The 67,538-nt window shown below is 35.6% G+C and overlaps 2 protein-coding genes and 2 long non-coding RNA genes across 4 annotated transcripts; 3 read left to right on the forward strand and 1 right to left on the reverse strand.

Annotated features, from left to right (window-relative positions):
- Positions 1 to 36,580: 36,580 nt before the first annotated feature.
- LOC128553405 (uncharacterized) lies at positions 36,581 to 37,984 on the forward strand. Its single transcript, XM_053534547.1, has one exon. The coding sequence runs from the start codon at positions 36,581 to 36,583 to the stop codon at positions 37,982 to 37,984; it is 1,404 nt and encodes a 467-aa protein (XP_053390522.1).
- A 687-nt stretch (positions 37,985 to 38,671) lies between these two features.
- On the forward strand, positions 38,672 to 39,154 carry LOC128553406 (uncharacterized). Its single transcript, XM_053534548.1, has one exon. It carries the CDS (start codon positions 38,672 to 38,674, stop codon positions 39,152 to 39,154), a length of 483 nt encoding a protein of 160 aa, XP_053390523.1.
- A 6,612-nt stretch (positions 39,155 to 45,766) lies between these two features.
- Positions 45,767 to 48,658, forward strand: LOC128553403 (uncharacterized). Its single transcript, XR_008369340.1, has 4 exons — positions 45,767 to 46,168; positions 47,421 to 47,533; positions 48,108 to 48,276; positions 48,590 to 48,658. It is a non-coding gene; the product is annotated as an uncharacterized LOC128553403 (long non-coding RNA).
- A 5,521-nt stretch (positions 48,659 to 54,179) lies between these two features.
- On the reverse strand, positions 54,180 to 62,208 carry LOC128553404 (uncharacterized). Its single transcript, XR_008369341.1, has 3 exons — positions 61,742 to 62,208; positions 58,798 to 58,845; positions 54,180 to 58,489 (listed from the first exon to the last, which is right to left on the reverse strand). It is a non-coding gene; the product is annotated as an uncharacterized LOC128553404 (long non-coding RNA).
- Between the last annotated feature and the right edge of the window lie 5,330 nt (positions 62,209 to 67,538).

Consider the following 67,538-nt stretch of genomic DNA (forward strand, 5'->3'; position numbering starts at 1 on the left):
CTTTGGAAGCATAACAACAAAACCAAGAAAAATAACAACTGATTTGATTTAATTTTGTCTGTTCGTTAGATGTAATGAAATGTGAAATTGCCCTCACACCCCTAGCACTACCTTAAACGGCGTTCTGTAATAGTAAAATTGTATGAATTAGTTAAAATCTTAATCTAAAAAAAGGATGAAATTTCTGAAAAATATGAACTGCACACAATTTGAGGCAGCAGTGTTACAAGAAAATCCCATTCACAACGTCTTGATTAAGATGTGACTTACGATATTTTCACTTTAATGTGACCTAATATAACATATTTGCTCTCTTGTTGGTTAGCCGTTACGAATAATATGTTGCTTTATGACATATTATTCATAAAATAGAAAGCAACTGACATAAGAAGATCATAGGTTTTCAAATGTCACTTTATTTTTATGAATGACTTTTGATTACTCTTTGATTCTGAAGCAATTGATATTATGCTCTCGAGGTTCTTGTTACAGTTTGAACTTTTGACAAAGACAGGTCATGCCTTTTTCATATCCGTTGGTAGGTAACTTAATTGATAATCGAACTTCATTTGTTATGATTGATGCATAGCTTCTCTTAGTAGTGTAGGGCTGGGACGATTTCAAAATTTTAAAACCGGTTAACCATTTGAATGTATGAAATCGAACCGAAGCAGTTAATCGGCCGCCATATTGAAAATGATGTTTTCTTTCCTGACAACCTAATCAAGGTACTTCCAGTAGCTGACTTCATTAGGAATTTATCGTTTACAAGCAGTGTGACAATAAGTCATATTTTGGTGTATTTTTTAAAAAATATATCCGAGACAATTGGCTATTTTCAATGTTTTGCGGAAATATACTGGGCTCTATGTGCTGGCTAAAGAAATGCATAAAGATGAAGTAGGATTCGTTATGATTATTGTTTGAGAGCGATTAGCAGTTTTGCAAAATTGAAACCACCTAGTAATCGATTCGGATCCGATTAAACGAGTAATCGTCCCAGTCCTAGTATCCAGGAATATTCCATCACATAATACAATTAAGTCATTGTCTGTACAATTTAAAATATTAAAAAAAAATTGTACATTCTGTCATTCTTGTAAATGTTTCAATATGATAAGAATAATTTTCTTTATTTCATATCTATAAAGTTTTTATATTTCTTATATCTTGATTTGGTATCACTGAAACAGTTTTGTCAACCTGGTAAAAGTTTTAAATCTAAAGTGTTTACTTAAATACCTGCACATTTTCTTTTGTTTGTTAGTTTTGGTTTAGCACCACTTTGCAACAGAAATTCAGTTATGTAATGTTGAGCAGTTAACCTAACAAGTGTCTCTGCATTCTTTACCGGAACTACTCAGTTCTCTACAGGCAAGTGCTAGGTTCTCCGTATTATACTGGCTTGAGACATAATATCTTTATTGAATCGTCGTGGAGAACAAAGGCCTCATCCAGATCAGATATCTGACTCAAGATCCTATAACTCGTCCTATCAAGCTATGATTGGTTTTGTATATGTTCGTATAATGCTACTATTTCTAAAAATCTTTTTCTAGAACTTGATTTTTACTCACAGGACGACTGCACATATCAGCTGTATGATCATAATATTATGAACGCACAGATGGATATCATTGTATATTTTATTGAAATTCCATTTAAAATTACAGTTACATGGATGTTGCAATACATATTTTAGGCAATTTTTTCTTCTTTCAATAAAGTGTTAACGCGATGTCTGCGAACATTATAGATCACATAAAAATGTTATATCATTGATAACAATTAATTATATCATTTTATTCAGTTTTAGTGGTCTCAGAATTTTATTTGATGTTTGTGACACTTGTTCATTTTATGCAAATTAGCTGAGCATATCCAGTTTTGAGTAAAAATGCCATATGAGAGACATTCAGACTATATCAAAGCTGTTTTGGTATATTTGAATTGATTTGAAACTTAATTTTATTTTTTAACACAATTTTGTCATTTTGTAACATTCTCATTAATATTCATGAATATGCAAATTAGTTAATTAACATACAAATGCTGCTATATGAAGGCAAATGTCTTAGTTCCATTTTGACACCATTCTTATTGTTTTATCACCTAAACTAACCAAAATATGACTGTTTATCATCTATATGGTTGTCCTTTCCAAAATGAACGGTTGCCATGGAAACAGTGAAATCATATATAGTTCAAAAGAGTTTTTTCATGAGAACATTTTTTATTTTGAAAGACTTGATCCTGCCGAACAATTTGGCACCTATGAAAAAAGTCTAGGGCGGATGCATGGTAGACCTTATTGGCCCCCGTACTAATATAAACTGATGAATAAATGTTGTATGACTAAGCCAAGTGTACACATTTAAACAACTTCCTCGAAACTTCTTTTCTTAGAAATGGTTCTTATTTAACAGATCTTAACTCCCGTTTACATCAGCCCTCGTTTATATGCGGTATGGGTATGCAAAAAGCGCAAACTATATAACAAATTCAACTCTGGTATTTTTGGCATTCGCATGCATGCCGGCACTGTAACATATCATTGATAATGTATGTAAGCATTCCTGACAAACTATATATATGGATAAATTTTGCAATAAAGAAAAAATGAAAAAACCCTAGTGTCACACATACGGCGCGGATAGCTACGTCTAGCCACGGATAGAGACGTAGTAATCCATATCTATCCATACCTGAGACGTACCTCAAAGCAGTAATCCGTATGTACTGGACCGACACTTGGTCAAACCGTATTCAAGACTTATCAAAAACTTGCAAGTTTCTCTAACTTTTGAACATTCACAGAAGTTTGAGCGATCCGTAGCCGTTTGAGCTTGACATTAGTCTAATTTGGTTGAAATTGATTCATCTGTAGTTAAACGTACTAAAACGTAGTTATCCGTAGTGAAACGTATTTCAATGCAGTTCACCATAGACTCAGCGTCCACGCGCTGCGCATAAAACATAGTTCAATTTAATACGCCGTAGCTATCCGTACTTATTTATAGCTTAAGAGCATTTTCAGTAATTATACTTAAATGTTAAAATGGGCTCATGCATTCCTGTCCCGCTGGTACAGTCAAAAACTTTAATTATCTGAATGAAATATTAAACAATAATTCTTTAAAAAGTAATGAATGTGTAATGATAAAAAGTACTCGTTGTATACATGCATAGTATTTATAGCAATAGAAAACGGCTAAAACAGCCATTAAAAAGACTTTACAATGCATCTGAATTTAATCTAATATAACATTTGAGACCAATCACAGTTTTTGTCAAAAACCACGATATGTTTTTAGCGAAAGCATTCATCAACAAAATAACATAATTTTAATTAATTTTTGTTAGAAATATATTATCAAATATGGTAGAAAGAATCCTAATTTGTGTGATTTGGATTCATTTAAGTCAGTTTAGTACCTGCAATAAGTCTCCTTGAGTCGATATCAAAAGTCCTTCTACTTTCATCTGAAATAAACAAATAAGTATTTAATATGTTCAGGGGTTATAGTAGTTTACTACTAAATTTCCACAAAAATATGTGTTGACTTACGTGGAGCATGTCTCATAATATACATCTCAATGTGTGAGTTCTTTGCAAACTACATTCCAAGAAAATAAGTAACAATTAAAAAATAAAATGATTTCCTAAATAAGTACGAATATGAAATACATTATTAATTGTTTCCGACATCAACGTCCTATTGCATGATACAGAGAAGACAATGTCATTACTACAAATTTTGTTTGAGTACTCTATATGTTTAAAAGTTACACTTCTATCTAGAAGCAACTCTGGGATACTGTGACCACCTCGCATGTGGGTGGTTATCATACCAATGACTTTATTATGGATACATACCCAGTCTTCTACAGTCCATGTCTCTTTTGACTGAAGGTTTGACAACAACTAAAATAAACAATAGGGTATTTGAAGGCATTCTTATATTATATGTAAAATAAGATGAGGCAGTTGCAAATGTGTAGTGTTCATAGATCTTATCATATACTATCTTTACATAAGATATAAGAATCACAATTATGACAATAACGATTAAAGACCTTACAATGCGTAGGTAAGATTAAATTTAACATTTTCTAATTATATTTTGTTTACAACATATAAAAGCATAACTTTGATCTCTTTGTTTCAAACACATTACTCAATGTTTTAACAAAATAACTTTTTCGCTTTTCAATTTCATATATAAATATAGTAATATATTGTATCATTTTTTCAATATTTTAATCATTGAGAAAATTGACATGTTTCACTTTTGAGACTAAGCGTATTGTGTTTTGTGTTTCATATCTAAATGCTTCCATTTTAATTTAATTTGTTCAAAACTGACCCAGGTTTGAAATGTTCCGGTTTTTTTACGTCCTGTGTACTTTCAATCTGAATAAAGTACTTGATCTTCTAAACAAAGATCTGAGAATGACCAATTCACATTCGTCTTCTGTATACACGTATTTTGATTTCCGATATTGTTATTTTTTTTCGCAAATCTATTATTATTTGAACCCATTAGACGTCTTGTTTCAACAAGCATTGGGCTGAACCATCAAAATAGCGTCGATACATTCATGTGTGCGTATGTGTTAATTCTTATCCGAGCTGTTACTCTGCTATTCGTAAAGGGATTTTGAAATAACTTGACATAAATGTTCACCATAATAAGACATTGTGTAACGAGCAAGACCCAAACCCCTAGCTCTAAGATCAAGGTCACAATTAGAGGTCAAATATTAACAGTGTCTGTTTCATGTCCGCTCCTTAACTATGCAATCCATAGTCTCATAAGACTGACTGATCAGCAAAAATGAACATGTTATAACTGAAAATACTAGTAAAGAAATAACCAACAAGTCATTCAGAAATGTACATAGTAGGAGGAAAGGAACCAACCAGTCAGTTTCTTCCCTCTTCATCGCCAATTATTCACACATGTAGACACATACATTTTAGGGGTAAAAAAACAACCAGTCAGTTTCTTCCCCCTTCATCGCCTATTACTCACACACATGTAGGTACATACACACAAGGGGGAAAGAACCAACCAGTCAGTTTCTTCCCCCTCTACCGCCTACTATTCACACATGTAGACATATAAATATTATGGGGAAAAGAACTAAACAGGCAGTTTCTTCTCCTTTTCGAACGCCCATTATTCTACATGTAGATACATACACAATAGAAGACAAGAACCAACCAGTCAGTTTCTTCTCTCTTCACTGTCTATTACTCATACATGTAGACAAATACATACTAGAAAGGAAAGAACCAACAGATAGGTTTCTTCCCCTTCACTACTTATTATTCACACATGTAGACACATGAATACTTGGGGTGGGGGAGGTGAGAACCAACCAGTCAGATTTTTCCCCCTGCAATACCTATAACTCACACATGTAGTTACATACACTCTAGGGGGAAAGAACCAACTTGTCAGTTTCTTCTCCCTTCACGGCAAAATTACTCACACATGTAGACAAATACGTACTAAGGGGGAAGAACCAACCAATCAGTTTCTTCCCCCTTCACCACTTATTATTCACACGTGTAGACACATACATAATAGGGGCAAAGAACCAACCAGTCAGTTTTGTTTCCCTTCACCACCTATTGCTCTCACATGTAGTCATATATATACCAGGGAGAAAAACCAACTTGTCTGTTTCTTTTCCACCTATTTTTCACACATGTAGATAATACACACTAGAGGGAAAGAACCAAGCAGTTCACTGCCTATTACTCACACATGTAGACAAATACGTACTAGGGGGAAAGAACCAACCGGTCAATTTCGTCGCCCTTCACCGCTTAATTATTCACACATTTAGACAATACATTCTAAGGGGGAAGAACCAATTGGCCAGTTTCTTCCCCCCCCCCCCCCACCCACCCCTCTCCCCTTACTACCTATTACTCACACATCTAGATAATACACACTAGGGGAAAAGAACCAAAAAGTCAGTTTCTTTCCCTACGGTGGCAAAAACTAAGCAATTGTCAGAAAATCAATTGTTCTTCTTTCATCCTGTTTTTGTGAAAAGAAAAAAAAATAAGGGGAAACTAGCCAGGAGAGGGATGAGGGAGAAAAACTTAACCAGTAGGTTTTCCTCCCTTGTTTATGCACAAAGACTTGATTTTGATTATTAGGGGATGAAGCTACCAGGGGGAGGGAGAGAGAAAAAAACACAACCAGTTGCTTTTTTTCCTTGTTTATGCGCAGAAACTTTTTTATTGGGGGGAGGGGAAAGCAACCAGTGGGGAGATAAAAAACAACGGTTTTTTCTCCCTTGTTTATGCACAAAAAATTGGGGGTGGGGGGACGGAACTTGTAGGAGAAAAAAATCAACCAATTGTTTTTTTTCTCCCTTTTAGATAATAATTCAGTTCCATTAATAATATGCTGTAGAACTACTATTTATTTGCACGTTGAATAAACAATTTTTGTGATAACTACCTTATAAAAATATCGTTATTGCTTCCCTTTATCTGTTTTCTAAGTTAAGGGGAGCTTACCCTTTTATTTGGAACATGGCTCTTCTTGCCCACCATACCTTTTCATATGGACTACTTTGTAAACGAACTAAGTACTGTGTTTAAGCTCAAAGAATGCAAATTTATAAAGAAGAAAGTGAGCTTATTTGATTTTTTTTTTATCTAAAAGAAGGGGCTGACTTACGGAATGACAGACGAAAATGCGCAATTCTTCAGTCATCGAAATCAATGTTCCAGCAAGATTTTGTCTCTATGAAGCAAACCAATAACGTCCAAGAGAATGCATAAAAGCTAAAAATGTGTTAAAAGTGTTGTTTTAATGCTAAAACATCATTATGGAAGTTTACTTGAATGTATTTGACAAAACCCTTTGATTCCATTGATAAGATAATTCCGACTATTTGACAACACGTATTACACACATACACAGAAAATATAAAGCAATTAACATGTACTGTCACATGATGTTGCAGTTTATAAAATGTCATTGAGTCCTATCATTGAAACCATTCAGGCAGAATGTCATTAGTTTTGCCCTTATATTTCTTTCATATTCGGAGTAATATTTTCGGAAACAAAACTTTCTTTATACAGCCAGCGGTAAAATAAATATCAAGCCTGCTATAAACTATAACTCGCTATTGTACAAACTTACATTTTCTAACGTAAATCTATTACGTCATAGCTTCAAACGGCATCGCGGCCGAAAATAAACCAACAGAAAATATGCAAATATTTGATGGATGTCGTTAAACAATCCTTAGAATCGTGATGATATATCTCATGTTGTAACTTGCTAGCCAATAAAATCATTGTTTGTCGTTCAGACGCGTATTATTATATCACTTGGGCTGGGCCTTTGTGATACAATTCCTTCGTACCTGAGCTCCAAACAATAATTTTATTCAACGACAACTCAGAAAATGAAATATTTTATTGCTTAAACATTTATTAAAAGTGTAGGAATTATAAAAACGCCCTGGTGCCAGCAGAGAGATTTAAATTTATCTTACGTACGACTTACTATCTCCTACTAAGGAGTTAGTATCTCCTACGTAGGACTTAGTATCTCCTACGTAGTACTTAATATCTCCTACGTAGGACATAGTATCTCCTACGTAGGACTTAGTATCTCATACGTAGTACTTAATATCTCCTACGTAGGACATAGTATCTCCTACGTAGGACTTAGTATCTCCTGCGTAGGACTTAGTATCTCCTACGTAGGACATGGTATCTCCTTCGTAGGACATAGTATATCCTACGTAGTACTTAATATCTCCTACGTAGGACATAGTATCTCCTACGTAGGACTTAGTATCTCCTACGTAGGACATATTAAGTACTACGTATGAGTTATTATCTCCTACGTAGGACTTAGTATCTGCTACGTAGTACTTAATATCTCTTACGTAGGACACAGTATCTCCTACGTAGGACTTAGTTTCTTCTACGTAGATGTTAGTATCTCCTACGTAGGACATAGTATGTCCTACGTAGGACTTAGTAACTCATACGTAAGGGTTCCTTTTTGGGGCGCTGCAGCTTTCTGTGGTCCTACTCACGTTTCAGTTAGTATCTCCTACGTAGGACATAGTATGTCCTACGTAGGACTTAGTAACTCATACGTAAGGGTTCCTATTTTGGGGCGCTGTAGCTTTCTGTGGTCCTACTCACGTTTCCGGTACATGTGTTAATTGAACATTGCTGGTTGACTTTTTAATTGCGTGCTGATAAATGACATTTATTGCAATATTCAATTTATTTTCTAAACTATTTATCTTCTTGTATTTTATGTGTTGTCTCGAGAAGGGGCTTAAATAAATAACTTTTCATTGCAATCAGTGAAATTATCTCTTAACCACTATTTCTAACCAATAACAAAGAATGAGTTTATATAGACTTGATTGCATGAGCATGACACGATTATCAATGTTCTATAACATTTAGTTAGTTTCAACTAGTCAATTATTCTTTTATCTAGTCACTCTGATTAAACAAAATTGTAAAGGTTATTTCGCATAAATTAGCTCTTATATTAAAAAAATATCCTCTACTGTGAAGAGCCATAAAGGGGAATAAATCATGTTTATCAAGTACTCGTCCTTAATTTTTTCTCTCTAGGCATACACTTAACTAAACAAAGGATAACCAGATTTAATGACTGAAACCTACAAATTCGCCCTGATATTCGGTAATTAAAAGATTTTACTGTCAAATATGCTTCACTTAATTTAAATACTATTCTATTCTTCCTCTTTTTCACAACATATACAATATATAGAAGATACAAACACCATGTTAAAGAAAGCAAAACCGTCGGACCACAAGTTGATTTGATATTAGTTTTTCGGAACACTATAGACTCGCATCAGTCGTTAGAGTCATTAAATGTAAAGAACTTTCCCCTCTGATACCACTTTCTGGAAAAAAAAAAACCTCTTACCTCAGACTCTAACGACTGGACAAATGCGAGCTAGGCAGTTTTCTTCCCAGCTATAATAACCATCTCATTAGAGATCATGCAAATGTGTTCATGATGTAACATAACCCTTGATTGACTCCAGTGTCCTGGATCATAGAATATCCTTCATGACCTTCACAGTCTGTATAATGAAGTGCTTGCCAATGGGTACCTTTTATCACCAGATGAATGGGAGAGGTGTTAATGAACTTTACACCTTAATAAACTTCATAAATGTATCATCTTTAATATGCAAATAAAGTAGAAATGAGTGTTTGAAACAAAAAAGTATCAATAGTTTATTTTCATGTTAAATCATGCTTTAGATGCAGTTACAGTAATTTCCTGTAGCTAGTTAATGCTTGGCCTGAATGTAGAAAAAGAAAATTGAGCCGTGCCATGAGAAAACCAACATAGTGGTTTTGCGACCAGCATGGATCCAGACCAGCCTGCGATCCGCGCAGTCTGGTCAGGATCCATGCTGTTCACTAATGGTCTCTCTAATTGCAATAGGCTTTGAAAGCAGACATCATGGATCCTGACCAGACTGCGCGGATGCTCAGGCTGGTCTGGATCCATGCTGGTCGCAAAGCAACTATGTTGGTTTTCTCATGGCGCAGCTCAAATGATGATAACACTTAATAGATATTGATTATTAAAGGCACTGTCCTTGAGATCATACGACAACAGAAAAAAAGAGAATTTTTAGGTACCAGTATCAAGAAATTAATGCTAATACCGCTTAAGAAAGCTTTGAATTAATTACTGAAAGATTATGTGTTATTGAAACACATGACAACTCATTGTATACATATTCCTCCGTGATGTATATTGTTAAAGACAGCAGGAAAATTTTCATTGCCATGGCGGCCCGGATTCGATTCCCGGCTCTGGCATCTTTTTTCCTTGATTGAGTAGATTAAGGATAGTTTAGAAACAAAAACTCGAACTTTAATGTCCATAGTATGTATGACCGAACTTCAATTTTAAACAAAGACCATTTTTAGCCAAAATTTGTAGGCCAGTGCCTTTATTGAGAGAAAGTTTATTAATCAAATCACACAATCGGTCAAAACAGTAAATGGCGGTCATTATATTTAGTAACTTTCATGATATACTTTAATCATACTTTTGAACTCTCTACATTATTTCAAGAGAGGCCTCCATAGCCGAATGGTAAAGGTTCGAAACCTCACATGACATGTTTCAATTCTTCATGCTCATAAACTGCCCGGTTGGCTTATGGAATGTCGGGGGTTATAACCTGATGTCTGCCAATGCCTGGAGCAATGCCTAGAAGTGCACCTTGTGGGTATCGCAGTGTGACTATACCCAAACTACATAGTCTCATCAAAAATACAAAAAAAAGAAAGCAACAACAACAAATTAAATATTCAAAAATATCTATTAAAACAAATTTATTGACTACTTCATCTGTCAAATTCAGAACTTGGTCAAATGTGTCTTTAATTCATACTTACGAAGTTTGTGTGAGACATTGAAAGAAGGGAGAAAGGGAGATGTTTAATTATTTACAAATATGTAATCTACCGGTATCAGATAATCAGATAATTCTTACTAAATAATAGTGCACAATAGTATATTGTTCCACTGCGCATGCTTGAGAGTCTTTTAGTCAGTGATATACGTACGAGTTACTAACTCCTACGTAGGAGATACTAAGTCCTACGTAGGAGATACTAAGTCCTACGTAGGAGATAATATGTCCTACGTAGGAGATACTAACTCCTACGTAGGGGTACAGGTGCGAAACGTAAATTTCACAAATATGTGACACTTTCATACGAACGTTGTGAAATATTCGCATGAATTCCTCACATGTCTAAAGAATTCGTGAATTCGTTTCGGTGACATTTACGGTTCAACGATGTATAATTCTTTAATAAGCCTCTATAAACAATTAAATCAATTTCCGGGGTTAGATACTACTAAGTATTGAACATAAATTCAAATATGCAAATAAACAGTTACTATAAAATTTGGTGGTTGATTTCTGCCTTGGCGTGTTGACGAGGCGTAAACACGAAAACTCGACAACACCTTACTTGTAGAGTTTTCGTGTCTTCGTGTTGGTGGGGTGAAAACACGAAAACACGTTCAAATCTACGAGAAAACTCGATGTTTAGAGGGCGCTGACATGACAAATTTATCTGTCGAGTTTTTATGTTGGCGGGTATGAATACATGTATGTCGTGTTTATGTCCTTTATTTGTCGTATTTGTCATATTGTCCTGACTTTGCCACGCCGATACGAAAACGCGACAAATACCTTATCTTTAGAGTTGTCGTGTTTTTGCCCTGAACATATCATTTCTTGATTTTTTGGAAAACAGCATAAATATATTTAAGATTATTTCATGGATAATTTTCAACGGCATATTTGTAGCTTTAAAAAGAAATGTGACATAAGTTCTTTACCGCCCTTGAAAGATGAAAGAGATTGTCTTTTAAATGCTTAAAATTTCTTTCCTGAATTCGAGGTTTAGCGAGAAATAAATCTATGATTCCTACTTTAGAAAATATTTAACAGCTTATACTTGTACCATTTTTGACCGATATCTGCCTCAGCGCAAACATAATCGAATCGCAAGCTTCAAAAATCAATGCCTAACAAAGCAGTATAAATAAACATGCCCTGTGTCACAACACATTTTTCAGTATCAGAGTTTTAGTATGAAAGTTTGATATCATTTTTACTAAAATTTCAAGGTTAAATCTAAAAATTTATTTTTAAACATGCTATTTAAATATAAATGACAAATGAAGTTTCATTACCAAATTCAGCTGAGACTGAAAATGTTTTGTGAACACGGGGCCAGTTCTACATCCTCCATCAAAGAATCATTTTGCATTATCACGTAATCAAATTAATCTTTGTTTTTGCTGGTTTAACGTCACACCAACATAATAATAGGTCATATGGCGACTTTCCAGCTTTGATGTTGGAGGATGACCTAGCAAGTTGTGTATATATGTTGTATTACAAAAATATTTAGCTAAAAGTCCCGATTATGCGGATAGATATTTAAAATATTCTTACTTTGAAAATGAAGTGTTGAAATCTAAACAGATGTTGATTTATTTTGAACAGCCAGCAAAGATAGAGGAATCTTTCTCTTTCACTGGAAGAAGAGAAGTTGTAACGGGGGAGATATTTATCATTATCTGCATCAAGCGGCCGTTTACTATGCAAAACATTGAGCGCTATGTTGGCCATTTTCTTACTATGCACTATATTGACTATCATCAGTCCAGATCTCTATGTGTTATTGTTTTGCATATGTCTAAATGAAGACGTTCAAACGAAAACAAGAAAACTCAATGAATGAGGTATTTGTCCTATTTTCGTGTCGGTGAAGCTAAGTCAGGATAACACGACAAATAAAAAGCACCAACACGACATATTCATACCAGCCAACACGATAAACTCGACAAATAAATATGTCGTGTCGGTGCCTTTCAGACGTCGTGTTTTCATATAAAATGTTACCAGTTTTTTGTGTTTTTTACCCCACTAACACGACATGGCATAAATCAGCCACCATAGTAACAAGTTATCTTAAGTACATTAATCAAAGGTAATGCTACAGTTTTCGATCATTTCTTTTAACATAATTATCTGCATTATTGCTGCTTTAATATACAGTCAAACATGTGCTTTTGACCACCTCTGAATACAGACCACTGTGTCTTGTTTCCTATTTCAAATTTGGAATATATTTTAATCTGCGAATATAGACCACATGCTATTAGAGTCTACTATTAGTCTCTCCAAAGGGGAGTCTTTGTAGACAGGTATTACTGTATATTTAATTACTTCAAAGCACGAGTCTTTCCAGATTGTTTTTGTTATATTGATATCTACCTCTTGCTTGTTATCATGTTTCTGTTCCCATGTCTGTTCTACATCCATCGGCTAAAAAGAACACAAAATCATTTCAGTCAACACAGATTATTATATTCTAAATGTCCTTTTTTTCAAAACAAAGCGACAGTCGCACACAAATGTTTTCGGATGTTTACGAAAGCGCACAACACTGCATATGGCCATCTTCTGCTAGAGATCAGTTTTCATTAATCTGTTAACCTTTCCCCTAGTAAATTTCTATCATAAACATGTATGTCTTTCATTTTGGACAGTTCCATTAACTGTTAAATGGAGTGCTTACCAAAACGATACTGACTGAATGGCGAACAGTGCAGATCTTGATCAGACTACAAGGATGTGTAGGCTGATCAAGGTATACACTAGTCGCAAATGCAGTATCAATTGTGGCCAGCATGATAAGGGTTAAGTTTATTACTTATAAATCATTAGCCTTCAAAATATGTAATAAAGTGCTAATTAAGGAGATCAATTTTTATACGATAACATTCCATGTTTAAACTTTCTACAAAAAACTAAGATTGTCATCCAGCATAACACTTTAATACATTTTTAGCTCACCAGAGCACAAAGTGCTCAAGGTGAGCTACTGTGACCGGTTATTGTCTGGCGTCCGTCGGCGTGCGTCGTCCGCGTCCGTCGTCATTTGCCTTGTGAACACTCTATAGGCCACTGTTGTGACCCAATCTTTATGACACTTGGTCAGAATGTTAGTCATTATGATTTCTAGGTCAAGTTCGAAACTGGGTTATGTGGGGTCAAAAACTAGGTCACTAGGCCAGATCAAAGGAAAAGCTTGTGAACACTCTGAGGCCACAGTTATGACCCAATCTTTATGACACTTGGTCAGAATGTTTGCCTTGATGATCTCTAGGTCAAGTTCGAAACTGGGTAATGTGGGGCAAAAGCTAGGTTACTAGGCCAGATCACAGGAAAAGCTTGTGAACACTCTGGAGGCACCAGTGTTTGTCTTGATGATCTCTAGGTCAAGTTCAAGTACAGTTATGACCCAATCTTTATGAAACTTGGTCAGAAAGTTTGCCTTGATGGTCGCTAGATCTGGTTTGAATCTAGGTTATATAGGTTCAAAAACAAGGTCATATGGTCAGATCAAAGGAAAATTTGTGAACATTCTAGAGGCATTAGTTGTGACTCAATCTTTATGAAACTGAACCAGAATGTTTTTGTCTTGATGATCTCTAGGTCAAGTTCAAAACTGGGTCATGTTGGGTCAAAAAATAGATCAATAGGCCAGATCACAGGAAAAGTTTATGAACATTGTAGAAGCCACAATTATGACCCAATCTTTATGAAACTTGGTCAGAATGTTTAGCTTGATGATTTCTAGTTCAAGTTTGAAACCGGGTTATGTGGGGTCAAAAACTAGGTCACTAGGCCAGATCACATGAAAAGCTTGTGAACATTCTAGAGGCTACAGTTATGACCCAATCTTTATGAAACTTGGTCAGAAAGTTTACCTTGATGGCCGCTAGATCTGGTTTGAGTCTGGGTCATATGGGGTCAAAAACAATGTCATATGGTCAGATCAAAGGAAAAGCTTGTGAACACTCTAGAGGCATTAGTTGTGACTCAATCTTTATGAAACTGAATCAGAATGTTTGTCTTGATGATTTCTGATCAATTTTAAAACTGGGTCATGTAGGGTCAAAAACTAGGTCACTAGGTCAGATCAAAGGAAAATCTTGTTAACACTCTAGAGACCACAATTAAGTTTGAAACTCCTTCAAATTAGTCAAAACGTTTGTCTTGATGATCTATAGTTCAAGTTTGAATCTGTGTCATGTGGGATAAAAAAACTATTTCACCTGGTCAAATCAAAGGAAAAGCTTGTGAACACTCTGGAGGCCACAATTGTGACCCAATCTTTATGAAACTTGGTCAGAATGTTTGCCTTGATTATCTTCAAGTCAAATTTGAAACTGGGTCATGTGGGTTCAAAAACTAGGTCAGTAGGCCAGATCAACTCTAGTGAGCGATATAGGGCTATCATTGCCCTCTTTTTAATTAGTATTTTAAATAATCTCACATGTTTCAAATGATATAATGGGAAATATTGATATGAAATGCATAATTATTTTCACTGTATAGTAGTAAAACACATTTTCTATAGTTCCATGGTTTTCATGAAGGATGTTTAATATCCTTGGTAAGTAACTGAGTTACCATTACAAGAAACAAATGCATATGGATAGTAAAAGGATTTTAAGTTAAAATATGAAATCAACGACGACGCAACCCATTTGTGGTAAGTTTTATGCGATATATGTACATGTAATCTTCCGCCAAGGGACATAACTCAGAAGATCGTTTCACTATCGGTTAGAGATGAGTAACAATATTTACACAACTGTCTCTTTGTGCACACCCCCCGCCCCCGTGAGTGGTGGGGGCATATATATTTGCTCTTGTCCGTCCGTCCGTCCTTCCGTCCGTGCATCCGTCCGAAGTTCGTTACACGCCTAGCTCAAAAAGTATTTGATATAAATTAATGAAACCTTGCACGAGTTTTTATCATTATATGAACTTGCGCACCTTCTATTTTTCGTCTGGCTCCGCCCCCAAATTTTAGAGTTATGGCCCCTGAAATAGTCAAAAATGCACATTTTCACCTTGTGACACGCCTAGCTCAAAAAAGGTTTGATATAGATTCATGAAACCTTGCATGAGTCTTAATCATGATATGAACTTGCGCACCTCCTATTTTTTATCTGGGTCCGCCCCCTATTTCTAAAGTTATGGCCCCTGAAATAGTCAAAAATGCACATTTTCACCTTGTGACATGCCTAGCTCAAAAAGTATTTGATATAAATTGATGAAACCTTGTATGAGTCTTTATCATGATATGAACTTGCGCACCTCCTATTTATCATCTGGGTCTGCCCCTATTTCTAGAGTTATGGTCCCGGAAATAGTCAAAAATGCACATTTTCACCTTGTGACACGCCTAGCTCAAAAAGTATTTGATATAAACTGATGAAACCTTGCATGAATCTTTATCATGATATGAACTTGTGCACCTCCTATTTTTCATCTGGGTCTGCCACCTATTTCCAGAGTTATGGCCCCTGAAATAGTCAAAAATGCACATTTTCACCTAATTATGTGCCTTACTCAAAAAGTGTTTAATGTAAATTCATGAAACCTTGCTTGAGTCTTTATCATAATGTGGCCTTGCACACTTGGCATTCTTCTTGAGAATTTAAGGGTTTGTTACAGAGTTATCGCCCTGGAAATAGCCAAAATAACGGATTTTTCGTTTGTGATGCTCATAGCTCAAAAAGTATATAGTATAGAATAATGAATCCATTTCATAATTTTTTTAGGCTATATCCCATTAAGGCTGCAAACATTTGAATGATTTCCCCTTATTTGTGACAAATGTACCAGTGGGGGGCACACCCTGTGTCCTACAGACACATTCTAGTTTTTATTATCCGCGAGTTGGTACCCAGCTTTAATACCTATCAAACCATACCCGAACACGTGAAATTTTTTAGATGAGTTCAAACTCTAATGTTTATTTCCTGTCATGTTAGACAATATCTCTGTCAAGAAGCATTTACAAATGTATACTTAGATATATATATACAGATCAGCTCACGCGGAAAACCCACTTTCCGCTTTTCCTCGAATGAAACGTCTTGCATAGCGAGGAATTCCTCCGAGTGCTGCCTTATTCTGACTCGGAGTACCGATTGTTATAGTTTTATTACTTTAGCGGAATTTCGTCGAGTCACTCCGAGAAATTACTTGACGGAACTTCGAGTCGAAACTATCATACCCAGAAATCTAAGCCAATTTGCTGGCTTATTGGCGAAATTGTCTCCCTTGAAAACAGGTTATCGGGTGTATCGATTAGCCATTATCGGTCAATTTACGCCTTTTGAAATATAGAAGGAGAAAACCTTTAACACATCAAATGACATCAAAAGCATCATCTGACAATATTTATTAAGTTATTGAAGTAATCTGTAATATTTGCACTTTCTTTCAATATAATGTTTAATAAAATAAAATATGATCTTCTTGCTTCCCGAAGCGTTTGAAATAAGTAACTAATTTTGATCCCGAGTCCCATTGATTTCTGTAGGAAATGACTGATTTTAAGCTTTACATGGTCTTTTAGAATGATTTATTCTTATATTTATAATCATCTCACAACATTTATTAAGTTATTGAAGTAAACTAGAAAAGTTAATCTTTCTTTCAATGAGTTTATTTTTAAATTACTTTTATGTCTTCTTGCTTCCATAAACGTTTGAATATCACTGATTTTACTAATTTGGAAAATTTTGCCCGTCACATTACACGTATAATGATGACTCCGGATAAACTGAATTAGATAGACATGTGTGTCAATCTAATTCCGTGTTTAATGTCATTACTTTGCCAGTTTAAATAAAAATAAAGTTATTTCAAATTACGTGTTTAAATAAAAATATTCCATTTTTTAATTCATTTAATACCATTTTCACAACTAGAATTATTTATTGCATTAAAACGTATTAACATATAGAACTACATGTTTATATTTAAACTTGAATACTGTACATGTAAATATAACAAGTCCATTGGGTCGGGTGTAAATTTCATGTTTCTTGTTTGTAAGTATCATAATATTGTTGTTAAAAATTTCTTATCTTATCTTTTTGTAATGATTATATATGTATGATAAAGTCAATTAACGTGTTTGACAATAAGTTAACCGAATGCTGACATATTTCTGTTTATTACCGTAACTAATTGGATTAGTGTCTGTTTGTCTGACATGCCCCGCGGCCTAAAGGGACAATTATTACGGCTCTTGCATAAACGCTTTAAAGTTAAAATCTAAATTATGGATATGGAGTTATAAATTTTGATAATTTTTCTTACAGTTCAAAATCCAAATTCACATTATTGTAAAGTAAAATGCATTTATAGGCCACGGATCCATAATATTTAAAAACAAGGCAGTCTGAAAGACAGCTAAATCCCCCGCCACTGCTATGGATAGTGAAAGGGTAAAACCTTTGATTTTAGCTGTGACCTTGACCTTGAACTGACATGGCTGACTCATGAATTCTGCACAACGTCTTGATGAGGTGATCATTTGACCAAAGTTTCATGAAAATCCTTCAAGGGGTTTAGAAGATACAGAGCTGAAACCTTTGACCTTTAGTTGTGACCTTGACCTTGAGTTGACATGGCTGACTCATGAGTTCTTGATGAGGTGATCATTTGACCCAAGTTTGATGAAAATCCTTCAAGCGGTTAAGGAGATACAGAGTGGACACCAAATGGAAGGCTCAAACCTTCGACTCTTAGTTGTGACCTTGACCTTGAGCTGGCATGGTTGACTCATAATTTCTGCAAATCGTTCTGATAAGGTAATTATTTGACCCAAGTTTTATAAAATTCCTTTAAGGGGTTTAGGAGATATAGAGCGGACACGAAATGGAAGGCTCAAACCTTTGACCTTCAGTTGTGACCTTGACCTTGAGCCGACATGGCTGACTCATAAGTTCTGCACATTGCCTTGATGAGGTGATCGTTTGACCCAAGTTTGATGAAAATCCTTCAAGGGGTTTAGGAGATATAGAGCAGACACAAAATGGAAGGTTCAAACCTTTGACCCTAAGTTGTGACCTTGACCTTGAGCCGGCATGACTGACTCATGGGTTCTGCACATCGTCTTGATGAGGTGATCATTTGACCCAAGTTTTATAAAACTCCTTCAAGGGGTTTAACTCATTAAGGACGCAGATCGCATTAATGCGTTCATTTTAACTCTTATTGAGTACCGCATGTCGTATTTATCCGTCAAAAGATAACAGGCGTGTATGCCGGGGATCGCATAAATGCGCTATCCGCCTGATAGTACTGTATGCCGCGTGACGTGATTTTACGTTTGTAAGAGTACCAACGATTGGACTACTGTCAAAGTCAACCAATGAATATATTTTACTCTAAAGATTTATAAAACCTGGAAGCGATCGAAACAATCAAAATATTTATTATTTAAGCATGATTTTTTTAATATATACTCATCACTAAATATCGGAATTAGAAAGTTATTTGTAGGTATTGCCTGTTTTATCTTCTCATTCTATTATACCGCAGAATCTTTCTTTTTTATTCAGTATTTTTAATTTTATTAAATAAAGTATAATTTTGTTCCTTCATAATGTCATTTGCTTTAAAGTTTAGCAATAGAATGAATATAAAATAATCAAATAATGGCTGTTTTTCTTTGTCAAATCTTTCTTGAATATTGCAGTTTTCCATATCCATTTACTTCAGTTGGCCTGTAAAACAATTTTGCAAATCAAAATAATAGTAAATTTTAAATTATTGATTAGATCATGAATTGTAGTATCAGTTGTGAAAATGGCAGTTTTATTCATCTTTTATAAACAGATGTTTGTCCCTAATTTTGATCAAAGGAAGCCTAGATCTTATCGATTATTGATTATCAGTGAAAATCCACAGGCATACAAAGCAGATAAATTGATAAGTGGCTCAGAAATGTATCGGAAAATTGATACCAGTAATTAAGCGGCGATATGGCTGCAGGTATTAATGAGTTAAGAGATATAGAGCGGACACAAAATGGAAGGCTCAAACCTTTAACCTTGAGTTGTGACCTTGACCTTGAGCCGGCATGGCTGACTCATGGGTTCTGCACATCGTCTTGATGAGGTGATCATTTGACCCAAGTTTTATAAAATTCCTTCAAGGGGTTTAGGAGATATAGAGCGGACACAAAATGGCAGACTCAAACCTTTGACCTTGAGTTGTGACCTTGACCTTGAACCGACAAGGCTGACTCATGGGTTCTGCACATCGTCTTGATGAGGTGATCATTTGACCCAAGTTTCATGAAAATCCTTTAAGGGGTTTAGGAGATATGGACCGGACACGATTTTGTTACGGACGGAAGGACGGACAGACGGACGGAAGGACGGACGGACGCAAGGACGGACGCAGACCATTCCTATAATCCCTCCGCCACGGCGGGGGATTAAAAATATTAAATTGAAAAGACACATTTTCAAGGAGACCCGAAATACACATATATTTCGCCCTCATAAAATTATTTTAAAAATTAAAGAGACTATCCTCCAGATCGTTCGACAACAAGAAAAAATACTTTTATAGATATCTGGAAATAAATGCTATATTTCTTAAGAAGGCTTTAAAACTTAATTACTGACAAAGTTTAACTATATATTACGGAAATACTTGAGAATTTGCTGTTTTTCTACTTTATATGATGAAAATCGAAAAGCGATTGTAACGCTTTACTCAATGTAAACTGTCTCGATTATAAGAAAATCTATATTTTGAAGTCATAATTCACTTATTCCGCTATAGCGCTATTGGTTTCGACGAAATATTTTAGACACAAAAACACATCTTCTAGTATTAACAAACTTCAATTTGAGAGAATGATTATTTTTAGCCAAATCTGGAGGTCATTAAATACATATTTTAAAAATACGTTGAGTAATGGGAATTATATGCTTCCTGACAATTTTTAAACAAATTCCAGATTATCATTCAAAATCACCAATTTGAAAAAATAAGAATGTTATGTATATTAGGTAATAAACATGTACGTTGATCTAATTCCGTCTTTGTCAAATTTGGTTAAAACTGTTATTTTAAATTACATGTTTGAATAAATATATTTAAATTTCAAAAATTATTTTTTAATTAATTAACTTTTAATTTATGATTCACATATATTTTGCCCTTAAAAGATATAACCAAAAGTTTAAATACATATCTAAAATGGGAATATCCTTCCCGGCTCTCAATTTTGAAACAAAAACCCGATTATCATTCAAAATCACCAATTCGAGGAATACACTGCAAATTGCCTCGGGCAAGGTATAAACTCCGCTTGTGTAAAAAGTTTCACAATGTTGTCGAAATTAACAAAACCAGTGCAAGGTCAAGATTATCAAGATAAGAGAGATTAACAAAAGTCGATACTCGCGTTAAGATGATGTAAAGGGAAACAACCAAATTTAACCGATCTGGCTTAATAATCAAGGGACAATACTCTTCAAAACACGGTCTCATTTCTGGACATGATAGGTAACACTATAATGATTTACGGTATTTTATGCCCACTCCGCGCGACTCCGAGTCTGTAATAAACAATTAATCGGTCATTTCGAGTGACGCTAGATGATTTCACGAAACTCCGAGGCAGTATTCCCTTACATTGATGGAATTTTTATATAATAAGCTTGTTCTTTTTACTGTTTAACATTTGTGAATTTTGATATTCTGACCATACGAAATAGATTAAGCAGCATATTCATGTAAGATGAATTAAATTATTAATAATATAAAATTAGATAAACTTTCAAATGACAAAATGATTTGTTAAATTTTGATATTGAAATAATTTATGAATTTGTGAATTAAATCTAGAAATAAAGTTATTTAAAATGCGCTAAATAAAGCATAATTTATAACTAGATAAACTTTAAAATAACACCCAAAAAAAGTTGATTGTTAAGTATGATATTGAAGTATTATCTCACTATGCTATTTAAATAAGAAATCAATTATGTAAAATGGACTAAACTTAAGAATCATATAAAACTAAACAAACTTTCAAATAACTGGCGTTAAAGAATAGTGATTTGTTAGATATCATATTGAAATAGCTTCTGACAGTGCAAATTAATTTCAGAAACAGATTTATGTAAATTGAACATACATTATGAACTATATAAAACTAGATAAACTATAAGATAATGGCCGTTAAAGAATACTGATATTTTTATTGAAAATTATAGGAGAAATGATTAATTTTCATTATGAAAATGGTCTTTCATTAATTCATTTGGAAGGAATTATAAGAAGGAAAAATAACTGCTGCCGTATTCGCTCTAAAAGTCATAAAATGTTATAAGTTAACAGAAAATTCTGGTTTGTTTTAATGTAAAATAGAAATATACTGTTATAATTAATAATAAATTACTTTGTTTTCGTCGTGTATGACTACGTAAAATATAATTATCTTGCTCCATGTAATCTGAAATCTGTCCTCGAAGGTACTCGAAGACCCAATTAAAATTGTATAGGTAATAATTTATTCGTCTCGGAGTCACTTGAAGGAATTCCGTCAAGTGACTCTGGAACAAAAGAAACTAATACAGGTGTGTATTCCGCTAATTGGTTTCATCTCGAGTCACTCCGAAGATTTTCTTCGAGCGACTTCGTATAAGTACACGGAGTCAGACAGCGAAATTCCTTGACGGAAACTGGCAGACTCGAAGAAACTTCGAGTCGGAGCCTTGGTACTCGTTTTGGCCATCTTCCGAGGATCGAGTAGAATGGGTTTTACGCGTGAGCTGATCTGTATATGTGTATCAGACTAAACATGGAGAAGTACACAAAGAATACATGTACCTCACCTTAGGCTTACAAACATTTGTCATTGAGTGCAAAGTATTACACATGTACCTATTATACTGTTACGTAATACAATGTGGCGTTAAGTAATAACAATAATGATAATGATAATGATGATGATGATGATGATGATGATGATGATTATTATTATTATTATTATTATTATTACTAAGAGGAGAAATGGGAGATAACCATTATAATTACTATCATTATTAGATGATGACGATGATGCGGAGGAGAGGATGAGGAGGAGGATGAAGACGGCGACGACGAAACAATAAAATGCAGAGCCCGAAACTAAGTTTATCATGAAAAGATGTTTTACAAATTCGCAACCAAAGTGTAAAATTCTGCATGAAAAGACGAAACAAAACAAACAGCAACAATTTAATAAATTTGCAGACCATTAATGCAGTTAAACAGACAGACGATACCATTTTCGGATACACATTTGTTAAACTATTTTATGTGACTTCAGAATGTAAGATTAAAATATTAAAGTAAGGGAGAGCCGGGGCAAAGACCTTTTGGTGGCAGAGACTACATTCGAAACAGAAACTAGATGTGGTGTGCATGTTCATCACTTCCCCCCCCCCCCCCCCCCCCCCCCCCCCCCCCCCCCCCACTCACACACACCCTTTTCTCCTGTAAAACACGAGAATCTCTTCGTTTTTTGTTCATCACTTGGCCACTTGTAACCGCAAACCATGGTATTTCTATGGCCCGTTTGCCACATTATCAGCTGCTCAGGCATATTCTCCTGAAATACTCTTGTGGCTGTTGATGTTCTAAGAGAATGAATGGTATAATAGCCTTAGAATTCGCAATCGTTTTGACAATATATCTTGTTGTGGCCCTTTGGAATGAGAGAGAACCAAACATTTGAGTTAGTTCAAGATAATGGTTAGAAATAAAATACAGATTTGTAAGCATTCGGGTGAAGTATAAACATACATGTTTCGAAAATGAGGACGGGACACCTGTTCAAAGCGTAAGCTCTGGTTTTTCGACGCTCTAACTTATGATGTTTTATGCCATCATTGAACGTGTTTGACACAAATTCTGAATATTCTAAATATCGAATGCCCCCACTGTCCATTAAGACACGGAAATTTTCTCGACACAAATTGTTCTCTCCCGCCCCTCAAACCAAAGTAACATTTTCGTTTTTGTCGTGTTGAGCAACCTGTGAAGTTTCCACTTTTCTCTATTTTATATGTATTAATGACCCAAAACTTAGAATGTAACAAGGTCATTGAAACTTTGTCACCCAATAAAAACAAGGAAGAGTATCCAACAGGTAAAGCCACGTTCCAAATACGCAGCCTCCCCAAAGGCACACACGAACAACACTCGCACACCCGTTTCCCGCATAACATTTTCTTCCTGAATGGAAATGGACCGTGCCAGCTTTTTGACCAAACATATGCTGCTTTTAGCTTAAATCTGCATACTGTTATCAAGACAAATTTTATGGATATAAATTTTGGGTCAGACAAAAACGTTCAGCTTAAAAAGTCTTTGAACACCAGTTACCACAGAAAATAAACAAATGACCTTAACCATTTGTAATAAGATTGTAGGTATCCGTACCAATACGAATGGGGACTCTTTTTTTTTCAACTGCGGAAAACGTTATGTGTTAATAAACAACAAATAACCCTGAAGAATGTTTTTTACAAGATATGATAACCACTGCCACACGATCGCAAAATTGTGATTATTGCAAGATAGTGAACGTGCAAACAACCCGCTATTGAACAGACTCCGACTGTTTACCATGCTTTGTGGTAACGGAAGTGCTTATATATTTGGATTCAGCTTGAATTATTATACGCCATAATTAAACCAGTACTAAATGTTAAAAGGGCATGTCTCCATATTTTGCTCGTCATTTTTAAAGCAAACATTTATCCAGCATTTCATTGCAGGGTTCATAATTTCCTCTTCTGTACATTTAAGTGAGACGCTTTGCAACAGTCACAGAAGGTCATCCAGCCAGCCAATATGTCAAAACCAAATGAACCAGAAAACACAGAAAGGAAACATAAATGGACACGTAACCTTTACGAGGCATGACGGAGACTATTCCTTGATAGTGGGACTGGTGCGACAGTATTTAACAATTCATTTTTGTAAGACGTCTATTCGGGAGATAAATATGTGTCGGTCTATGTTTATTATAGCACTGAGAAATATATTGTTTTATTTCTTCTGTTTGCCTGTTTTTTTTCGGGTTTTTTTTTTTTTTTTGCAGCAAAAAAAGCAGTTATGATCGAGAAAAAAACGCACCTTAAATATATATACAGACTAATCAACTAAAGAACGAATGCGTGTACATATGAAACGAAATCCACTTCATTTTAGAAAAATAATCACAGCATTAGTAAACAATGAGGCACGTATAAATGGGTCGTTTATTTTTGCAGGCCTAATTACTGCGACTTTCCGTATGAATACATTGGGAGTTCGGGCATTGAACATTCATGTATTCTAAATTAGAACAGACTATAATTTACCTGTTATCATTATGATATAATTCTAAAAAATTAGTTTCTATTAGTTTCTTTGGCAGCCGAATCCCAAGACGGTACTTGATTGTCTTCCCTAATTTGTATTCTTGTGAGTCTATAACGATGCCCTACTGTTTTCTTATGTGTTGCTTGTTCGGTTTTCTATGTTATTTAGTTGATCGTAAATGTGTGTTTATCTTTGGTACATGAGTGTCTGCGCTATTGTGGTTTACGTTGTAGTGCGACTGTTTTTAAAGAACATGGCATTCCCTTGTATATTCGTCCTTGTTCAACTTTCCCCTTCGGATTTCTTCCGCCCCCACCCCCCACCCCAGACCCCATTTCGCCCCTTGTCGTTTCCTTTCCCTCCATCAATATTTAGCATAACTAAATATGTACTTGTTGGATGTTTGAAGCAACCCGTTTGAAATATTTTTCCATTACAGCTTCATTTTGTTGTGGGCCTGCTGTGTAAAAATGTGGCTCTGGGGCTGTGTTTTTAGTGCTCTGTGCTTTCGAAAAATGTACCCTTACCTATAATCTATGTGTTTAAGATCCTTTATGACAGGAGTATATTTTCAAGAAGATAACATTGGACACGTTTTTTTTTTTTTTTTTTTTAGAGAATTAGCTTTTACACGTTTTTATCCCTAATAAACGCGAATTCAGACCAACTCTTGCTCATGATTATAATATACACCAACACTTGCTGTAGAGTTAAACAATGTTACAGCGTTTTGTACTGGTATTGTTGATCAATGTATGTTTGTGTATTGGTAGGTGTGATACTTATAAAAAGTGTTCTTTGCCGCTGTATCCATGAGTCACGAACATCAAGTTGTGGATAATAAAATGAGCGGACTGGCACGCACAAAATGCCGTCCAAATGTTCCATTTTTAATTCAAATACAGTTCACCGTGTCCAAACGTTCAAAAGGAGTTTGGATAATTTTAAATTATTCGAAAGTAAACCATAATCACTCTCATGCATCATGAATCAACACAGTCCGACAACATGTACTCAGTGGCGTACCTTCTATAAGGCACTGCAGGCCCGGCCTGCAGATTACCCGAGAAAATGAAAAAAATAAAAATGCCAAATGTGCAATAAAAATCGAAGGGTAAGGGGAGTTAGGGTGTAGGGAGCTAATGATCATCTGAAAACCAATATTGAACATGTAATTAGAGCCTGATTATTCTATTTCCATGATTAAAACTAATAAGACAGTAGTGTAATCATTTCTCATGCGTATACCACCGCCTCGCAAAATATCTCCCCGCAACTTTGTTAATGTTGGCAAATAGACATTGCTCTGATTAGCTAGCGATTTGTAGTTTACATTTTATCATAAGCGCTTTTGCTACCCTGCGCTAAGTCTTTTTTTTGCACCAAATTTGAAAATGGCGTCATTGGGTCCGCCTTATCCTGACCAGGAGATAAGAGACATATTTCCCTTTGGAATGATTTCGAGAAAATACAACTCATAAAACCTGAATTGGCGGGTTCAGAAGAATTCCAATTCCCGTCAAGGTAAGCTACTTATTATCTACTTTAAATATCCTTATTGAAGAGCGCGCAGATCCAATTTGCGTCGATATTATATACTGTATACCGGAATGTTGAAAATAGAATGTATTGCTTATTAATAGGATGTGTTCTCATATATTACTTAGTTATATATCGTGACTTTATATATAAAATAGAGAAAAGTGGAAACTTCACAGGTCGCTCAACACGACAAAAACGAAAATGCTGCAGGCTCGGCTTGATTGAGCCTGTTCATGGGCGGTAGTGGAAATGCATGCTACCGTCCACGCCCTCTAGCCTCGGGTTAAAGTCACGCATGATTAATAATATTATATATAACATAATACTGCGTGAAGTGTACTTGCCTCTGTGGCTGTGAGGTTAGCGCGCTTTACTTGTAAACCAAGCGGTGCAGGTTCTAATCCAGGAAGCAGATTTTTTTTAACCGCTTGAATAGACATTTTAGTGGACGTTGTGTTAAAATTATCAGAAGGCTTTTTTATCGTACTTTCATACTTATTAGTGGCAAACAAAGAAGATTTAGTGCTAGATGGCTCCGTCAATATCTATGGCTGAAATATTCTGTGTCTTTGGATGCCGTTTTATGTGCACCTTGTCTGCTATTTGACAACAGCAAATCAAGGTATTTTTCTTCACTACCTTTCAATGACTGGAAGAACTTGTCCACAGCCATAAGCCGCCATGAAACTGACACATCTCACAAGGATAGAATGGTGAAGTCAAAAAAGTTTGTTCATATCTACACAGGGAAGCAGGAGTCCGTAGTTAGCAAACTTTCGTCTTCTATCAAGAAAACTGTTGAGAAAACAGGTATATTCTGCGCCGTATCATAGAAGTTCTTTTTTACTTAAAACAAAATATAGCAATTAGAGGACATACTGAAGAGATCAGTATTTTCATGGTTATCTTGAATAGTTTTGCACAGACAGACCCAGCCCTTACCACTTAGAATTTGCAAATGAAAATGAAAACTACACGTCTCCTGACCTACAAAACGAACTCTTAGGTTTATGTGCTGATAAGGTAATTAAAAGAATTATAACCAGGTACAGGACTTCTAGTTATTTTGCTGTCATGACCCATGAAGCAACTGATTGTTCTACTGAAGAACAACTTTCAGTGTGCATACGTTTTATTGCACGGAATGAGGGAAAGCACGAGCTGCATGAAGAATTCATAGGTTTTGTTACGTGTCCTTCTATAAAGGGGACTGCCTTGGCACAGGCAATATTACAACATGTACAGCATTGTGGACTTGACATTTTAAAGCTAAGAGGCCAATGAAATATAACGGTGTTCAGGCTTTAATTAGAGAGCGTGTACCCCTTGCAAGCTATGTGCACTGTAAATCGCACTGTCTTAACTTAGCGTTCGTCCACACATCGAAACTTTAGTGCGTTAGGACAATGATGAAGACAGTTCAAGATATTACATTTGCATTTTCTTACTCTGGCAAATGGTTGGAAGCATTTGCTAATGCATTGCCTGTGTTTATTACTTATTATGAAATCATCTGATTGTTACACAAACCCAGGACCACGCACCCCAAAGTACCCTTGCCTAAAGTGTAATAAGGCTGTGAAAAACAATGATTCAAGTATCTGTTGTGATAGGTGTGATAATTGGTTCCATATTGAATGCTTGAATATGAGATGACATAGTTACGGTTTCAGAGACATAGCTTGATTCTAGTATTCATAGTAGCATGGTAATTTCTAGGTATTTCGCAAGGATCGCAAGGACGGTTTTGAAGGAGTACTGACTGCTGTAAAAATGCACTTATCTGCAATCAACTTACTACGAAAGCGGATGCTGAACTTGTTGCCGTACAGGTTGTGGGTAAACATTCCAAAAAATAATCATTCTGAATGGATATAGGCCAACTAACAATGACCCAGATTATTCAAACACATTTTGCTTAGAACTGAGCAATTAGTAAATCGTCATCCGAAAGACTGCTTATTGGTGACCATAATTTACCAGACATTGATTGGAAAATAAATAGTGTAATAAGTAAACAGTATATGAAGGATATCAGTGAAAATTTTAATCAAGTTGAAAGTTATGGTCTTAAACAAATGGTGGATTTTCCTAATAGGATTAATAATACACTAGACTTATTCGCAACGAACTGACTATCTCTTTTGACAAGCTGTATTCCTTTACCTGTTGTCAATGAACACAAAATAGTGTTTGCAAAAACAGATATTAGTGTTTAATATCAGCGCACTGTAAAAAGAAAGATTTTCTCAGGAATATAGTTAACAAAGAGGGAACGAAATTGGACTTCATGGAATTTAGTAAAAAACATTGTAAAGAACATAAAACCAATACGGATATTGGTTTTCTTTGGATTGTTTTTAAAGAAAATCACAGGAACCTTTAGGTCTGCATGTTTCAAGTAAGATGACTACGTCCAGATATAGCCAACCATGTGTAAATCGAAGTATTAAACGTTTATCAGCCACAAGATACGTTACTGGTGAATACAGCAGATTTAGTAACGTGACATCCATGCTGAATCAAATATCATGGGAATCTTTACAACAGCGCCGCCAAAAAGCCAAAGTCGTCATGTTGTACCGCACGGTCCACCGTTTTATTGCAGTACCAGCTGAAATTTACTTGGTCAGACTAGACGCACGTCAATTGAGGGCCAACAACATGAGATACCTCATACCACACTTCAGGACCCTGATACATAAAACATCGTTCTTCCTAAGTACCATTCGACTATGGAACTCACTTCCTGCTCAAACTGTTGCAGCCGCGACCACCGAGGGCTTTAAGTCCAGGCTGCAGACGATAGTGGTGTAAATGTACAAGACATTTAAATTTTTAAATTGTACATTTGGCATCCGAAACAACCCATGTATAGTCACACACTTCGATAATACCCGTTTTGAAGTATGAAGTCAACTGGAAGAGGAAAAAGAATATCGTCAATGAAAAAGTTTAACCGTACAGTAACCCTGAATATTGTAGATGATACGACAGAAGTGTTTGTAATAACTGTGATGATCATCCAATCTGTCTTCTATTCCTAAAAAAAATCTTATATGTATCAGTGGTCACTTGCATATGTTTGAAATCAAATCAGCAACATTTTGCCATCCAGAAAACATCTTCTGAGTATACAGACAATTAATTTATAATGATATATAGTTATCATAGGAATGATACTCTTTATCACTAAGGAGCAGCTTGATCATGTTCCCGTGATCAAACTAACACAAGCAGTGAATAGGTACTTCTTGTCCGTTGATGCACGTTCTGCAAATGACGTTATATTATCAAATGTCGATATTTTTCATACGACCAAGAAACAATTGCAATAATCCTTAGGAAAAACTATTATGTCTTCCCTATTATGTCTTCCCTAAACACCCCAAATGGCGGGGTTACTTTCGAAATCTGAAGCCCACACCAATGTTCATCCAACGCCCAGAAAACAAAAAATAATCCTCACCTATTTATGGTACAAAATGTAATGCGATATACTTACATTAAACCTACCACATAAAATTCTCCTCCGTTCTGTGACAAATAAAAATACTTACCTTTAGAATATCCATACGCAGTGAAGGAAAACCACCTGGGCACCGCCCTGTGCAACAAACCTTAGAGAATAGAACAATACTTTCACACGAAAACAAATCTATCAAACAAGAAATTATTCTATTAAAATTATTCAATAAGACAAACGATGGCACCGCCGCTAGATCTCCCTCCCAATTTTTTATCTATGCACACGGGGCCCTTATCTTCATCAAACTCTAGAAACACATATATGTAGCGTTCTTCTTCAAAAGGTACCAAAATATGAACTGTTCGGTAACAGAAGATGCCAAATCAGAATTACACGGAACCTGAATGAGCGACCGAGGCAATCTACAAAATCCAAGCTTAAACTACAACCAAACGTCTCCAACACACCCACGCGCAAGATCCAAAGCGTGTAAAATAATGACACCACGAAATAGCCAACACCACCATATAAATTCTTGTCCTATCGTTCACCGCTTGCGTCCATCAAAACCCGCCAGAAGCATGTGCTAATAACCCTGCACTTTATTAAAAGAAAACCAAATAGAGATGTGCCAGTTACCCAACACAAGACAAACCGCTACAAAAGTGATAATGTCTGTGGAAACCAAACATTCCATCGTCTATACATGACAATGCGATATGGTTTACAGACTTCGTAATATTCCGGATCATAGCAATTTTCCAGCTATATTTAGTAAAGTCATTCAAACGTTTTATTAAAAGAGGTTATGACCCACTTTTTTGAGACACACCACATGTTTGGTTTTCATCCCTTTTACAGTTGGATGCTTCGCTTTCCTGTGTGTGACTGGCGGAACAGGTGGTGGGCTATATGATAAGTAGTTCTTAATCCCACCAGGAGACTGAGCTATTTTGATTTCCGTCTTCTGGCCTGTTTCTTGTGGCCCTTGAGGGAGGGATATTTCTCTTGTTTCTCTGTCTTCTGCAAAAGCATTGATATATATACAGTTTTACACTTGGTCAATTATAGGGTCTAATTTTATTCGGAAAGTCAATAGTTGGGCCTAAAGTCGACTGTCAGGCCACTAAGTGGAAAAGCGGTTTGTTTGGCACCCAACAGTTTTTAACAACTAAACCAATGGTTTAGGGACGAGTTTATTTTATCTCAACTCTATTGAACTAGCCTAATGTGTTAGGAACTGACAAGTGGGTCACTTTGATCATTAATAAAAAGTGGGTCAAATTATGTATACAAATTTAATAAGGACTCTTTAATTAACCAGAAATTGATTTCACATGCCTCCAACAGTATTTGATTACAGAAATACAAACTAGTTTCGCCTAACGGCGCATCATATATATGAAACATGGTGGGGGTAAGATGCACCATAAACCGGTTCAAACTCCCTAATGGCAATTTTGCCATTGACCGTTCCAAGGCTCTGCCCCACTTTGTTTCTTTATTTGTTTGTTTTGTCCTTGTGTATTTGTTTTGTATGCGTGTATGTGTGTTGATCGTGTACGCGTTCGCGTGCTAGGTTTGTGTTTGGGAAGGTTGAGTTTTTAGAACGTGGCTTTCCCTGTTGGGTTTTTTCCTTGTTTATGTGGTATTATCAATTCAAATTAAGTCAATTAAAAACTATAGACATATGCTACGTGCACAGGAGAAATATCTCTGTACCATCACAACAAAACAAACCAAAAGCGACTTTCCGTCTTACCGGAGGCCCCATGTCTCAATCTGCGGTCCTATATGCTATTTGCACTATTTGCCATCACTTCAAAATTATTCAGTTTACTCGCTATGTATAATACAACGTTATGATTCATTGATGTCTATTAATTCAAAAGCTACAATTTCCTCCTACTATTAATATTTCGCAATGTACAACCGTTTCGACAACAACTTCAAAGCGCCATAACTATAATTACAGCAACTCATATCTGTTCTTTACATCGAAAAACACTAAAGAACAACTTTACCGGAGTAACATAACTAAACTCCAAAGTAATCTCCGTATCGGGGGACCTATATCCATAAAACATCCTGTCGCCTTGTTCAGACAAGCGCCACATGTTAGCATCAAATAAACATTATTTATTTAACTTTTCAAGAATTAAAGCATATGGTATTAAAACATATGCTATGATTAGTTTATAATCTTTTAGTCAAATACCTGCAAGAATTAAACCACATAAGTCATTATCCGGCCCACACAGAACAGAATTCTCACTCCAGTGCCCTCAAGCACCTGATTTTAAGCGGCTCTCATAACAGAATACTTGCCGTACCACCTCATGCATAACAGACATTCTTACAACAGGAAAAGTAACGCTTAGAATTCCTATCAGGCGATCAAGGCATAAAACACAAGGAACTGCACAAAATAGAACAACCATACAAAAACTGGTATGAAGAAGAAAACATATGAACATCGCTAATTTGGGGAACACATGAGAGTACAAGCCAGCAGTACATGACTTGTATAAGTTTTTCGAAACTAACACTAGGAAAACCTATCAGGGCACCGCCTCACTTTAAATAACCTGAAACAAACTAATTGTTTGTGTATATTCAAGTTATTGCCTGAGTTTTTGCATACCTGTGGCAACCTGCTTTTCTGATACCCTTACGTGAACCTGGTGGGTGGCTGCTATAAAAATGAGTTTAGGCGTATTTATTACGTTCTTTTTGGTATATGTGAAAGTAAATTTGCCGGTGTTGAAACCGATACCAAACAAAAACAGAAGGATGATATATATGATATCCAAGATGTATTGTAATTCTAAAATACGGATGTAAATATAGGGGGAAAATGTGAAGGAGATCCACCTAAATTACATATGCGGTTTATTCAGATTATGTCCAATAACAAATACAAATATAGAAGAATTCAACTGGTTTTACTGCTTGTGTAGATCTTCAGGAGGGAGCGATAATAACTTCAATAACGTCGCATAGAAACGACTTCAAATGACGTGAAAATGAAGGCACGTTACACTTAGCCAGTAATTTGTATCAGTTAACTATGTCTTGAATTAATTTCTGGTTTAAATATGTCTATAAAACATTGTTCTTTTTCTTTTCTTTAAATCACGTTTGTAGATTGTAATTTATAAAATGGAAAAAACACAAAGGAAGAATATCCAACTGCGTAAGCAAATTCGAAAAATGCAGCCTCCCCAAGGACCAACACACGTACAACACACACACAAAATAAACATACAAGGACAAAACAAACAAATACAGGAACACTCTGGGGCAATCATGTTACGTCAAACGGTAACAATTTCTTGTTACTATAGATAAAGGTAACAGAAAGACAAACCAGCAACTACTAACAACTACAGAATTTTATTCATGAATTTAAGCAACAATTCAAATACACACAAAAATGTCAAAGAGCCGTAAAACGCAAGAATTTGTAAAAATAGTCCAAATCCTTTCCAGGTAAAATTCAAATCCAATCAGAAGAAATTCCACAATATTTCACAACAGTTCAAAAGTAACTTTAGTATTTTCAAAAAATCCTATGTTCAAAGATAGCTTTCTTAAATCAACAAAATATTAGTAAATGCTTCAAATAATCCTTCAAAATATAAAATATCCATACTGGTAATATTTTGTTATTAAGAATTACAGGAAAGTTTTCATTGATATCTATAATCTAAGTTCTACCCTGTTGTCAGACTTCATCCTATTCAATGTATCATGATTGGTTCCAGAACTTTCATGTAACGCTAAGAATATAAGTAATACTCTGGAAAAATCAAGCACAATCATCTCTGAAAACAATTGTTACACACTGTTTATCAGTACTGTAGTGGCATTTTCTTGAACATAGTAGAAAAAACTCATTTAAATAACGTCTAGAAACTAGGTCATAAAAGACTGACTAATCAATAAAATTTAAAAAAAGGAATCTCTGACGCGAACTGCGAGTCTGTTTTGCATATATAATTACAGTTCCGACGTTATCTTGTTGCCGTCGGAGCCTTGATTCATCTGTTGGGAGTCTTGGTGTCCGCCGGAACCACGGCGTCGTCGGAACCTAGTTCATGATTTCCAGGTCAGGTGTTTCATGGGTTTAGTGCTGTGTGGCGGCCGTAAAAAGTCGCCCCGACTTCATCTCAGTGTTGTTATATTTTCTGGTCCTTCGGGATCATTGATTTCAACTCATTTAGATTTGAAGATTGAATACTGCTTAAGCCGGTGCTAGGGGGCGTGGGCAGTGTTGCATTTTCCATTACTGCTCATGAACAGACTCAATCAAACCGAGTCTGCAATTTTCACTGTTTGCATTGTTTTCGGTGCTTCCGAGGGATCTTCTTTCCAGATTTTATTTACAATGTTTTTGTTATAGTATAAAAGGCTGTTTTTCAGGAAATTTAAGAGAGTTCACTGTTAAAATTAGAAAAGTTAGGAAATAAAAACAACTGGAAAAATAAATGTAAATTATTCGTCACTAAAATAAATTATGTGGAACTGGATTGATTTTATTATTTGTGTTTTAGATGGGAATAAAATAAATTCAATGTGGGGTTTAATGAGATGACATAGAGTCCGAAACTAAAGAAAGAAAAATTCGCCACATTGTTTGGTCCCGCGAACAGGATTCCAGAACTTAAAGTGATTTGGAATACTGTAGCTTATCACTAGTGCTTGAAATATCAGCTATAAAAATGGCTAGTGTGATACATTTTGAAAGGTGTAAAGACGAGGTTTAGAAATGTTCTACAAAAGGATATTGAAGCTGCGAAGGAATTACTGAAGTTTTATGTCGAATTTTGTGATATTGACAGGAATATTTCAGAAACAAATAAATGTATGCAAAGTCTTAAAGTTTACTGTGAAAAGTTGGAGCTACAAAGTGAGAAATTATCTGGTGCTGTTGAAGAAACTGACACGGAGTTTGTCCAACAAATTACTGATGAAGATAGTGAATTATGTACAGACGCTGTAGAGTATCATTTTACAGCAACACAAGGAGGTATTACTTAGCGAGAAGCAAAAACGTGAAACAAAACAAGTAAAAAATGTAACGATTGAAGAAACGCAAAACGAACAGCTCGTATCTTTACAGAGAGACATCCAAAGACTAATGGAAATACAATTACAACAACAAGAAAAAGGTAAAGTCTCTTCTACGAAATTACATAAGTTAGACTTAATATCTTTCAGTGGCGATAAAACAAAATGGATTGAATTCTGGGATGATTCGTTCAAGTGTTCTGTGCACGAACATGCAACGCTTTCCAACAGTGAAAAGTTCAATTATTTGAGGAGTAAAGTGTACGGTGAAGCTCAGCGTGCAATATCAGGTCTTACGTTATCCGATGCTAACTACGAAGTAGCTCTCGGAGTTCTAAAGGAACGTTTCGGGAACGAGCAAGAAGTGGTCGACGTACATTATAACAAGTTGATTAATTTACAACCTGCAACAAACAAAACAACAAAACAATACGGTGGAAAAACACTTACGCAGCCTAGAAGTGTTAGGACAAAATGTGAATCAAGATGTGTTTGTGTCCATGATTAGAGCCAAATTACCAGAAAATGTGTTAGTCCAACTGGAAATTCTCAATGGTACGAATAATAAATGGAATACATTCAGGCTAAGAGACAGGTTGCGGGAGTATATTATAGCAAGAGAAAGGGCTGAGAAAGACAAAGAACCAGATAAAAGATCCTTAAATTCTCACTCAGTACAAAAATGAATCAGATTAAATGAGTCTAAAGAACCGATAACGAGAAGCTTTGCAAATTCAGGATCCTCTCACGTGTTAGCAGCCGTTAGAAAACAACCAACTGTGAAAAGACACACCGAAAATTACGCTGATAAATGTCGTTATTGCCAACAAAAGCACTGGAGTGACGAGTGTAACAAATATCGGACTATCAGTGAAAGGAAACAACAACTAAAGGACAGTTGTTATAAATACTTGAAGACAGGTCACCAATCCAATGAGTGCAAGAGAAACAAAATATGTACCCACTGTGGTGAAGTAAATAAACACCACCGCAGTTTGTGTCCAAAGAAATTTAAATTCAGAGAAACGATGTCATATTTAGCAATTGAAATAACGGAAACCATGGACGTTTCTGAAGAAAATATGCATGTGTCATCAGATGAAATTGTCCTGATGCAGACAGCTCTGACGGATATAAAAAATCCAGAAACATCTGAAACTCAGTCTGTGCGACTTATATTAGATTCGGGATATCATCGAACATATATCACAGAAAAACTAGCAAATAGGTTACATCTCAAAGAAACAGGTGAGCAGGAAATCAAACTGGTTACATTTGGGAGTAACAGTACGCAACGTATAAGAACAAAGTGTGCTAATATCGATGTAAACTAAAAAATGGAACGTACATCTCAGTTAATGTGAATATTTTTCCAACTATTAGTGGTCAGTTACATGACAGTCCAGTCAGTATTTTGGAAACAGAACAATTTAAACACGTAGTTGGAAGTGTAGATCTAGCAGATACGCTGCCAACAGAAAACGAATCCTCATCAATAGAAATGTTGGTCGGCAATGACTATTACTTGGATTTCATTCTCTGTCAAAGAATCGAGTTACACCCTGGGTTATATTATTAGGATCTTAGTTAGGATGGATTCTGACTGGCAGAACTAATGATCAAGACACCAATGACGGCCCGTGCATGCTTATTATTACGCACGGTAAAAGTTTTACAAAGACAAGTTTGTTCACCAATGTGGATAGTATAGTACCTGCGAAACCTGATCTAGAGGACTTTTGGAGAGTAGAGTCCATTGGTATTTTAGATAAACAAAACACTTCCGACGATGAAATGGCCATGAAAATGTTTCTAGATTATCTACAGTTTGAAAATGGACGTTATCAGGTCACATGGCCTTTGACTGAAGACTGTCCGGATTTACCAGTAAATAGAGAGCTGGCTGTTGGTCGTTTGAAAAGTTGTGTAAACAAAATGAAAAACAAACCTGATCTATTACAGAAATACGTTGCAGTGATGAAGGATCAACTGAGCAAGGGTGTTATTGAGAAAGTAGTACAGTCAAAAACAGCGGGCTTGGTACACAACTTACCTCACCACGCGGTTATTACACCACAAAAGGCAACAACAAAGATACGAGTCGTATACGACGCATCCGCAAGAACACGAAAAGAAAACAAAAGCTTAAAAGAGTGCATGTATAGAGGACCTGTGATGCTTCAAGACCTCTGTGGTATGCTACTACGATTTAGAATACAACATGTAGCAGTAGTTGCTGACATAGAAAAGGCGTTTCTCCAGATTGGATTGCAGTCTAATCAACGTGAGGGGACACGATTTCTTTGGCTGAGGGACTTTGAAAAACCTATATTTGATGCTGATAATATTCAGGAATACCGATTTTGCAGAGTACCTTTCGGTGTCATCAGCAGTCCGTTTCTACTGGGAGCTACTGTAGATTACCATTTAAAATCTGAAAACGATGAAATCGCAGAAAAGCTAAGAAACAACATATATGTAGATAATGTTATATCTGGAGCCGAAAATACAAGTGAAGCTATTAAGTTATACACAACGTCGAAATCGATGTTTGCAGACGCATCCATGAATTTAAGGGAAAGGATAACGAATAGCGAGGTGGTTAATGAGTTCATTCCGAAAGAGGACAGAGCATTCACTTACTCAGTAAAAGTTCTTGGACATTGCTGGAATGTCAAAGAAGACACGATAAATTTGTTAAAACCGAAGGTCGTGTTGGATCAGCAAGAGTTGACAAAACGTAGCGTGTTAAAATGTTTTGCTTCCGTCTTTGATCCTCTTGGGTTACTTTCGCCAGTACTCTTACAAGGAAAAGTGCTTCTACAATCGTTATGGCAGAAAAATCACGATTGGGACGAAGAAATAAGTACTGAAGATCGAATGAAAATGTCCGACACTGTATCAGACATCAACAAGATAGACACATTTCATACACCAAGGAAGGTTTGTGAACTTCATGGAACAGTAACGTATTCCTTGTTGTGTTTCTGTGATGCCTCAGAGAAAGCATATTCTACGGTTATATATCTTCACACACATCAAGCTTAAACTTCCATTGTTAATATGGTGTTTTCCAAGACACGTCTTGCGCCAGTAAAGAAAATAACGATTCCGAGGCTGGAACTACTAGCGGTTGTGATCGGACTAAGATGTTTAAAGTTTGTAAGAGATCAAATTAGAGTACCAGTCGCTCAAAATTATTTGTGGACAGATTCAAAATGCGTACTACAATGGATTACATCACAAAAGAAATTATCAGTGTTTGTGAAAAACAGAGTCACAGAAATTAAAGAACACAGTAAGGTAAACTTTTCATATATTCCTACGAAGAAGAACCCTGCAGATGTGGCTTCTAGGGGGACAACGCTAGAAAAGTTGAAATCTAACACTACATGGTGGTATGGTCCAAAGTGGTTGCTGGAACCAATGCCCGATTGGCCAGTATACAGTGATCAGCAAAGTGATATTACAGAAGAGGAGATAGAAGAAGCATTACAAACAGAAGAGAAAAGCAACAAAGAAACAATGTTAGTGCAATTGACCAATGTTGACAATACAGAAAGGGCAAGTAATCCGCAATTTGATATTGACAGTAACAAATATTCTTCTATAACTCGTCTAACAAAAGTTACCGCGTTAGTTTTACGCTTTGTGCAGAAACTTAAAAAGTGTCGTGTAAAGGTGGCCCTTTAGAAAGTACAGAACTGTTAGAAGCCGAGAAAATGTGGTTACAACATGTTCAAGAAATTTCAAAGTGAAATTGATGTTATCCGTGCCAAAAAGACCATTTGCAGACAACAACAGTTAGGTCTATTTCTTGACGAACAAGGGCTTATGCGCTGTAAAGGAAGACTCGAAAATGCTAAACTGAGTGAAGGGGTCAGACAGCCCATTTTGTTACCGCAAAATGATCACCTTACTGAACTGATTATAGAAAGAACACACAAAGAGTTATTGCATAATGGTATCTCGCAGACACTTGCTAAAACAAGACAAAAATTTTGGATCATACATGGTCGAGCAACGGTCAAGTCCGTTTTAAACAAATGTGTATTGTGTAGACGTCATGAAGGTGGTAGTTACAAAATGCCACCAATGTCTTCACTGCCATCGTCAAGAGTGACTGAATCAACACCAAATTCGAGAACAGATTTAGACTATTTCGGTCCAATTTACCTTAAAACATCTGGTGAAGAGAAGAAGGCTTGGATTTGTTAATTTACATGTTTAGTAACACGCGCAATTCACCTGGAATTAGTCTCTGATATGTCCACAGAGGAATTTCTGTTGTGTTTAAAACGCTTCATAGCACAAAAGGGGACTCCAGCCGAAATAACAAGTGATAACGCAAAGCAATTCAAAGCCGCAAGTTCGATCCTAGATCAAATTTGGCATGGTGTATTACACAGTAACTAAGTTCAAAGTTACGTGGCAAATGCAAATATAAAATGGAATTTCATTGTTGAACTCGCGCCTTGGATGGCGGGTTTTACCAACGTTAAGTTGGTTTGGTTAAAAGATCTTTTAGAAAAGCAATAGGAAGGAAGCTCTTGACTTTGATTCAGATACAAACGTTGATAAAAAAAGTAGAAGCTGTGGTCAATTCGCGACCACTCATCTTTGTTGGTGATGATACACATTCAACAACTGCATTAACGCCAAGTCATTTTCTTACCTTGAATCCGAACATCGGAATTCCACAAATATCAGAAGAGAGCGATAGTGAATATTTACCATACGAAAGTTCCACGAACAGGTTATTAAATATTTGGAAGAAAGGTCAAAGAATTTCAAATAAGTTTTGGCAAATATGGCGGGATGAGTATTTACAAGTTTGAGGGAAAGGATGCAAACCCGACTGAAAACAAACAGAATTCAGTCATCAGTAAAGCCAACGGCCGATGATGTAATGATTGTGAAAAACAATTGTTCTCGAGGTAGTTGGAAACTTGCAAAAATTGAGGAACTAATCACAAGTCGGGATGGTGAAATACGTGCTTGTAATATTCAATTGTCTTCAGGAAACATTCTTAACCGTCCACTGAATTTACTTTTTCCCGTCGAAACTTCGCAAAGCACAGTCACTACACAGAATGACATTATAGAAAAATTGCCACAGTGTAAATTACGGTCAAAAGTGAACGATCAGGAGCAAGGTTTATCCCAACGTCCGATAAGAGCTTCAGCATCTAAAGCATTAAAAACAATAAAGCAGCAGTTATCCCAATAAACGGTTACATGTTTGTGTACTCAATATGTGTTCTGAGATACAGCTATTAACCCCCGAATCGAAAAACACTTTTCCGCACATGGTTACACAACACGATTGCTCCGCTAAAAGTACTATGTGTTAACATATCTCGAAGGTCAACGGAGCCGATGTAAAGTTCAACGGAGTCTAATTGTCCATGTAATTCGATGTGCACGAGAATCTCGGGCTATTCATTTGTACATTGTAAATGTAATTCATACTGCGACCTTCATTCGAAAAGTAGTAGCCGAGCAATAAATATAGCGTTATAATTTATTTCAGGTGCAAATATGCATCAGTGTGACATTTGTGGTAGAAACTACAGCTATAAGAAGAATCTTCTTAGACACATCCGTGAAAAACATAGAGAATTAGAACATTCGAACTGTCCAGTTGAGACCTGCAATTCGAAGTTCATTCGGCGCAGTTATTTATGGAGACATTTATCTGTCAAGCATGATTATTCGAAAAAGGACGCACGGACAGCGGTTATGTCTGCACCTAGAGGAAACAAACCTACACAAACGTCTAACTATGAGGACATTAGCGATGACTACTCAATTCTTGATTTATTAGCATCAGAGTAATCAGAACAGTTGGACTTTGAATCTGTAATACGTGAATTTGATACCGATGTTTTCGGATTTGATGAGAACAATAATCAGTTTCACGGAATAAATAACGATAAATTAGTTGTTGGTGAAAACGTTGACGTAAATGTTGACGTAAATAAACCAAGTGACGTTAATAGTGAAAAAGAGAAAAGTGATCGTCATGACGTCAGTGAAAAATCAGATAACGACGATAACGTCGACGTAAATAAAGAAAGTGACGTTGATAGCGAAAAAAGTAAAAGTGATCGTGATTACGTCAACGAAGAAGCCGGATATGATGATAACGTTGATGTCAATAAAGCAAGTGACGTTAATAATGAAACAGATGAAAGTGATAGTGATAACGTCCACCAGGGATCAGATATCGATGAAAACGTCGACGTTATCAACGAAGATGACGTTAACAGAAATAAAAGAGAAAACGATCGTGCTAGCGTCAATGATGAAAACAATAAAGTGAATGACGTTAACCGTAATAATGAAATTGAAAATTGTTTTGATTTTGGATATAGTGACATCAGTGAATGTGATGATATCATCGAAAGTGACAGTGACCAAGGCAATGAAGAAATATATAATGAACGCGATAATGCTAGCGGTAATAACGATGGATGTAATGACACCAATAACTCTGACAACGATACTGCCGACATGATCAACAATAACGTCAACGACAATACTTCCGATGAAAATAGTAATAATGACGGTGCCGACGGTAATCACGTGAATGCTGTTAACTTCGACGACGACAGTGTGTATAACAGTGGTGAAAACAGTGAACGAAATAACGTGATTTAAAGAAAAGAAAAAGAACAATGTTTTATTAATATATTTAAACCAGAAATTAATTCAAGACATAGTTAACAGGCCACTAAGTGGAAAAGCAGGTTTTTTGGCACCCAACAGTTTTTAACAACTAAACCAATGGTTTAGGCGCGGGTTTATTTTATCTTAACTCTATTAAACTAGCCTAATGTGTTAGGAACTGATAAGTGGGTCACTTTGATCATTAGTAGAAAGTGGGTCAAATTATGTATACAAATTTAATAAGGACTCTTTAATTAACCAGAAATTGACTTCACATGCCTCCAACAGTATTTGATTACAGAAATACAAACTAGTTTCGCCTAACGGCGCATCATATATATGGAACATGGTGGGGGTAAGATGCACCATAAACCGGTTCAAACTCCCTAGTGGCAATTTTGCCATTGACCGTTCCAAGGCTCTGCCCCACTTTGTTTCTTTATTTGTTTGTTTTGTCCTTGTGTATTTGTTTTGTATGCCTGTATGTGTGTTGATCGTGTACGCGTTCGCGTGCTAGGTTTGTGTTTGGGAAGGTTGAGTTTGGGTCAAATTATGTATACAAATTTAATAAGGACCCTTTAATGAACCAGAAAATGACTTCACATGCCTTCCAACAGTATATATGATGCGCCGTTAGCCGAAACTAGTTTGTATTTGTGTAATCAAATACTGGTCCCGCGAACCGGATTCCAGAACTTAAAGTGATTTGGAATACTGAAGCTTATCAGTAGTGTTTGAAATATCAGCTATAAAAATGGCTAGTGTGATACATTTAAAAGGTGTAAGGACGAGGTTTAGAAATGTTCTACGAAATGATATTGAAGCTGCGAAGGAATTACTGAAGTGTGATGTCGAAATTTTTGATATTGACAGGAATATTTCAGAAACAAATAAATGTATGCAAAGTCTTAAAGTGTATTGTGAAAAGTTGGAGCTACAAAGTGAGACATTATCTGGAGCTGTTGAAGAAACTGACACGAGTTTGTCCGACAAATTACTGATGAAGATAGTGAATTATGTATAGACGCTGTAGAGTGTTGTATCATTTTACAGCAACACAAGGAGGTATTACTTAGCGAGAAGGAAAAACGTGAAACAAAACAAGTAAAAAATATAACGATTGAAGAAACGCAAAACAAACAGCTCGTATCTTTACAGAGAGTTCACTGTTAAAATTAGAAAAGTTAGGAAGATAAAAACAACTGGAAAAATAAATGTAAATTATTTGTCACTAAAATAAATTATGTGAAACTGGATGGATTTTATTATTTGTGTTTTAGATGGGAATAAAATAAATCAAATGTGGGGTTTAATGAGATGACATACAGTCCGAAACTAAAGAAAGAAAAATTCGCCACATTGTTTGGTGCATCATATATACGGAACATGGTGGGGGTAAGATGCACCATAAACTGGTTCAAACTCCCTAGTGGCAATTTTACCATTGACCGTTCCAAGGCTCTGCCCCACTTTGTTTCTTTATTTGTTTGTTTTGTCCTTGTGTGTTTGTTTTGTATGCGTGTATGTATATCGATCATGTGCGCGTCCGCGTGCTAGGTTTGTGTTTGGGAAGGTTGAGTTTTTAGAACGTGGCTTTCCCTGTTGGGTTTTTTCCTTGTTTACGTGGTATTATCAATTCAAATTAAGTCAATCAAAAACTATAGACATATGCTACGTGCACAGGAGAAATATCTCTGTACCATCACAACAAAACAAACCAAAAGCGACTTTCCGTCTTACGGGAGGCCCCATGTCTCAATCTACGGTCCTATATCACTATTTGCCATCACTTCAAAATTATTCAGTTTACTCGCTATGTATAATACAACGTTATGATTCACTGATGTCTATTAATTCAAAAGCTACAATTACCTCCTACAATTAATATTTCGCAATGTACAACCGTTTCGACAACAACTTCAAAGCGCCATAACTATAATTACAGCAACCCATCTTTCTTTGCATCGAAAAACACTCAAGAACAACTTTACCGGAGTAACATAACTAACTCCAAAGTAATCTCCGTATCGGAGGACCTATATCCATCAAACATCCTGTCATAATGTGGCAATTCCCCAAGAATATCTGTAGGGTACAGTATTTCAGCATTTTGTATGAAACAGAGAAAAGTGGAAACTTCACAGGGCGCCCAACACGACAAAAACGAAAATGTTGCAGGCTCGGTCTGATTGAGCCTGTTCATGGACGGTAGTGGAAATGCATGCTACCGTCCACGCCCTCTAGCCCCGGGTTGAGCAGAATTCAACATTTACACATGCTTCACTGATACACGTGTTGAGGCGTGTAATTCCATGAAGAGCGGCGTTTGGTCCCCAGAACTAAACAAACTGGAATTTAGGAAGGGGATCTGAGGTTATGGAGCCTGCGTATTACAGGAACTGTCAAAAGACAATATTAAAAAGCAGGCACCATATCCAAGGGGTGATTATACAATACTTAAGACTATGAAAGCGGGAGTATTGGAACCACCCATGCCGAAATGGTCATGATAAGAACCTATACGGTACCAATAACAGGACATAAAAGTCGTGCTGAACGATCTGAGAAGATCGAAATATAACAGCCCTGACTGAATGTACGGGGATACATTTTACGGCCGCCACACGGCACCAACAACGCTGCTGTGATAATAAAATAGAAAAAAATGGAAACTTCACAGGTCGCTCAACACGACAAAAACGAAAATGTTGCAGGCTCGGTTTGATTGAGCCTGTTCATGGACGGTAGTGAAAATGCATGCTACCGTCCACGCCTTCTAGCCCTGGATTTAGCAGAACTCAACATGTACACATGTTTAAAGTACAAAAAGCAATTTAGAGACGTCCGCAGATGTATTCAAACGAGGGTGAACATGGAACCTTCAAAGATACACGTGTTGAGGCGTGTAAGTCCATGAAGAGCGGCGTTTGGTCCCCAGATAAAATAATGGGTTTGCCCCAAACGAGAAAACAATGGGGAGAGCTAAACAAACTGGAATTTAGGAAGGGAATCGGAGATTATAGAGCCTGCGTATCACAGGAACTGTCAAAAGACAAAATTAAAAAGCAGGCACCATATCCAAGGGGTGATTATATAATACCCAAGGCTATGAAAGCGGAAGTATTAGAACCACCCAGGCCGAAATGGTCATGTTGAGAAACTAAACAGTACCAATAACACGACATAAAAGTCGTGCTGGACGATCTGAGAAGATCGAAATCTAAGTCTGAGTATCTTTTCTTCCATTGGTTGGTATACATTACTGTCAAACAATTGTCTGTTGTATTCATTAATGTACCATAGGGTGTTGTTTACACTTACGCCTAGATTTTTATCTGATACTTAGCAATGATAAATTCGCTATTAACTACAGAAATGCGTGTTTTTTACTCTCATTTAGATATATGTCTTTTTTTTGGGGTAATTATCCATGTGATCTAATATATCGATACAATACTCGTACGCTGGGAATAGATGGTTTATGTAAAGCATGCTTCAGAATGCTGATATTTGTGAAACTGTCCTGCTATAAGTAGGCGTGCTGTTGTTGTTGGTTTTTTGTTGTTGTTGTTTTTCTTTTTTTTTTTTTTCTTTTTTTTTTTTTTTGCTACCTTGATATATTTCAGTTTTTATTTGTAACTTTATTACGTGATCAGTATCCGTTCTGGTTGGTAGGAAATTAGAACATTTTCCAAGATTCAAGGGCCATAATTCTGAAGTGCCTGTGACGCTTGGGGTCATTGGCGAACTTGGCCGAGGACTTATTGGACACATTTTGTTCAAGTTTAGTAAAGATCGGATAGAAACTGTTCAACTGAGAGCGTGGAAAAGATTTATTACACACACATACACACACAAACACACGGACACACGGACAGCTGTAAATCAATATATGATACTAATACCTTTTTTGATTAGCGTTCTTAATTTTCGGGTACATACCAAATCTGTTTCAGTCCATGCCTCTTTTGACATTAGGTCTTTCATCAACAACTGCAATAAGCAACAGAGTGTTTAAAAGCACATTAAATAACACTGTTATAAATCTAGTTGAAAACAATTAAAATGATCTGAACATTGCAATATTTTACATCAGGACAAAATGTCACAGTAGTAGTTCATTTGATGACTAAGAGAAAATTATGCTCTATGATTGGATTCGACAAATATATTCAAATATAATATGTGTCCCGCCATGACATTTTTATCCCAAATGACACAAGCCTCGATACCGGTAAAATGACGTTGAAGTTGACGTCACTTAATTAGATAATTGTTTTCATTAATTTGTTTTTAAAGCAACAGCCATTAGTGTTAAAATCAATAATATCTGACGAAGATTTTTAAGTTTAAACGTTTCAACATTTAGTTATCGCACTAGATTCTAGTACTTAGTGAAATATCACAAATAATGAGTGAATTAGCGAATTGTTTCCCTTTGAAATCTACACGCCATTAACGGTGTATACATGTGTGAAACTGGGTCAGAGAAAACATGCAGTTATTGCTCTGAATATACGTGGATATTTAAAGTGCATGGCGGATTTATTGGTTGTTATGGTAAGTGTTTATTTTCATCATATATTTATTCGTGACTTAAGTAAAAAAAAGAATGAACAGACCGCTGATGTATCGAAGATACAACTTGGCAGCGAAAAATGGCCGTGTTGGCATTTCGATTTGACTGTCTGCTGTCAGGTACTTTTAATAGTTTTTCTGTATATTTGTAAATTTTCCTGATGGCTGAATATACTTGTAGCCAAGACAGTCAGGCATCTACTATACTAAGTACATTCTGTATGAAATTTTCGGACATTCCTTTTGGCAATCCGCTACCGTATGGTGAATAATCAGGCTGGTAACATTGCCCGATCGGGCTTATGACACAAAAAGTAATATTTCTTGACAAATAATGAAGATATTTCTTTCAAACTTGGTCCATTTATTAAGCATTACATATAATGCTTATCAAGATAGAAATAACTTTGTTGCGTTTAGTTTAGTTAGAATTACTTCCCTTTTTCAGATTTTTATGATGCATAATTTTTGAAGTCCAAAAATATTATGTTTTAATGCAATGTTTAAAACAGAAAAGGGTTCAATGGCTTTCTAGTGCTCCAAACTTGTGCGCCAATACCTTTATTCTATATATTTAGGGTAAATACTTTGTTTCTACTGCAGATGTATGAGCAATTTTTTCCGGACTAACATTTCTCTATAATGTTGTAAGTGAAAGCAGAGTAAAATGCTTACATTCATGTACTAGCGCAATAATTTAGAGCATTAGAAAGCCATTTAACCCTTTTTTGTGTTAAACTTAGCATTAGAACATTGTTTTTTTGGACTTCAAAGATTATGCGTCATAAAAATCTGAAAAGGGGAAATAATTCTACCAAAACTGAAGGCAACCAAGTTATTTTTATTCTAATTTGTATTATTTGTTATGCTTAACAAATGGACCAAGTTTGAAAGAAATATCTTCATTATTTTTCAAGAAATATTACTTTTTGTGTCATAAGCCCGATCGGGCAATGTTACCAGCCTGATAATTACATGGTCATTATGCACATACAATAGAATCTATGACAATTGGAAAAGAAAAGTACAATAACACAGGAAAAGTGGTGTTTTAAATTGTCACTTTTTGTTGTAATAGCAACTAGAATAGACCTCCTGAAACTTTCTAAAAAATTCTACAAGCAATTTACAATAAAAACTACTTTTTTTTCATTCTCACTACTGTCAGTACTGGCAGACAGCATACTGGTAGGCTACTAAATAAATGAAAAAAATCTTTGTTTATATTTTTCAGGACAACCTCCAGCAGTATGAGATATAAATGTTCACTGCAGTATTGACTATGCTCAACAAGTACTATACACATACTATGCTCAGCAAGTGGAGTTGCTGTCAGTTCTCATGCAGGTATAATATTTAAAGTTAGTGTTTACATTCATAATGATATCAGTATCAGTATCCTCAAATGCACTTTTTTCACTATCAATTTTAACTATGAAATTCCATATACTGCAGTATCACTAAATTAAATTCCACAGTCTTCAAAACATCCATGACTCTATAAATAAAAGCTGCAAGCCTACAGTGCACATTTTACATTTGAATTTACAGAGACACCTTAATAACAGAAATTATCCAAAGGAAGTTGTGTTTTGTTAAGACTTTATTTTACTATTAATTTCTTTGCTTGTTTTTTTTTTTTTTTTTTTTTTTCACTGAACTTTTTGTAAATCCCTGAAATGGAATTGAAAATACTGCATTTCTTTATAATAAAGATGCTGTATAATAAGCACTTTAAATTGGAATTCAATTAAACTTTGATAAATGCAAGTTGTTGTCAAGCATTATCTATAAGAAATGATGGACTGTTTTGGTCAGTGTTGATTCACTCCATTTTGATGAGGACTTTAATCATGTTAATACATTTCTCATAAACTGTTCTTGTTTAATGCATTTCTCATAAACTGTTCTTGTTTTTAAGGCTCTCAGATTTTCTACCTAGTGTATGAAAGGTACAATACTGCTGTTGGAAGAGGAGAAGTGTGGTATCTATGGTCCACCATCACTTCAAGCATCATGACTATGGATAAAAGAAGGTTTCATTACATATGGACAATTACACTGGACAAAATAAGAAGTGTTCTAATAAGGTAAGAATTCCCAATACATAAAGAAATATTTATTAAGCACACAGAACTTGATGTTGAAATGTTTAATGTGTGATCATGCACTTCAGTTTGGAGAGTCACTGGTTTCCAGTTTATATATATAATGTGCATACTTTTATGTAAATGAAACATCATATCTCCACTGATAAACATTGATTTACAATTTGAATATTACATACTTACATAACAGACTGTATTAAAAAATTCAACAGTGTAGCTGGCATTTAATTGTTGTAATAAAATGATGCTATGTTATATTCTAAGAATTCATTGTTTAAATATACCCTTATTTCAGTTCTGGAATGTGGCTTGTTATGATGGGTCTACCTGATTGACTCGGAGTACAACCTGATGGGGGCTGGGCTTGCAGAATTCAGTCCTGAGTATGTTTAGGTATATTTGGCTTGTCACCTCTTTAAGCAGTTTTTTGTAATAATCAAGTATTGATTAAACTTGCTGCAGAGTTCATGTCTTATATTAAGATGCCACATCTTCTGTTTCTTTTTATGTTGTTAAAGAGTGTTTAGCTCACTGCAAGCCAGTTCAACAGAAATAACATACTTGTAATACAGTAACTGTTTTTTCTTAACCAGGTTAAAGAACTATTTGTTAAAACGAGATCAAAATCATGGCCCTTACTTGATGTAAAATATGTGCGATAGTTGAAATTTTTGATGAAAAGAGGTTGTCATTACTAAAATAAAATTCTAAAATGTAATTTAATGTAATTATGTGTGGGCTGTCTTATGGACAGCTGTTGTTCACGATTGAAAAAAGGGTTATTAGTGTTCTTTGTCTTAAATATTTGATACATTTATCATTACAGAATGTCTTCTGCATGACCTAGGATAGTATTCTTGAAGGATTATAACTTCAAAACAGAGATGGAGATTAACATTTTAGGCAGGGGATTGGCACTGATCAAGTTTCATAAGTTGAATAACAACTGTGGCCTCTTGAGTGTTCACAAGCTTTTCCTTTGATCTGGCCTACTGGCCTAGTTTTTGACCCCACATAACCCAGTTTCGCACTTGACCTAGAGATCATCAAGACTAACATTCTGACCAAGTTTCATAAAGATTGGTCACAAATGTAGCCTCTAGAGTGTTCACAAGGCAAATATTGACGGACGACGTACGACGGACGACGGACGCCGGACAATGACCGGTCACAATAGCTCACTTTGAGCATTTTGTGCGCCGGTGAGCTAAAAACAATAAATGAATAATAAAATGAGATAAACTTCCTTAATAGCTCAAAGGTATTGTCCCTTTGAGTGCAGGAGATCTATACTTGACCTCTGGCTGCGTCATATCAAAGATGTATAAGAAAAAGACTGGTTGCTCCTTGCTTAACACTCAATGTTTAAAGAGTTCTGTCCAACATTTTACGAGTCACGGAAGAGCTTTGAAGCTCATGTTGTCTGTTGATCATATATACATCTAACAATATTTATCTAAAATCATAATCACCCCTAAGTAAGCATAACTAAAATTTAACTGGCCACACTGGAGAATATTCAGTTTTTGTTTTCATAAAAGAATATCTAAAATTCTATACAGTTCAAATGATCAGCATACCATTTAATGTCAGTAAGTAGTAATATTTGTATATTTTTTTTATTTTATATGATGCATTTATTTTGGCAATTTAATGAATAATTTTGATATTTAAAAAAAAATGATTATAGGTAAATTTTTAAAATATTTAATATACAAGGTTAAAATCACCAACAACATATGAATCAAGCATATTTCATAGATAAATGTATGTTTTCATTAGTATTAACAGTTTCTACAAGTGAAATGTAGATTAAACAAGTGCATACCTCGGACATCCGTTAGTTTTATATAACTAAAGAACATTGTACAATACTTTTGTCAGGTCCTCATTTACTTTTTTATTTTGAAAAAGTACGCAGAAATATTTGTCAAAATCGGATGTATTTTAGTAAATAAATGTAATGATATGATGTAGGACTTCATATAGAATAACAACATTTGTATTCTAACTACTTTATTTACTATGACTAATGCCTACTGACTGAGCTGCAATGAACCAGTGCCTTGGTATTAGACATTTGCAAATTAAGTCTACGTGGACTGTGGACACCTAAGACGATAGATTTTTCAAGGGGACCGTCTCAACATAATTTGATTATATTATGCGCGGTAGGAAAAGGTTTATAATGGCAATAGGGTTTAGGTTATTATATCATCACTATGCGGTAGGTGATATAAATTCGGATGTGCCTATTTTAAGCTCGACTTTTCGAAGAAAAAGTAGAGCTATTGCACTCGCTCCAGCGTCGGCGTCGGCATTTGTTAAAGTTTTTGATAAAGTCAAATATCTCAGTTACTATCAAAGCTATTGACGGAAACTTATAATAGGTATTTACTATCAAAGTCTACACCAGGAGAAATAATCCCCATAACTCTGATTTGAATTTTGATAGAATTATGCCCCTTTTTAATTTAGAATTTCTGGTTAAAAATTTGGATAAAGTCAAATATCTCTGTTACTATCAAAGCTATTGACTTGAAACTTAAAATAGTTATTAACTATCGAAGTCTACACCAGGAAAAACAATCCTCATTACTCTGATTTGAATGTTGACAAAATTATGTCCCTTTTGAACTTAGAATTTTCAGTTAAAAGTTTTGATTGGGTCCAATATCTCTGTTACTATCAAAGCTATTGACTTGAAACTTAAAATACTTATTTACCATCAAAGGCTTCACCAGGAGAAACAATCCCCATAACTCTGTTTGGATATTGATAGAATAATGCCCCTTTTTACTGAGAATTTTATTTTCAAGTTTTTGATAAAGTCAAATATCTCTGTACTTGAAACTTAAAATAGTTATTACATTACCTATCGAAGTCTACACCAGGAAAAGCAATCCCCATAACTCTGATTTGAATTTTGACAAAATTATGCCCCTTTTTACTTAGAATTTTTTGTAAAAAAATTTGATAAAGTCAAATATCTCTATTACTATTAAAGCTTTTGACTTGAAACTTAAAATACGTTTTTACTATCAAAGTCTATACATGGAGAAACAATCCCCACTACCCTGATTTGAATTTTGACAAAGTTATGTCCCGTTTGAACTTGGATTTTTTATGCTGGCAGCTCTTATTCAGAGTCAAACACTGAGAAAAGTCGAGTGCGCTGTCTTATGGACAGCTCTTGTTCCGTTTTTCTGCCCATCAGAGAGAAGTTACACATATCGCCAAAAGTATTAAAGCGAACCATGCGCTCTGCAGGTTGTCATAATGTGGTGACCATTTGTGCCATGTTTCTATAAAATCCTTCAAGCAGTTCAAGAGTTACACATCGCACTCGAATCAAAATTATATGACCTTTGACCCCTAAGTGTGGCATTGACCTTGTAGCTAGCCATCCAAAACATGCGCTCTGCACGTCGTTTCGATGTGGCGGACATCGGCAGTGTTTCTTTAAAATCTCTCAAACAGATCAAGTGTTACAGAGCGGACACGAAACAAAGTCATATGACCTTGACGCCTAAATGTGACCTTGACCTTGACCTTAAAGCGAGCCACCTGATACAGGCGCTCTGCACGTCGCCTTGATGTGGAGAAAATTTGTCAAGTTTGTTTAAAATCCTTTAAGGGGTTCACGAGTAACAGCGGAGTCGACAAGAAATTGCTTCCGGACAGACGGGCAGACAGACAGACGGCCAGATGAACACCTGTTGTATCCCAGAATACGTCCCCTCGGGCGTATAATAACAACAAAGGAATGGAGACGCAAGCTATTACGTTTTCTACAGTTTTCACAATGATTTACCTTCGGACCTACATTTTGATCCCAGCTGTTCCAGTTTAGATCTGTTCATGTCAAACGACGACGACGACGATGGAATACGGATACATTGCGATGAGGCTAGCTCATTTTTTCAACTTTGACGCAGATGCGCAACTTATTAAAGAACATTTCAGGAAAGTGTTATGACGCTAGATCAAATACTTTTTGCGATATGTGTAACAAAACATTTCTCTGGTGAACAGACGGACGGAAAGATAAATAAAAATCTTATCCTGTTCGATGACATGATAAGCCAGACCTTAACATCATTATAGGAATGTTTTCCTACCAAACACAAATTAAAATTATCATGTTGAGACGGTCCCCTTGAAAAATCGATCGTCTTAGGTGTTCACAGTCCACGTAGACTTAATTCGTAAATGTCTAATATAAACAAGATTAGGGAGGCTACCTCTGTAGAAATGCTACCTAAGCATATCATGTTACATCTCCCTTCTTTTAAACATGACCAAATTATAAGTATGTAAGAAAGATATCATATACAAGATCATCATATAAGTCATTATACTGTGTACAATAACTTGAAGCAATTTGACCTTCTGTTTAATTCATTCCTTCAAATCACAGTGTCATTAATATCTGTCTTCCCCATTGTTGTAGTTTTTATTGGACAGGCAATATTTCCTGCAGTTCAAAAAGTTCACAAGTTCCATTCACATATTATTCCTGGCATCTGATGTAAGATTGCCACAGTTCACCACATGTTCTCACATTAATTTTAGTATTAAGCTGACTGACACTTCCTTTAAGAATTACATGGATGCACTTACTTTGGGTTTCACAGCCCTGCCTGATCTTGTCACATACATGTAGCCATTAGAATCTTGGTCTTTGCACTTTGTGAGAGTGGAACTGCCAGTTTGATCTCTGAATGAAAGAGGTCTTAACAATTACTTGATAATGGAGGCAATTCAGGATCTGAGATACAAGCTCCTTGGGTGGTTTCCTTTGTGCCTTAGAGGTCACGGCGGTTTCTTGTGTACCATGTGTCATCAGGGGATTGGACCATATATATATGGTATATGATTTCATTGAGCTTTTCAGTCACTGTGACTGGTTTCCAAGATTTATCAGGCTTCTTAGGGCTCTAGTGGTTTTGACTGTCTGTCATAATATGACTTGTCTTTTTCTTTGCACAGCCTTATGTTTTCCTTGACCAAGTTAGGGGGTACTAGTATTGGCTGCAATTTCTCTCTAGAGGTTGGGAGGAATGAACGCAGTTGCCGGTCTGTTCCCAACTGTGCAGGGGAGTAACCGGACCCTAAGGGGGAATTTCGGTATTCAAGAATCCCAAATAATGGATCACTTTTGCTCTCTTTGGACTAAGTTAGTATTCTCTTGCAAACTGAGGCATATTTCACTGCAAGGCCATTGGACTGGCGTAGGTAAGGAATAATGGTTTCATGTTTGAGCAAATTCTTATGACCTGTAACAAGGCCCATTGTCTGAAATGACCTTTTCACTTATTCCCCATCTGGCCATTATCCCTTTTATCTCGTGAATGACGGCTGTACTGTTCATGCTATTGATTTGTTTGACCACAAAATACTTGCTGTAGTAATCAACTACAATCAAGTAGATCTAATTCTTGATTTCCCAGGTGAATGAATCTGTGCCTACAATTTGCCATGGATAATCAGGAATCTCTGTGGGGATGAACGGTTCTTTTGGGTTGGAGTTGTAAACACCCAGGCTTTTGAATTTCCGACATATATGTATACAGGACGGACTAGAAATATTTAATCTGCACTTTTATTCACTCTTAACATGTTCACTGAGTAAATCGCATCATTGCTGTGTCAGTCTTGTCGAGTGGAAGATCTACGTTGTTTCAGTTGATCTATTCTGGTGTAGAAAGCTGAGCGAGAAAGTTGAGCCAGTGGTGAGAAAGTTGTTTGTGACTAAGAGCACGGATTACGAAGAAACCATTTCTATAAATGGTTTGTTGTAGATATGGATCGGGCTATGGTGGAGGAACTGATCCTATAAATACACTTTAAAAGATAACAGGAATGAAGTTCAGAGTTTTATATGTTATTTAATTACATTTTATAACATATTCTCAATATATATTAACGATAAACTATGTTTCTTACAGTAAAAGAAATGATAAACACGTAGGGGATTAAAGACAGACACAGCAATGGACGAGTTGATAAGACCTACTTTCAGCCATTTAGTTTTTATCAAAGTACCCACATTGCTGGAACGTGCGTCCTTTTATAAGTGACGCAATGCTGGAAGGAATACTGGAATGCTAGGGACCAATCAAAATCCTTGACACAAAAAGCGCGCTGTCAATGTAATCAGGTCAAACCTAAGTAAACATTAAATAATATGGAATTAACGTAAACTGTGCTGCTATAAAGATATTAAAAGGTAAGGGCAAATACAAAGAATTGATTCAAAAAGAGGAACAGATACAATTGTATCCGATAAACTAAAACAGAGACGAAAATATAGCGTTCCAGCATTTTCCAGCATTGCGCGTTCAAAGCAAAAAAGATTACACGGAGCGTTCCAGATTATTCCTGAAGTTTGCTAATTACATATTCGCTTTTGAATAAGATTTACTTTTGAAATAATCAAAGTTAACAAAACATTAATCAGTAGCAATATAAATCAGTCATTTAAGCATTCCCTGCAAAATTACTAAAATTCATGAGCGAACATTCATAAAAAAATGGCATATTCAACTTGTAAATACCGCATGCAGGAATGCTGGAAATCGAAATATTAACAAAAATGATTTATAACAAGCAATGATTTTCGGATGAAATCAAAGTGTTATGTCAGTACTAAACATACATTCGAGGAAACTGGATTAAAATCTGTATTTTACACATAGTGAGTACTGGTTCGTAAAGTGAATGATATCCGGATACCAGAAAGTTCGGTTATCAGATTTCCAGCTACTACAGAGTATCTGTGATTTTAACAGATTTCACAATTTGTGACCATGTCTTTGATACTGTCTGATATGTTGGGCCAAAACATCTTTGGCTCTGCGGAGGCATTTTTCTATTTCCATGTGACCAAGATGTATTAATTTTAGCATTTCTGGTCTAAGAGATCTGGGGATAATGATTTGATTGCCTTTCATAACTAAACCCTCTACAATAGTGAGCTCATCCCTATAATTCCAGTAGGGAAGAATGAGGTCAGAACATTTGTTTTTCACATCAGGCCAACCATGAAAAATTGTTTGTTTCAACAGCACTAATTCTTTATCTTGATCAGTAAGGGATTGGATTTCCTGCATTTTCTTGTCAGATATGGGTAGACTTGAGATAACCAAATGCACTTGCATGTTCATCCCAGCAGAAAGGTCAGGAAATGTATCATTCAGGAATTTCCTACTGAGAGTGTCTGCGACTGGGACCTGTTTTGAAGGGTAGTGTTTTATGTCAAGGTCATACCTTTGTAACTGAACAGCCATTCTTTGGAGTCTTGCAGGAATGACACTGATGGGCTTCCTTAATATGGGTAATAATGGGAGGTGGTCTGACTGCACACGAACCTTTCGGCCATAAACAAACTGATGAAATCTCCTGGCCCGAAACAGTATCACAAACATTTCTTTTTCAGTTTGTGCAAAATTAACCTCCTGTTGGGTTAATGACTTGGACGCATATGCCACCGGCTTATCCTCTTGTATAAGCGCGGCTCCTAGTCAATATTTGCTCGCATCAACTCGGAGGGTAAGGGTCTTACTGGGGTCATAGTATGCAAGTACCAGACCAGGGGTAGTAATTATTTGTTTCATAGTTTTGAATGCGTCACTTTGTAGCTTTTGCCAGCAGAACTCTACATTTTTTGATAATAATTGCCCCATAGGAGCGGTGACCTAAGAAAGGTTGGGAGCAAATCGGGACAAATAATTCACCATGCCTAATATGGTCTCAAGTTCTGCCTTATCCGAAGGTGGCTGCATGCTTTCTACTGCTATGACCTTGGCCGGGTCGGGTTTCAACCCATCTGCACTAAGTTGAGGCCAAAGGGTACCCTGATATATCTATACCGACCGAATATGGAATTGAAGCATGTGAGCAGGGAGGACTCATGATCAAGATTCAAGGCCCAGTATCCAGATTTGGCATCTAGTTTTGTAAAATATCTGGCACGTGACAACTGTTACAATATGTCATCAAGTGTCCTTAATGGATAATGAGGGCGTAAATTGGCTTTATTAAGGTCCCGGGGGTCCAAACAAATTCTTATGTCCCCATAGATTTTCTCTGTGACAACCATGAAGCTGGTTCAGTTACCTTGCAAATGACACTTAGCTCTTCCATTCTCGATAGTTCAGCTTTAACCTTGTCATGAAATGCAAGTGGTATTTTGCGGGAATATGTATGACGGGGGGACTGATGGGTCAACATGGATTTTACATTCACCAGGGAGGTTGCCAATACCTTTAAACACTGCAGGATATTGTTTCATGACTAATTCTTTTGTGAGATGTATCTCAGACTGGTTCACCTGGGATTCCACTGAGTAAGTGAGCTTAATCAAATTGAATCCAATACATGACTGGAACCCTAATAATGAGGGTGACCTTGTATTGACAGCATGAAACAGCACATCACTGCTTGAACCAGTGGCAGGGTGACTGCATCGTAGCTTTATGCATCCCATAAAATATAACTCATTTCCATTGTAGGCAGACAATTTGATTTTGGATTTTTCAAGGACGGCGCTTATTCCCAGATTCTGAAATACCCTATGTGGTAACACATTTACCTGGCTACCCGTGTCAAGTTTTAACCTAACAAATGTTTTTGAAGGACCTACCTCAAACTGTTCAAATACCTGCCCATTTATCACACTTCTATACAATTAATAAACAGATCCTGAGCATTGTCATTATCCAAGCTATCTTTATTCTGATATGAGAATTTCATTAACACTGGATTTACATGCAGATCAAAAATGGTTCCACGTTTTGTTTTTCCACAATTGTGGCAGTTTTTCCTGGCGTTGTTTTGCTGCGTGTCTGGTAGGTATCCCTTCCTCTCCTTGCCTGAGGCACTGTGATCAGGCTGGTCTGAGGTGTTATGACCAGATTTCTGTTCCCCATATTTGGACCGGACTACATTCACCGACTAGCTTGGTGACTGTGCCATTGTTTGAGACAGGCTCATTCCCTTGAGTTGTTCCTGAGCATACTCAAATGACTGGCAAACCTGTTAGCTTTGTCTAAGGTGAGTTTCTCACTTAGTTTTTCTCTTATTTTTTGTGAATTCACTCCTAAAACGATCCTGTCTCTGATCATTTGATCCCTGTCCGCATAGTCGCAGTCATTAGCTAACATTTTAAGCTTGGTCAGAAACTGCTCAAATGTCTTTTCACCCTGAACCTTGTTATTGAAACGATATCTCGCAAATACTGGATTGATGGATGGCTGTAAGTGTTTTTTTACTGCATCACAGGCTTTAACTTTTTCCTGTTGGCTTCTGAGATGGTTAATGTTCCCTCAATGTCTCTGCCCTTTTCGCCAGCACACAGTTATGTCACTTTGACTTCTTCATCTGTGTCTTTCATGGACCCCTTTAAAATGAGGTCACAATGTTCTACAAATTCGCGCCATGTTTCAGGCAAGTTTGTACTCCTCCAATCCATGCAAGGAGTTGGGACCCCAGTTAAGTCCATTTTGATAGCTGGAGTTGTGGCTTCCCTTGACATTGTGAAATTCACTCATAAATCCATAATGATAAATCCATGAGAAAATTAAATACAATTATTCTAGTTGAATGTTCACAATTAAATGGTGAGCAAGTTCATAAATCCAGTTTTTCTTACACTATGTAATGATATGATATAGGACTTCATATAGAATGACAACACTTGTACTCTAACTACTTTATTTACTATGACTGATGAAACTTGAAAACTTGAACTTTGAGAGATTGCTATGAATAGATTAGGACGGTTGGTTGTTGGGCATTGTGCATTTGCGAATCTTTTTTTTCTTTTTTTTTTTTCCTTTTTTGTTGTTGTGAGAAGCTTCAATGTATGTTTGTTGATTTGTTTGAGAGTCCGCGTATATTGTTGGGGATTAGTACAAACGAAGATCAACATTTTTCCTTTAACTAATTAGAATGGATATCTCCTGTCGTTCTGTTATTTATTATCTCTTGCTTTTCCAATAAATGATTCGGCAATTTAAACCGTAGTTCAGTGTGAATACAGGAAGTAAAACAATGACTTCTTTTCAGTGTTCATAAATACTAATATTTCTTCCTGCAGCCCTATCCTATTTCAGTTTTATTATATATACTTCACAATAAGCTTGACCCTGATGACTATGAGTTTGGTATTGGTGTTGTCAGTTCTTCAAAACTAAAATTAAATGTTTATGAAAAATCACAAGAAGTTTCAGCTCTGTGTTTCAAAAATATTGTAAAATGTTCCTGTAACCCTATCCTATCTCAGTTTATGATTGACCCTGAAGACTAAGGGTATTCAGAACAACTGAACAGTTTAAAAGGAAAAATTAACAAAATGATTTACCTCAAAATATCATCGTTTAATATTTAACAAACGTCTTGAGCAACTGAGTCAGTATTGTCAAACACGATGAATATGTTAATTATCTCATTGCCCTTAAACTTAAACGTACGACAACTACAAAAGTAGAAAATACTTACTTTAAACTCTTTTTTATATCGTTCACGGAAGCGATTCCAAACGACTGTCTGAAATAAACAATATGCTTGTTATTGGAACCCTCTTTACATGTGTTTTATAAAGATAAAAATAGTATCCCTTCCCTCATTGAACCGTTAAAATGCGGATTGTACGGTACTGGTAACCATTTCTAAATTGCACGTTTGACCATGAAAAACTACTTTTACAACCATTCGCTCTAAGTGAAATGTTTGGAAAAATTATAGTGCAGACATATGGTGACTAATTTCATAAAATCGTGTCATTTGTGGGAAAAGCATCAAACTTGGTACAAATGTTACTGGGTATTATCTGTATAAGAAATCGATCTAATATCCTAGATGGTCGACAAGTCGGCGATTTTGAAAATGACCGCCAAAATCCAATATTTCTTCCAATAATCTGTAATCTTGCCAATATTTTCCAAAAATGAAAAGAATGCTCAATATTTACACAGTATGATAATTAGGGCTGCATACAGTATTTTATGACATAATGTTGTGAACTAGAAACTATAACGTCAGTTCACTTTTAGATATTTTATTCTATTACTCAACAACATTCTTTACAAAAACCTGGCAAACTAATTTCACGCGGCTCGATTAATCCAACGACAAAAAGTATCGCAAAGTACGGTTTTTAGCGAAAAGATACTCAACACTCGAGGAACCCTCATAGAGTCCTCCTGGACAATAGTGGATGTTACTGTGTTATCAAAATGGCCTTGAAAAGACATCAAACATCAAAGCATACTCCTCTTTACCGCAAGTGTCTAGCCAAATCCACTGTTTTCATTTGGCAAACACACATAGGAGTTTATAATTACAGGTGTGTATGCATAGTCTCATGTTGATAAGCTAGTGAATTGATATTTAATTTGATTTAATATTTAAACCTAAAGTTTCTAGTCTTATTATTTACAACATGATAGAAGTATATGGGCAGAATAATTTGTTTGTTTGTTTGTTTGTTTTGGGTTTAACACCGTTTTTCAGTCATGTAACGGTGGGCAGTTAACCTAACCAGTGTTCCTGGATACTGTACCAGTACAAACCTGTTTTCCGCAAGTAACTGCCAACTTCTCCACATGAATCAGAGGTGAAGGACTAATGTTTTCAGACACAATGTCGTTTATCAAATAGTCACGGAGAACATACACCCCGCCCGAGGATCAAACTCGAGATCCCGCGATCCGTAGACCAACGCTCTTACCTACAGAGCTAGGGACACAAGATCAAAAAACACTGTATCGTTAGAAGTACTAGAGTCTTCAACCTTTATGCATGACAACCGAAGCAACCATCTGAATCCCACTGACCAAAAACTTATTGAAAATGGAATTTCGAATATCTTTTGATTTAGTATAGCCACCTATATAAACTTCCTATGATCGGAAGTTTTCTTGGTGTTTTGACAGTACTTTCGTAATGCGTTACTATATTCAAATTATCCTATTTTGCTTGATATTGTACAGAAGTTAAATGACCCATTATCTGATAAGGTTCGGGATCACTTTGATTTCCTTCATCTTTGAAATTATAAATCAATAGACACACATGATACGTTCTATGGAAATATTATTACATGGTAGAAAAGTAGTCTATATTAACCTTTGGAATATATAAGTATGCATTAGAAAACGTTCGGATAATATCATTTTTAAAATTCGATTTGTCATTAGGATTCAGACTTGTATTCATGTCGATCCTTTAGGATTTTCAACATTATGCCAAGACTTTAAACAGATCGAGCTATCTGCGGTATAAATAGCAAAACTGCAGGAAATGGAAGTAACTCATTTTCTGTAATTATATAGTAAAGAAAACAATGAATAGCTTAAATCTATTAATGAAAATGTATATTATCAGTGTCTGCATAACAATGATTAAAAACACACATTAATACGCTAAAAACATTATTTAGTGTGTCTGATCGTTACTTTTCTTCATATTTTTATATGAATGGCGGCAATTGAATAATTTCGGCCATTTAGATTTTAAATGCCTTTCCCACAAATAGCATGTTTTTTCCACAATATTTCTGCTCTAATATGGGCCATGCATTGTTTAATGTTTTTGGAAGATTACACTAGTACTTAGAAAATAAGACTTTTCCATTATAATCTTGTACATTGTTCGAAATATTTAAAACATAAATTTGTCGTTATGCTAGAAATCAAAGATTTTCAATATAGTAAATAAGATATTCTATATAACTTATGAATTTGTGTTGTATGACTAAGTCATGTGAATTTTTTTAAACAATTTCCAGGAAACTCCTTTTTAACAGCTTTTAACTCTCGTTTACATCAGCCCTCGTCTATAAGCGTTATGCAAAAAGCGTAAACTATTTAACAAATTTAATTCTGGTATTTCTGTCATTCGTATGTATACCGGCACTGTAACATATCATTGATAATGTATGTAAGCATTACGAACAAACAATATATATATGGATTTAGTTTGAAATTGAAAAAACAAACACAAACACACAGGTAAGTTGCTACATGGTGTTACAGCATTATCAGTAATACTTATATGTTAACAATGGTCTCGTGCATGTCTGTCCTACTGGCACAAAATCTAAATTAAATATTACAAAATAATTTTCTTACTAGTAATAATGTGTAATGGTAAAAAGTACTTGTTGTCTATAAGCATAATATTTATGGCAATAGACAACGGTTAAAGGAGCCCATAAAAAGACTTTAAAAACATCTATTTGATTAAATATAGCATTGAGACAAACCACAGTTTTATTTGTCAAAAACATGTTTGTATATTTTATATAATTATATATATATTTAACCGAAATATTCATCAACAAAATAACATAATTGTAATTATTTTTTTTCAAAAACACTATTCGAAATATAGAAAGAATCATAGTCTAAGTGATTTGCATTCATTTACGTCAGTTCAGTACCTGCAATAAGTCTTCATGAATCGATATCAAAAGTCCTTCTACTCTCATCTGAAATAGGCAATATAGTATTTGACATGTTCAGTGGTTATAGTAGTTGACGTAGTAGTTGAGGAGCATATCTCATAATATCCATCTCAATATGTGATTTCTTTGCAGACTCCATTCGGGGAAAATCAATAACAATATATTAATACAATAAATACTTAAATTAGTACAAATATGAAGTACATTACACATTATTTCCGTCTACTTGGCATCAACGTCTTATTGCATGATACAGAGAAAACATTTCTACACATTTTGTACGAGTAATCCATATGTTTAAAAGTTACAATTTTATCCTAGTGGCAACTCCCGGATACTGTGACCACCTCGCATGTGGGTGGTTATCATACCAACCAACGACTTTATAATGGATACATACCCAGTCTTCTACAGTCCATGTCTCTTTTGAGTCGAGGCTCAACAACAACTAAAATAAACAATAGTGTATTTGAAGGCATTCTAAAATTAGTTGTGTTCATAGGTCTTATAGCATTAAAGCATCGCATTTATGACATTATATAACGATTAAAGACTTACTAATGCGTAGGTTAGATTGAGTAAAAATGATATGGAACCAGTGACGTCGCACATTTATTTCAAAAATAAAGCTGGTGACATTAGGAAAATTTACCCAATGTATGATGTATTAGAGCAACAATCTTGTTTGCCCTTCTTTTATCGCACTTTGTTTTTGGGGAACTCACATACCATACGGTGAGATATAGGGAACTACTGTTTGTCTTTATTTGTCGCCTAATTTTTTTAGAGACTACATATAGTTTGATGTATGCCAGGGTGATGTTGCATATCCTGAGGTTTTATTTGTCATGGTATTGACCATGTGTTATCTATTTTAACTTTTTATCACAGATGTTTATACATAGAGGAATATATTGTTGAGCCAAAACGACATAGACCTGGAGGACTCAACTTTTGTCCCAAGAAGACCCTAGGAAGCGAGGCACTTACTTTAACTCCCAAGACTTAAACCTGGAGGAACATCCAGATATACATATTACAGCGATCTATTTTGTGATCGTGCGACAGAATCCCAAAACTCAGTTTTTGAAGCATCGAAACAGTTCGAAGACACCGACACTACCAAGAACAAAAATATGGAAACATGGCTGTACGGATTTGACTTTTAAGTTGGTACTTCGACTTTCTTGTTGCTATGTGATGTCATTTTGCTTACGTCACTAAATTAGTTCTTTGTCAAATACAGACAGTCTTTCAAATAATTCGTAGTGCAGTTTTCTTTTCTTTTATTCATAGTAATTTTTCATCTTTTGTTTATCGTTAAGAAATAAATTTGTAAATATTGTGTGTGATTCATTTTGAAAAATTAAAGTTAAGGGGAGATTTCCAGGAAGCACAGAGCGTACAAACACACACACAGCCATGGGATAGGGGACAATGTGTGGGTAAGGGGAGAAAGGTGAAAGAAACTCCAACAACAAGCAAGACAACATACGCAGCAGAAAATACGAGTCAAACAAAAAGGGGCGCCTATATGACTACATAAAAGAAACCGGGGTTTTAAACGCATTCACACCCTCTATTAGGAAAGCTTAGCGACTACCGGTAGAGGGAACAATCATTAAACATGCACTAAGTGATTTTCGCAGTGTATCCTCTAAAACAATTGATATATTTTTTAAAAATTACACAAATATTCGATTAAAATAAGCATTATTATGCGTCCTTCCCATCTACACTTCAGACAATGATTGTTTTGAATGACAAATCACTGTTTGAGATATATATCATTTCGATTCTTAAGCATTTTCAAGGATAATTACATATGTATACGTCCTTGACGATATCCATTAAATATTTGCATGATTTCTGTTGATGCCACTGTGGCGTCTAACGCTATAATGTAATAATTTTGACGTCAGAAAAGGTTTTCAGCATTCTTTGTTCAATTGGCAAACCAATCCGGTCGTGTTAGAATATGTTTTATTTTTCGAATTTTATATTTTCATGATTATTATTATTATTATTATAATTATTATTATTATTACAACTATTATTATACCACATTTATATACCACTCTTCATACAAAATATTTGCTTCAAGAAGTGCTTTAAGACATTAAACACATACATATATATATATATACATGTCAATACATTGGCAAAAGATTAAAAGGAATAGTAATTAAAACAAGATCATCCTTAAATTTAGCTGACATGTTAAACTATTAAGGGCAATCCTTTTTCTACACGAAACAAACCTGATTTTATTTCTGTTTGTGTGTTGTTGTTGTTTTTTTTTTTTTTTTTGTTTTTTTTTTTTTTTTTTTTTTTGTTTAAAGCCATTTTCAACAGTATTCCGGATTTTTTTATTTCATAGAACATGTATGAAAGGGATGTGTTTTCAAATGTTTTTAAATGCGGACAATGAGCTTGAATCTCTGAGGCTTGCTGGAAGGGCATTCCAAAGCTTTAGAGCTGCATGCTTGAAACTTCTGTCACCATACTTTACCGTTCGACTGCTCGGAACAACCAGACACTAGACCATTTGCCGACCTAAGTCTCTACGAGGCTTGCAATTGTCACTGTTTGCCTTGTTCTCGGTGCTTCCGAGGGATCTACTTTCCATATTTTATTTTTGTATATGTCCAGCATATCGACAATTCATTGTGCATGGCTTTGTAAGTAAGTGTCAAGATTTTTAACTCAATGATGCGGGCCGCTGTGTTTTGAACACATTGAAGTGTTTGCAGTGTGTTTGGATATTCCATACAGCGGCGAGTTACAGTAGTTTACTTTCGATGTAATCAGTGAGTTCACAAGAGACTTGGTAGCATCAGCTGTGATACACTGTCTAATGTGGCCTACTTGCCGAAGTTTTGCAAATCTAGCTTTACATAGAGAGTTAACATGCTGTGTCATGACCAAGTGTGAATAAAATCTGAATCCATTCAAGCACCGAGATTCTTCACACAAATTGATGGTTTTATCCTAGAGGGCCCTACTTTCACGCAGATATCTTCGGGTATTTTGTGTGATTTAAACTACATCCCATAGTTTACCAAGTAAAAATGATAAAATGTAAGGGTAGAATTCCCGGAAGCACAGAGCACCCTTAACACAGCCATAGAGTCATGAATCGCAAAGCAAGCCCACATCACAAATAAACTGGAACGGAAAAAATATTGTAAACGGGTTGCTTCAACAAAAATCCAACAATAAATACATTATAAATATATAGAAAATACAGAAAATGGAGATGGGGTGGTAAGTGGTAGATGAAAGGGTCGGATTGAGTGGGAAGGTGGAGCAAGGATGAATATTCAAAAGGGAAAGCCACGTTCCTTAAACGCAGTTTACTAACTTACACAGATAAACAAACAGAAGAGTAAGGAATAATAACACTGTGGGGCACCGCCAATAACAAACACACATACATAAGCAGAAAAAACAACAACAGTAGGGCATCGCTTTAGGATGGCCGGCGGTCAAAATTATGGTAGGCACGATAACTTACTTTTGGTAAAAGGAGAGAGGTAGCAAATGTAAGGGAGCATAAATGCAAGGTAAGGGATTGCATTTGCGATTGCGATTTGGGTATGAGGGTAGTGAGGAGAAAGAGGAAAGAAACGCTACAGCAAACAAGACAACATACACAACACAAAGTAAATTGAAAACTGTTTATTTTAAGCTTTGTGTTATATTTCTTTAAAAGTAAGGACGATCTGGAGTAAACTATATTGGAAACATTTCGTAGTTAATAATAATGGTAACACTGTTGCATGCATAAAGTCTCCTTGACTCGGAGAGGTACATCATATGGTAGCTTTGCTGTAACAAAATACGGCAGAGTTTCGAATCAAATGGGGTGTGCTTCAGGTTTATTTTACAAGTAAGTTTACTTAGTTTTGGGATTATATTTAACAGAATAGTTGTGTCAGTACTTTAATAACCACAGTCCTGTTGATAATGTGCACCAGTAGTAATAAAACATTCGTCCAGTTTTCGTTTGATTGTGTACATTGCAGGTATACAAGAGACAATTTTGTGTATTATCTTCAACTATATGTCTAGCTGGGCGTTCCTGTGACAGTTTCGTGTAATAATTTACAAATATTTTTACTGTTTTCTCTAAGGTTGATATTTTCAGATGGGTATGCGCAAATAAGAAAAAAATAAAAGTTACGTTCGAATCTAGAAATAATAACAAAAGTATCTGAATGATCATTGCAATAAAAAGTCTTCTTAAAAGCAAATCCGAATAAACAAGTAAATGAAACATTGCCTTGTAATACTATGTCCCCTACCGGGAAGGGACTTATTAGTTCAACTGCAGCATAACCTAATGACCTGAGGCCGTATTCATAAAGCATCTTAAGTATTGATTATTTACTTAAGTATTTCTTAGGTAAGAAATTTATTTTACTTAAGTATATTTGTTATTCATATAACAACTTAATAAATAATTCTTGACTTATATTGTGGACGAAAACATTAAAAAAAACAACATTAATTTCAGACAGATACAACATGCACAATTATGTTTAAAGTGCTTTTATCTGAAAAACAACACTTTTTGTACTCACGACGCCATTTTGTTTTCTGACTTAAGTCATTTCTTACGTATCTTAAGTTTAAGCTGTTTTATGAATAGTTTTTTACTTAGACTTAAGCTGAAATCACCACAAACTTAAGTAAAATCTTCAACTGAAGTCAAAACTTATACTTAAAATGCTTTATGAATACAGCCCCTGATTTATTTGTAGTTACAATATTAACCTGTATGTACAATATACTATAATGCAAAATATTTAAGTCGGAATCACACTTGTGAAATGAATTTTTCCCATTTATGTTTTTATTTTGAGGGGAAAAAAGCGAGAAAAGTAATGAGATACTTTATTATATCTTATTTTTTGTCGATTCGACTCAACAGCTTTTTATAATTAATGCTTATGAAAAGTATTTGAATATTCATGCATGCATGAAAAGGCTACAGACAATAAAAGAAAAAATATTCAATTGACTGAAGACAATGTGTGACATTGACCTTAAAGCCGGGAGTCTGGGAGTTGTACACTACGCAGTGTTTCATTATGCAACACATTCTTGCCAATTAATATAAACATTCTTTGAAAAATGAGTATTGGAGCGGGCATGATACAGACCCTGCTAATACTATATTTACCTTTGACCTCTAAGGGTGACCCTACTCCTTGAGTAAGGCACTGGAAGCTGCACACAACCTATTGTCTTTCTCATAATGGGGAACAATTTGGCCATGTAATGATAAGAGTCATTGATGGATTGTGGAGTTTTGGTGCGAACAAGAAAACTGTTTCTGTTGACCTTTGACCAGAAGAGCAACATAGACATTTAAGGCAGAGATCTCGGAGTTCCGCATTACTTGTCGTTAAATCATGGTGTAAATTTGCGTTAAGTAATATGATACTCCTTTGATTGGAGAACATTTGCGTCATATAATCTAAATTCCTTTGATAAATGGCAGAGATGTACAAGACACGAAAATGTGTACGGACGAAGGGACTGACTGACGGAATGACGGACGAAAATGCGCTGTAATTTTAGCCATCGAAACTAAACGAATGTTCCAGTAAAACGTTTACTCTTTGAAGCAAGCCAATAAATCCGGAGGAATGCATGAAAGCTACAATTAATGTGTGCAAAAAGTGTTGTTTAAATGCTATGGACTACCTTTAAACAACAGTATTATGAAACTTTACTTGAGGGTATGAAACAAAACCCTTTGATT

The sequence above is a fragment of the Mercenaria mercenaria genome, unplaced genomic scaffold, assembly GCF_021730395.1.
Source record: "Mercenaria mercenaria strain notata unplaced genomic scaffold, MADL_Memer_1 contig_3790, whole genome shotgun sequence".
Lineage (NCBI taxonomy): Eukaryota > Metazoa > Mollusca > Bivalvia > Venerida > Veneridae > Mercenaria > Mercenaria mercenaria.

Excerpts from the sequence above, each read along its gene's own strand:
- LOC128553405 (XM_053534547.1), top strand. The coding sequence starts at position 36,581 with ATGCTTATTATTACGCACGGTAAAAGTTTTACAAAGACAAGTTTGTTC.
- LOC128553406 (XM_053534548.1), top strand. The coding sequence starts at position 38,672 with ATGTTCAAGAAATTTCAAAGTGAAATTGATGTTATCCGTGCCAAAAAG.